A 72089-nucleotide genomic window follows, 5' to 3' on the forward strand; every position below is an offset into this window, starting at 1 on the left:
GATTTCTATACCGCACACCCAGATAAGCCTGGTTGGGCGCCACTGTCACATCTGCTCCTGTAACGCCCTCTTCTGCTCATCCTGTGTCTCCTTGAACTGCCGCCACTCCCCCAGTACTCTCTCCCTCTCCCTCTCTCTCTCTCTCTGTGTGTATGTGAGATTGTGTGGGAGGAGACAGGTGTGCTGGAGTCAGAGCAGATGCCCAACAGCTGCAATCTGTTTGATAATCAAGACCTCTACAAATACTCAGCCCTGCCACTTCCACGCTGCCATATCGTAATCTCTGCCCGCTCTGACTCTGGTCCCTGTCTCCTGTCCCACGTCTCGTCATCCTGCTACTCTGTCCTGGATTCCCCACTCTACTACTCCCTTGGATTCCCCTCCGGACCTGCTTACCCTGTCGAAACCCCTCCCGTTCCCGCCTCAGCCTCCGCACCTGGTTTCCAGCAACCTGCCCGAGCTTCCCCTGACCTGCACTCCCTCTCCCCCCTGGGGTTCAATAAATACCTTGGTTACTTCATCCCAGTCTCTTCGTCTGAGTCTGCTCTTGGGTTCCCCTGTTCCACTCCACGTAACAGAATAAGTCAAGGGGTCTGAATACTTTATGAATGCACTGTATAAGCCTATGGGCTAGACTACATAAGGTGTGTAACTATGATTTGAAAAAAATAAATAGCTCAAAAAAGGCATGCGCTGATTCTTGCCTTACTGCACACGCTGGGTATCATTCACAAGTGATAATACATCTTTCACAAGTGATAGGCTAATATTGTCACCCATCAGACTATTCTTAATTTAATGTTGTCTTTACATATACTAAATAATATATATGTGATATTAGTTTGGATTTAGAATGGACCATTATCATGCACACGTCTTGGAACAGGGGCATGGAAAAAAATGCATTTCATCTATGCACTTAAAATTGCGAATGGAGGACGTTTTTCCCATGGTTCATTTTCATGCCAGTCAGGCAGGCTATACTCCTGTTGTAAAGAGAAGCAATGCGCTTAAGGACCCATTTCTCAATACTTAGGTCACTTTTTCAAAACTCTTCACACAGTGAGCACAACAGCAGTCTATGTGGGCTAACATTTGGAACATTTGTCATTGCTTTGGCATAAAATGCATTCAATGACTACATCTTTCAAATTTCATGAATTTGTTTCTCACTCAGACACAACCACCACCAAACATGTTTACATACTCTTGTCAAAACTGTTAAACTTGAGTTCCAAATCTAACAAAACCCAAAATGAATAAGACAGCAATTTGCTACATTTCTACAGTAATACCGTATTGAAATATATTCCAAATCTAAAAATGAAATACTGTCAAAACAATTAGACCAACCACAGCTGATTCCCATTGTAGCTGAACACCTACCCAGGTGTTAGTCTTTCAATTTCATTACCATCTAGACAAAAGGGGACATCTTAGGAATAATGCGGTACTGTAATGTAAACATGGACCCAGCCAGAGATGGAGAAGTGGCTGACAGAGGAAGAAGATTGCCAGGGATGAACCAGGCATGCCAAAAGATTCTTTCATAGGTGTATTGCACAATATGACACAAGATGTGATGTGGATGAGAACCTGTGGCCAAATGCAATAGACAGGGTTGACTAGCATTGCTACTGTATCTGTATCGGTAGATGGTGTTTATACAAATTCTTGTATTTTGGAATCACTCAATGCCAAAAAAAATTCATAAAACAATATAAAGCATATTGCATCATGTCTAATTTATTCCTGTAACATATACTGCAGCGAACTCTAAACAGTAGAGAGGTGTCATTCTTGTTTTTGTAAAGACAATTTATGAAAGAAAACATTGTGTAATGCTACCTCTTGGTAGTGCTTTTTAGGTCATTGTTTTATGAGTGACAAAGTGTGCTTGTTGGGTGACTACCTTTGCTAGTGTTATGGAAGAATGAGTTGATTTGAGACATGTATGAAGTGTTTTGTTAGTTTTAGTGCATTTTGGATGTGAAATTAACTGCTGTGCCAAGCTGAAAGTTGGTTAGGAGAACTGTGTGAAGAGTTTTGAAAAAGTGATCTAAGTCTTGAGAAATGGGTCCTATCGACTGAAAAAAATACGTAATATTAAGACAGTTGAGAAATAAATATAGTAGGCCTAGCCTATAGAAACCTGATGGGAACCTCCTCTTTTTAATAGAGGCCATCAAAACTCTGTTGTTTTCTCACACAATTGAGTAGCCTACAGAAATGTTGTGCAACATGGGCTCTCATGAAGTGTTTAAATAGATTTTTGATTACATTTGCATTGATGTCAGAGTAATTAGAGGGACAATAGAGAGCTGATTACCAGGCAGTTAGAATATTTGGTGGGCTACTAATGACCATCATCAGCATCAGAGCTTGGAGAAGCATAGATACCGTGACTAAAGAGTCATGTGGAATTTGACTGCAGTCATGACCGCTGGTGTGGCAGTAATATGTTCACCGTAACAGCCCTATCCAGATGTATTCATTTATCAAAAGAAAAGGTGTCTGTTGATGTGCCTGGTGGCTATTACCTCTCTCTGTCTTCTTCTCCCTTAAACCATCTCTAACAGTCAGATCTATCTCAGTGTCTGGCTGACTGACTACAAATGAATGGGGAAAGATTTGGGTGTGAGTGATGTCCTCTTCCTGAGGAGGAAGGAAGGAAGTAGGAGGATAATGATTTGCACATCCTAGAGACCAGGCAGGTGCCAAGACCTGGAGTTGATTATCCTATCTTCCCCGGGCCACCACCCAATAACACAAACCATTTCTGTCATATTAAAGCAGCAATGAACGTTTTAACAGTGGGGTTAGGGAGAGGTATCCTAAGGCCTGCACCAGACACACAATACATGGAAGTAAGGACATCTCTAAGGCAGTTATAGAATAAAATTAAATGTACCACTTTAGTCTAACATCTCAAGTCATAATACTACCAGTCTCTCTGGTAAGATGGGAAAAATGGTGTGACGTATATGAAGCTGACTCTGGACCATACAGTATAAACAAACACCATGCGGTGTGTGCCGTGTTTATTGGGATATATTTTTGTCATGTAAGACTGTATGCTATTACTAGGCGGTGTCAGAGGAAAGCCCCAAAAAATTGCCAACAACTCCAGTCACCCAAGTCATAGACTGTTCTCTCTGATACCGCACGGCAAGTGGTACAAGAGCGTCAAGTCTATGTCCAAAAGGCACCTTAACAGCTTCAACCCTCAAGCCATAAGACTGCTGAACAATTAATCAAATGGCCACCAGGACTACTTACATTGACTTTGTTTTTACACTGCTGCTACTCACTGTTTATTATCTATGCATAGTCACTTTACCCCTACCTACAAGTACCCCCGCACATTGACTCAGTACCGGTACCCCCTGTATATAGCGTCGCTATTGTTATTTTATTGTGTACCTTATTATTTTTTTACTTTAGTTTATTTGGTAAATGGTCCCGTGTAGCTCAGTTGGTAGAGCATGGTGTTTGCAACGCCAGGGTTGTGAGTTCGATTCCCACGGGGGACCAGTACGGAGAAAAAATGTATGAAATGTATGCATTCACTACTGTAAGTCGCTCTGGATAAGAGTGTCTGCTAAATGACGTAAATATAAATATTTTCTTAACTCTTTCTTGAACTGCATTGTTGGTTAAGGGCTTGTAAGTAAGCATTTCACGGTAACGTCTACACCTGTTATTTGGCACATGTGACAAATAAAGTTTGATTTGATTTGTATGGAATCAAGTGCCATGTATGTCAAAGTGCCATGTATGTGAAATGTATTTAAAAAATAAATCAATAACACTTTTTCTATTGTTTAATGTATGTGTTGAAACTGTCACAAAAACATACGCTGCTGTCTGTCTGCTGTCTGTCTGTCTGTCTGCTGTCTGCCTGCTCTGCTCCGTACTTCCTCTGATCTGATGTAGAGCCGAGCACCCCGTTATGTCCCGCTGTGTAATATAGTAGAAACACAAACTTTTAGCCTCCAAGGCTTTTTCCTCCAGGCCCTCCAAAAGACACCAACATCACATGGAGGCAAAAACACTAAGATGCAACCACACATGAACTGCCATGAAGTCACATAGACACACACGTGCCTCACATAACACAGATGTCTCTCTTGTGTTTAGCATCATGAAGAGACATGGGAAATATGGATATTGTGTTTGTAACCGGCCTGATAGACAATGGAGACCACAGAGACAAGATTTACAACATTCCTTGTATGTCTCTTAATAATAAGTTCTCACAAAACCCTCTGCCGTAGACCAGCAGTTAAAACATAACCATACCAGAGAACTGTGGTCACCAAATACCATCACCCACTTATCAAATCAAGGTCATTTCACAATATAGCTGGGCTGTTGCTAGTGGGCAGACCATCCCTGATGGTTACAGCTTACTGAGAAAATATACCCAAGGGAAATGATTGTCCCTCTGTTTACAGAACAAAGTCAGACTAAGGCTCTTACAGTATAGTACAGGATACAGTATCTTTCTTCATATGAGTAAGTTGTTTCTGATGCTCTTATACAATAGTGGGGTGGCAAGTAGCCTAGTGGTTAGAGTGTTAGGCCAGTAACCGAAAGGTTGCTAGATCGAATCCCTGAGCTGACAAGGTACAAATCTGTTGTTCTGCCCCTGAACAAGGCAGTTAACCCACTGTTCTCCGGTAGGCCGTCATTGTAAATAAGAATTTGTTCTTAACTGACTTGCCCAGTTAAATAAACAATATTTTCTATGTCAAAGGTTGTTATATTTGTTATATTTCAGTCTTCTGTGATGTATATAAACTGTAATACCAGGATGCAAACTCAAAATTTAATACATTTCAACTCTATATATATGACAATGGTGTCATCTTTTTTGTAAGCCCATAACCATGTGTGTGAGGTGTACACTTTTGTTTCAAAGAAGATTTGTGTAAGACCACCAAGAATCATTCTGTGTGACCCTGATTTAGCCCACTGCAGTTAAAGCTTAACACTGAAAAGTGTGGACCTTTATAGACCCTGTAACAGTGTTACATTTAACACTGTGTTGATTTTGCTGTGTACATAGGGAATAGGGTGTCATTTAAGACACAGCTTATATCCTCAGATGAGCCCAGAGAGGTCCTCTTACTTCCCCTGCAGGGCCACACCATCTGATTGGCAGGGGAGCTCTGATAGTGTCATCAGATTTATCAGCTCACTTCCTGTTCTCCCTCCAGGTGTGACAGCACTCTTTAAAGGCAGCCCCATGCACAATTCATGAGAGTAGATTGATTTCCTTACAATGGTGGCAGTGGGAGGGTCCAGGCCAACTGATATGTAGGCGTTGGTCTGAGGAAGCTCTGATAGTCAGACACTCATATAGCCAAGCAGGAAACACCAGTTTGAAGCTACACAATGGAGAGAGGAGTGAAAACATAGCAGTCAGAGAGACAACAGACCTGAGTGTGTTTTCAATGGAGCGCAACAGTGTTTAGATAATGAATCAGACATCCTGATTCTACCCCAGTCTATTCTTACCTGATAAGCGTGTGACATGTTTTGGGGTGTAGGATGGAGGGGTGAAGGGTTTGGCAAGGCTTAATCTGAGACAGTGTTTTGTGTGCATGTGAGACTGTCCGACTCCTTTCCCCAATGTGTTTGTGTAGTCCCAGTCACCCCAGGTTACTCTCACACTGTCACACGCACTGGCAGATCAACGGAACTCTGAAATCCAAGCCCCTGCGTGCCGTGACTGCCGTCACCCAAGAGTCCATCTCTCCTCTCTCTCAAAATGCCACACGATTCCAAGTATCAGGTCTCAGACTCATCAGGTACTGGCAGGGCCCAGTGAAACAAATCCAGTAAGGCCTCCCTGGCTCCCTCCACCACGCCCAGCTCAGGCTTCCCTGGCTCTCTCCAGCACACACCACTTAGGCCTCCCTGGCTCCCTCCACCACACCCCGCTCAGGTCTCCCTGGCTCCCTCCACCCCGCCCCTCTCAGGTCTCCCTGGCTCCCTCCACCACACCCCTCTCAGGCCTCCCTGGCTCCCTCCACCACGACCCACTCAGGCCTCCCTGGCTCCCTCCACCACACCCTGCTCAGGCCTCCCTGGCTCCCTCCACCACACCCTGCTCAGGCTTCCCTGGCTCCCTCCACCACGCCCTGCTCAGGCCTCCCTGGCTCTCTCCAGCACACACCACTTAAGCCTCCCTGGCTCTCTCCACCACGCCCCGCTCGGGCCTCCCTGGCTCCCTCCACCACGCCCCTCTCAGGCCTCCCTGGCTCCCTCCACCACGCCCTGCTCAGGCCTCCCTGGCTCCCTCCACCACGACCCACTCAGGCCTCCCTGGCTCCCTCCACCACGCCCCACTCAGGCCTCCCTGGCTCTCTCCAGCACACACCACTCAGGCCTCCCTGGTTCCCTCCAGCACGTTGTGTTATGATTCTATTTCAGGATTTATCTGGATACTAAATCGGTTTACGTGTCTAGTTTCATTCTCATAGTCCCAGTACTGCAAAAACTGGTACTGAACCTAAGAGACAGAGAGAGAATATTACTGAGATGGTCCACATGGGGATACAGACAGTGTTGTGATTGTTGATGTTGAGCTCAAGAATGTGGCTTAATTTTTCATTTGGACTTATGGACTTGTCCTATATGACCTTATCTGTTCTATATCTGTTCTATATGACCTCATCTGCTCTTAATCTGTTCGATATGACCTCATCTATTCTATATCTGTTGTATATGACCCCATCTGTTCTATATGACCTCATCTGTTCTATATAACCTGATCTGTTCTACATCTGTTCTATATGACCTTATCTGTTCTATATGACCTTATCTGTTCTATATATGTACTATATGACATCAAATCAAATGATTTGCTGATGTTGAGCCCAAGAATGTGTTTTAATTTTTCATTTGGACTTATGGACTTGTCCTTTATGACCTTATCTGTTCTATATGACCTCATCTGTTCTTTATCTGTTCTATATGACAACATCTGTTCTGTATCTGTTGTATATGACCCCATCTCTTCTATATGACCTCATCTGTTCTATATAACCTGATCTGTTCTACATCTGTTCTATAGTACATCAAATCCAATTTATTTGTCACATACACATGGTTAGCAGGTGTTAATGCAAGTGTAGCGAAATGCTTGTGCTTCTAGTTCCGACCATGCAGTAATATCTAACAAGTAATATAACCTAACAATTTCACAACAACTACCTTATACACACAAGTGTAAAGGAATGAATATGAATATGTACATAAAAATATGTAAATGAGTGATGGCCGAACGGCATAGGCAAGATGCAGTAGATGGTATAGAGTACAGTATATACATATGAGATGAGTAATGTAGGGTATGAAAACATATAAAGCGGCATTGTTTAAAGTGGCTAGTGATACATTTTGTCACGGCTGTTCAAAGGATCGGACCAAAATGCAGCGTGTTCGTAGTTCCATACTTTATTACCGTGAAACAAAATGCAAACACTAAATACTTGAATACACAAAACAGCAAACCGTGATGCAGAGAGAAATAAACAATACTCAAAAGATAATCACCCACAAAAACAGGTGGGACAAATCGGACTGTAAATCATTACCAGAAGCTCTGTGCTGCAGACCACCGCTGGAGGTTCTGGCCTACAGAACCCCGCTGGAGGAACCGGGCTGCGGGCTGCGGACCGCCGCTGGAGGCTCCGGGCTGCGCACCGCCGCTGGAGGCTCCGGGCTGCGCACCGCCGCTGGAGGCTCCGGACTGCGGAGCGTCGCTGGAGTCTCCGGACTGGGAGCGTCGCTGGAGGCTCCGGACTGGGAGGCGTCGCTGGAGGCTCCGGACTGGGAGGCGTTGCTGGAGGCTCCGGACTGTCCCCGGAAGCTCTGGACGGGGAACTGTCGCCGGAAGCTCTGGACTGGGAAGTGTCGCCGGAAGCTCTGGACGGGGAACTGTCCCAGGAAGCTCTGGACGGGGAACTGTCACCGGAAGCTCTGGACGGGGAACTGTCGCCGGAAGCTCTGGGCGGGGAACTGTCGCCGGAAGCTCTGGGCGGGGAACTGTCGCCGGAAGCTCTGGACGGGGAACTGTCGCCGGAAGCTCTGGACGGGGAACTGTCACCGGAAGCTCTGGACTGGGAATGTGCACTGGAATCCTGATGCGTGGTACTGGCATGGGTGGCGCCAGACTGGTAACCCCCACCTCAGTACGAGTGCAGGGAGCAGGAACAAGACACTCCGGACTGGGCATGCGCACTGGAGGTCTGATGCGTGGGACTGGCCTAGGTGGCGCCAGACTGGTAACACGCACCTCAGGGCGAGTGCGGGGAGCAGGAACAGGACACTCCGGACTTGGCATGCGCACTGGAAGTCCGATGCGTGGAACTTGCCTAGGTGGCGCCAGACTGGTAACACGCACCTCAGGGCGAGTGGGGGAAGGAGGCACAGGACGTACCGGACTATGGAGGCGAACTGGAGACCAGACCAAAATCCAGCGTGTTCGTAGTTCCACATATTTTATTATCGTGAAACAAAATGCAAACACTAAATTCTTGAATACACAAAACAACAAACCGTGACGCAGAAAGAAATAAACACTACTCAAAAGATAATCACCCACAAAAACAGGTGGGAAAAACATCAGCTTAAATATGACCTCCAATTAGAGACAACGACAACCAGCTGCCTCTAATTGGAGATCATACCAAACAAAACCAACATAGAAATACAAAACTAGAATCTGAACATAGAAATACAAAACATAGACAAACACCCCCTGTCACGCCCTGACATACTCTACCATAGAAAATAACAACTTACTATGGTCAGGACATGACACATTTAATTACATCAAGATGGCAAGATGCAGTAGATGGTATAGCGTACAGTATATACATATGAGATGAGTAATGTAGGGTAGGTAAACATTATATAATATACTGCTCAAAAAAATAAAGGGAACACTTAAACAACACATCCTAGATCTGAATTAAATAAATAATCTTATTAAATACTTTTTTCTTTACATAGTTGAATGTGCTGACAACAAAATCACACAAAAATAATCAATGGAAATCCAATTTATCAACCCATGGAGGTCTGGATTTGGAGTCACACTCAAAATTAAAGTGGAAAATGACACTACAGGCTGATCCAACTTTTATGTAATGTCCTTAAAACAAGTCAAAATGAGGCTCAGTAGTGTGTGTGGCCTCCACGTGCCTGTATGACCTCCCTACAACGCCTGGGCATGCTCCTGATGAGGTGGCGGATGGTCTCCTGAGGGATCTCCTCCCAGACCTGGACTAAAGCATCCGCCAGCTCCTGGACAGTCTGTGGTGCAACGTGGCGTTGGTGGATGGAGCGAGACATGATGTCCCAGATGTGCTCAATTGGATTCAGGTCTGGGGAACGGGCGGGCCAGTCCATAGCATCAATGCCTTCCTCTTGCAGGAACTGCTGACACACTCCAGCCACATGAGGTCTAGCATTGTCTTGCATTAGGAGGAACCCAGGGCCAACCGCACCAGCATATGGTCTCACAAGGGGTCTGAGGATCTCATCTCGGTACCTAATGGCAGTCAGGCTACCTCTGGCGAGCACATGGAGGGCTGTGCGGCCCCCCAAAGAAATGCCACCCCACACCATGACTGACCCACCGCCAAACCGGTCATGCTGGAGGATGTTGCAGGCAGCAGAACGTTCTCCACGGCGTCTCTAGACTCTGTCACATCTGTCACATGTGCTCAGTGTGAACCTGCTTTCCTCTGTGAAGAGCACAGGGTGCCAGTGGGGAATTTGCCAATCTTGGTGTTCTCTGGCAAATGCCAAACGTCCTGCACGGTGTTGGGCTGTAAGCACAACTCCCACCTGTGGACGTCGGGCCCTCATACCACCCTCATGGAGTCTGTTTCTGATCGTTTGAGCAGACACATGCACATTTGTGGACTGCTGGAGGTCATTTTGCAGGGCTCTGGCAGCGCTCCTCCTGCTCCTCCTTGCACAAAGGCGGAGGTAGCGGTCCTGCTGCTGGGTTGTTGCCCTCCTACAACCTCCTCCACGTCTCCTGATGTACTGGCCTGTCTCCTGGTAGCGCCTCCATGCTCTGGACACTACGCTGACAGACACAACAAACCTTCTTGCCACAGCTCGCATTGATGTGCCATCCTGGATGAGCTGCACTACCTGAGCCACTTGTGTGGGTTGTAGACTCTGTCTCATGCTACCACTAGAGTGAAAGCACCGCCAGCATTCAAAAGTGACCAAAACATCAGCCAGGAAGCATAGGAACTGAGAAGTGGTCTGTGGTCCCCACCTGCAGAACCACTCCTTTATTGGGGGTGTCTTGCTAATTGCCTATAATTTCCACCTGTTGTCTATTCCATTTGCACAACAGCATGTGAAATGTATTGTCAGTCAGTGTTGCTTCCTAAGTGGACAGTTTGATTTCACAGAAGTGTGATTGACTTGGAGTTACATTGTGTTGTTTAAGTGTTCCCTTTATTTTTTTGAGCAGTGTATATAGTGGCTAGTGATAAATTGATTACATCAATATTTCCATTATTAAAGTGGCTGGAGTTGAGTCAGTATGTTGGCAGCAGCCACTCAATGTTAGTGATGGCTGTTTAACAGTCTGATGGCCTTGAGATAGAAGCTGTTTTTCAGTCTCTCGGTCCCCGCTTTGATGCACCTGTACTGACCTCGCCTTCTGAATGATAGCGGGGTGAACAGGCAGTGACTCGGGTGGTTGTTGTCCTTGATCTTTTTGGCCTTCCTGTGACATCGGGTGGTGTAGGTGTCCTGGAGGGCAGGTAGTTTGCACCCGGTGATGCGTTGTGCAGACCTCACTACCCTCTGGAGAGCCTTCCGGTTATGGGCGGAGCAGCTGCCGTACCAGGCGGTGATACAGCCCGACAGGATGCTCTCGATTGTGCATCTGTAAAAATGTCTTCAGCCTCCTGAGGTTGAAGAGGTGCTGCTGCGCCTTCTTCATCACGCTGTCTGTGTGGGTGGACCATTTCAGTTTGTCCATGATGTGTATGCCGAGGAACTTAAAACTCTCCACCCTCTCCACTACTGTCCCGTCAATGTAGATAGGGGGCTGCTCCCTCTGCTGTTTCCTGAAGTCCACGATCATCTCCTTTGTTTTGTTTTGTTTTGTTGACATTGAGTGTGAGGTTATTTTCCTGACACCACACTGACACCACATCATCTGTTCTATATGACCTCATCTGTTCCATATGACCTCATCTGTTCCACATGACCTCATCTGTTCTATATGACCTCATCTGTTCTATATCTGTACTATATGACATCATCTGTTCTATATGACCTCATCTGTTCTATATGACCTCATCTGCTCGATATCTGTTGTATATGACCCCATCTGTTCTATATGACCTCATCTGTTCTATATAACCTGATCTGTTCTACATCTGTTCTATGTGACCTAATCTGTTCTATATCTGTACTACATGACCTCATCTGTTCTACATGATCTCATCTGTTCAACATGACCTCCTCTGTTCTATATCTGTTCTATATGACCTCTTCTGTTCTATATGACCTCATCTGTTCCCACTCTAAAACAAGTTAACCCCTTTAAAATGAATGCTCTAGTAACATGTAAAACTCAATTCAAGGAGAGCCGAGTGTCTGTGGGTGTTTGCTCCACACTTGTTCTTGATTGATGAATTAAGGTCACTAATTAGTAAGGAACTTCCCTAACGTGGTTGTCTGGGTCTTAATTAAAGGAAAAAATAAAACCGCAGACGCTCGGCCCTCTGTGGAATGAGTTTAACACCCCTGCTCTAAGTGATTGGGAGTCTGTTTGCACACCTCAGACATTCCTAGTTTGTAGTAGTTTACAACAGACCCTCGTGGTGTGGTGCACAGGGCTGGAGTATTTATATATATATATTTATAAATATACATAGGCCCCTATAACGTTCCACTCACGTTCTTGGTTGAGGCCTATTGGGAGTGCACACAGCGGCGGTGAGGCAGTGCTTTTCCAGAGGACGTTCAGAACAGAACTCTATTCTCGTGAGGTATTTCATAGGGGGCTGATTGGCTGAATCCTTTTCATGTATTTCATGTTTCATATTTATAGAGAGTGAGGTCAGGTCGTCAGGACGGGAGGCTGAAGCATGCAGCAGCGGTGGCCTTTTTAAACCTAGCTCCTTGTTAATTGATGCTACTGAGGGGAGGCCAACATGTGCCGGGAGTGAAGCAATATAATGGCATTCATTCAGTTCTAAATCTAAACCTCCCTGTTTGGGACAATAGTAACCCTAGTCTGGTTGAACCAGATTGAACGCTGCGCTTACCATTATGGTGAGGCCGGGTGGCGCTCAGTCCTGGTTTAACCAGATTATAGTAGTTACACTGTGTAAACAGAATGTGTTGACCTTGAGACCCCGCCCCCTAAGAACCACTGTAGTTAAACTACAGTAGATAGTATTAACCTGCAACCCGCTGGACAGCCTTCCTTAAAGGAGGGCTATGGGTGAGCCAAGAGCAGGTCAGGAAAGACTAGAAGACACAGAGTATCACGCTATCTTGACCCTAGCACGCTGACCTATTAGAATATGTGGACAACTACAAATACCTAGGTGTCTGGTTAGACTGTAAACTCGCCTTCCAGACTCACATAAGGCATCTCCAATCCAAAATTAAATCTAGAATCGGCTTCCTATTTCAAAAAGTATCACAAAGTATTCTTCACTCATGCTGCCAAACATACCCTCGTAAAACTGACCATCCTACTGATCCTCGACTTTGGCGATGTCATTTACAAAATAGCCTCCAACACTCTACTCAACGAATTGGATGCAGTCTATTACAGTGCCGTCCGTTTTGTCACCAAAGCCCCATATAGTACCCACCACTGCAACCTGTATGCTCTCATTGGCTGGCCCTCGCTTCATACTCGTCGCCAAACCCACTGGCTCCAGGTCATCTACAAGTCTCTGCTAGGTAAAGCCCCGCTTAATCTCAGCTCACTTGCAGCACCCACCCATAGCAGCACCCACCCATAGCACGCGCTCCAGCAGGTATATCTCACTGGTCACCCCCAAAGCCAATTCCTCTTTTGGCCGCCTTTCCTTCCAGTTCTCTGCTGCCAATGACTGGAACGAACAGCAAAAATCACTGAAGCTGGAGACTCATATCTCCCTCACTAGCTTTAAGCACCAGCTGTCAGAGCAGCTCACAGATCACTGCACCTGTACATAGCCCATCTGTAAATAGCCCATCCAACTACCTCAACCCATACTGTATTTATTTATTTATTTATCTTGCTCCTTTGCACCCCAGTATCTCTACTTGAACCTTCATTTTCTGCACATCTACCATTCCAGTGTTTAATTGCTATATTGTAATTACTTCGCCACCATGGCCTATTAATTGCCTTACCTCCCTTATCCTACCTCATTTGCACACACTGTATATAGACTTTTTTCTACTGTATTATTGACTGTATGTTTGTTTATTCCTTGTGTAACTCTGTGTTGTTGTCTGTGTCGAACTGCTTTGCTTTATCTTGGCCAGGTTGCAGTTGTAAATGAGAACTTGTTCTCAACTAGCCTACCTGGTTAAATAAAGGTGACATGAAAAAAATAAAAAATAAAACATTTCCATGATGTTAGTTTGTCTAATGCAAATGTATAATGCAAAATGCCTAGTTTGCCTGATGCAAATTCTGAGTTTCACTTTGAAAATACAGGGACAGCAGCATGATGTACCTGGTCATTCCAGTCACAACAGACATGTGATACCCTGTATCTTTTATAACTAACAAACTTTCTTACTTGCTCTACAGTTCAAGTTTTCCACTGCAATGAATTGCAATAAATGCTGTGCCAGTCAAAGCAATGGTTGGGAAAATGCTATAGAGGAAATAGACTGCCATAATCACTGGCATTAAAAGCCCCATTAGTTCAACATTACTGGGGGAGTGTGACTCAGTGGGAATAGCTTTTAACTTTCTGATTGAGAGCAGCAGACCTGGGTTCAAATACTATTTAAAATAAGTTACAAATATTTTATCTGGACTTAATTGATCTTGCCTGTTGCAATATAACCAATAGAAAAGTCAAAAAAATTGCAAACCCTGCCCAGCTGACACTTTAGACGGGCTAAAGCAAACGCTCAAAGTATTTAAACGATTTTGAATAGAGATTGAACCCAGGTGTGGAGCACAGAAGGCAGCTAGTCATCATGTTGGCAGTTATTCAGGGCTGAGTCAGGCTGGTGGAAAAGCAATGCGGTAATGCAGTGTTATTGTAGTGAAAACACAGAACCACAGAGGAGCCAATCACATTAGAGTAACAGTGAGAGGCTCACGCCATGGAAGACAAAACAATGAGGAGTCCAATCGCTAAGACAACAGTCCAGCATGAGGTACTTTCTATAGTAGGGAGAGGAGGAGAGTTGTATTGGGCTGACTGTTGGATGAGAATAGTTCTCCAGAATACAAATAGTAATTGTGAGTCCTAGCCAAAGCCACACACCTAGGATGAAAACAGTCAAAGACTGAGCCTGGTTAAGTCAGAGGTTGTTACATCACACCGGTAGGCTACAGTAACGCAACTACATGATTGTGTCTACAATGGAAGGACCTAAATCATTCATAACCGCGGCCCTACATATTCCTCCTTGTGACACTGAAATAAATCCTACTATGACACTGATATAGATCCTACTGTGACACTGATATAGACCATACTGTGACACTGACATAGACCCTACTGTGACACTGAAATGGATCCTAATGTGATACTGAAATGGATCCTAATGTGACACTGAAATAGATCCTACTGTGACACTGAAATAGATCCTACTGTGACACTGACATAGATCCTACTGTGACACTGATATAGATCATAATGTGATCACCGTACCCTACTCTCATCACCCCACTGGAACCTTCAGCACGGCTGGCTTATCTTCAAATAAGCAGCTCCAGGAGCGAATGAAAGAGTGAACTCTGTAGCTCTGTTCAGGACTACACGACGGACAAGGGCACCCACAAGTAAATACATTCATGATTTCTTATTCCATGTGATTGTGATTAACGTTACCGTGAAAATATTTCTGAAATGTCTCGACGATAAATGTGCCTTTTCCTCTCTCTCCCCCTCTCCATCTATGTTGTAACAAGCCGTCATATTTTGTCAGTCCACTAGGGACCTGTGTCTCATGTAAAGGGTGCATGTTTATTCTGTGTTATTATTTAGTTAGCTAGTAAATAAATTATTAAACCAATTTGTGAAGTATTGAATTATGAACAAGGCTGTGGTTTTTGCAGATCCAAGAAGGTTACGACTGGTCAGAATGAAGATGATAAGAGGTAATGATTAATATTTTTTTTATTTAACCAGGTAAGTTGACAGAGAACACATTCTCATTTACAGTAACAGCCTGGGCAATAGGTACAGGGGAGAGGAGATGAATGAGCCAATTGTAAGCTGGGAATGATTAGGTGGCCATGATGGTATGAAGGCCAGATTGGGAATTTAGCCAGGACACCAGGGTTAACCCCCCTACTCTTATGATGAGTGCTATAAGATATTTTAGTGACCACAGAGAGTCAGGACACCTGTTTAATGTCCCATCTGAATGACAGCACCCTACACCCTGCAATGTCCCCAATCACTGCCCTGGGGCATTGGGAAAATATTTTTAGACCAGAGGAAAGGGTGCCTCCTACTGACCCTCCAACACCACTTCCATCAGCATCTGGTCTCTCATCCAAGGACTGACCAGGACCAACCCTGCTTAGCTTCAGAAGAAAGCCAGCAGGGGGATGAAGGGTGGTATGCTGATAGCAAATAAGATGACTGTTTATCAATGAAATAGATATATACCTTATAGAGTTTAATTCGGGAGATGGTGACTCTTTAAACAACCTCTTCAGTGGTGCCCCAAATCCTAATAAGTTAAATGTTACATGATTAATTTAATCGGGAAACAATTAAACATAGTTAGTTGAATAAATAAATAACAGTCATCAGATTGATGAAATTAAAGCGACAAGGAACACCTGTTAATTGAAATGCATTCCAGGTGACTACCTCATGAAGCTGGTTGAGAGAATGTCAAGAGCGTGCAAAGCTGCCATCAAAGCAAAGGGTGGCTACTATAAAATATATTTTGATTTGGCTAACACCTTTTGGTTACTACATGATTCCATGTGTCATTTCATAGTTTTGATGTCTTCACTAATATTCTACAATGTCAAAAATAGTCAAATAAAGACAAATCCTGGAATGAGTAGCTGTGTCCAAACTTTTGGCTGGTACTGTGGATCCTACTGTGACACTGGATGAAGACAGCAGAGGTGTATTTAGAGGGCAAGTTGTTCAAGATGATATCTATGAGGGTGCCCATGGTTATGGATTTAATGTTATATCTGGTAGATTCCTTGGTCATTTGTGTGAGATTGACATCTAGCTTAGATTGTAGGATGGCCGGGGTGTTAAGCATGTCCCAGTTTAGGTCAGCTAGCAGTATGAACTCTGAAGATAGATGGCGGGCAATCAATTCACATGTGGTGTCCAGGGCACAGCTGGGGACTGAAGGGGGTCTATAACAAGCAACAATGTTGAGAGACTTGTTTCTGGAAAGGTGGATTTTTAAAAGAAGCTCGAATTGTTTGGGCACAGACCTGGATAGTATGACAGAACTCTGCAGGCTATCTCTGCAGTAGATTGCAACTTTGCCCCCTTTGGCAGTTCTATCTCGTCGGAAAATGTTATAGTTAGGGATGGAAATTTCTGAATTTTTGGTGGCCTTCCTAAGCCAGGATTCAGACAAGGCAAGGACATCGGGGTTGGCGGAGTGTGCAAAAGCAGTGAATAAAACAAATTTAGGGAGAAGGCTTCTAATGTTAACATGCATGAAACCAAGGATTTTACAGTTACAGAAGTCAACAAATGAGAGCTCCTGGGGAATGGGAGTGGTGCTGGGAGCTGCAGGACCTGGGTTAGCCTCTACATCACCAGAGGATCAGAGGAGGAGTAGGGTAAGGTTACGGCTAAAGGCTATAAGAACTGGTCGTCTAGTGCATTCGGAACAGAGAGTAAAAGAGGCAGATTTCTGGGCGCGGAAGAATAGATTCAAGGCATAATGTATAGACAAGGGTATGGTAGGATGTGAGTACAGTGGAGGTAAACCTAGGCATTGAGTGACGATGAGAGAGGTTTTGTCTCTAGAGGCACCAGTTAAGCCAGGTGAGGTCACCGCATGTATGGGGGATGGAACAAAAGGGCTATCTAAGGCATATTGGGCAGGGCTAGGGGCTCTACAGTGAAATAAGACAATAATCAATAACCAAAACAGCAATGGACAAGGCATATTGACATTAGGGAGAGGCATGTGTAGCCGAGTGATCATAGGGTCCAGAAAGTAGCAATAGATGAGTCAGGGAGCCAATTCAGTAGTCGTTATTACGAAAGGCGAGATGGAGACACAGCGATTCATACAGCTAGCGTGCAGGGGCTAGTAGATGGGCCTCCGGTGACGTCGCAACGGAAGAGCCTGTTGAAACCACCTCGGACGGTTACGTCGGCAGACCAGTAGTGATGGATCGGCGGGGTTCCGTGTCATCAGTAAAAGGGTTCAGGCCAATTCGCAAAATAGGTTTTGTAGCCCAATAATTGGTTGATGGACCTCTTCGGCTAGCCGGGAGATGGGCCTAGCTCGAGGCTAACTCCAGGCTAACTGGTGCTTGCTTCGGGACAGAGACGTTAGCCAGGAGTAGCTACTCGGTTAGCAGCTAGCTAGCTGCGATTATCCGGTGTAAAGGTTCAGAGCTTGCGGTAGGAATCCGGAGATGTGGTAGAGAAAAAGCAGTCCGATATGCTCTGAGTATATATCACGCTGTGCAGACTACCAGGAATTGACCGGGCTGAGGCTGGCTGACGTCCAAGTTAACGGTGAGGACCGCTAGCAGTGACTGACTACTAGCTAGTAGCTAGTTAGCTGGCTAGCTTTTGATGGGGGTTCCGGTTCTAAAGTATAAAAATAGTAGATCCGTACCACATTGGGTGAGTCGGGTTGCAGGAGAGTAAATTCAGTTCGTAGATGGAAAATGAGATTAAAATACATATGGAATATATGCGAAAAAAACGATAAATACACAGGACAGGACGGGATTAGACAAAAAAAACACGTCCGACTGCTACGCCATCTTGGATATAAGATTAGTATAATACACGCCTTCCTGTATTGTCCTAATGTTAAAATTGATTACTCTATTTTACTGCCATTTTTCTTGGTTCGTATTCTTATCTTGTATTATTTTTTATTGTTGCCTTGTCGAGAGGGAACCTGCAAGGAAGCACTTCGTTGGACGATGTATTAAATGTGTATCACCTTTGTACAACTAATAAAACTTGAAACACAGCATTAACAGTGTGTGACCATCAACAGGTGTCCCAGGAATGCCTGTATCACAGAGAAGAGGATGTCTGTCGATCTGGTTCACGACGGCGTGGGGAAAGATGTCATGAGGGTAAAACACGTCATTACAATCATAGCATGAATATGACGAATGATCAGAATTTACTTAATTGATCTGTTTCCTGTTTCGTTCATTATGTAACCAGGAAGTGGAAACCATTAAGTCGTGCCAGGAGAAGAAGAGGAGACATCTGTACAGAACCATCGCTCAACTAGCGTGTCTACACTCCTAGAGTATGACACAGAACTACTGTAAAATAGACCTTCACTGTTTGAAAGCTAGGCACCATTCTAACCCACAGTCCTACTCATGGAAACAGTAAGGTATAGAATATAGATAATATGGTAATACACTACAAGGGCTCATACATGCTTATAACATAATAAAGCATTATACCTGTCGTGACTTGCAGTCTCCATCCTTTAATGGTTGAGTATTTAATTATATGTTACAGCATACCAACTGATATTTGGTGTTTTATATCACCTGTACAAAGGCTTCTAAACTGACAGTGACTATATGGCAAAACTGATCAAAAGGGCATGGCTAGCCGCTCAGGGTTGAGACTTGCTGCCACTGATCTTTTCCCTATATACCTTTAATTGTCCGGGAACCACTACTCTACGTATCACTTAAATTGATACAGCACACTCACTAAGCGGTGCAACAAATATAGCCTCTTACAAGGCATGCGCTGAAATATGTTAATATGTCAGAGACTCTTTCCCTGCCCACAACAATCCACAATAATTGATACTGTTCAACACATTTACGGCATGTTACTGTGCATTCTACAGTGTTTTACTGTTGAAATTACAGAAAAGTCTTAAGCCCAGTTTTCTCTGGCATTTAAAATTAGGGCCAAATTCGAGCTGCCTCGATTAGAATTCAGGGCTGGTGATGCCATTACTATGCAACCACCAGCTGATCACTGCTGGATGCCGACACATTTAGCTAGCTCGTCTGGGTTGTTGCTGTTAGCTAGGACATGGACAAGCTATACAAACATTTATGAGAACGTTCAGCTACCTAACGTTAGCTATCAAATCAGAGTTGAAACAAGTTAGCTAGCTAGCTAGCAAATGGGAGCTAGCAGGAATTTTAACTGGCCAGGTTCTATTGAAAGCTAGCCAGCTAGCTAGCTAGCTACATCATATCAAACCTGCCGTCTGGTTTGCTTGGTTAGCTAGCTAGCTAATAGCCAATGCCATGGCAATCAAGGTAGGAATTATGCTAGCAAGCCGGCCTGTTCTGCGATCAATGGTGCTAACCGTTTAGCTAGCTAGCTAACATCAGCAAGCTAAATAAATGGCTCTGATTCTGTCTGGCATTGGCTGGAGTATGGGGTAACATTAGTTATAGCATAGCTAGCAACATTAGTGAAGCCAGCTGCAGTCACATATTGGCTACCTAGCAACATGACATAATTTATCATTTCTGGAGGCAGTGGAAACGCAGTTTGATCTAGCTCACCAAGTCCAGCCCAACCTGGGTTGACTTCAAAGTGCCAATGAAAACTGGCTTTAGTGTGCAGTAAAACAAATGTATGGTATTTTACTGTACATTCTACAGTAATCTACTGTATTCAGTTTATGCAGAATCATACATTTAATGAATAAAGTAAGTTACTGATAATATTACAAAAACGGCTAAAAGTGTATTGTTTTAAAGATTTTTATGATAACATATTCACTTCAGATCTCACTTGGTGAAGTCCATGGGACATAAAATGGACGAATCCAACAGCCATGTCTCTAGCAAATACAGTCATGGGTGGTAACTCTACAATTTACTCAAAAGGCAAAGCACTCTGGGAAATATTTGAATAAGGCTTTACACTAAGCAGTGTGTTAATTTATCACTGTTCCGGTGTCAAAATGGGTCCTCAGACACCACAATTTCAGTGTTAATTTAACACTCTGTCTGAATTACTATTTTTGTAACACTTTTTTTTCATGGTTATATTAACAGTACTGCACTTTTCATGTAGCCTACGTTTGGCCACACTGTAAAACATTTATAGTAAAGTTTACAGTAACTTACCAGCAGAAATTGGCCAGTAAGTTACTGAAATGCATTTTACGGTAATCCATTTTAAGGTACCCAAAAAGCTACTGTTATGTAATTGACAGTATATTCCTGGAAATACCCATGCACTGTTATTTGTTTTTACATTTACATTTTGGTCACTTAGTGCGCACTCTTGTTCTTAGCAACTTAGTCAGTGCATTCAACCAAGGTTAATAAAAAAAACATATCAAAGTCATAACAAGTAAAACGTTTCTGTAACTGTTACTGGGAATGTTGTTGTAGTCATTAAGGATACATTGGTCTAAAAAATTATTGTAATTACAACAAGATATCTTATGATATATCTAGACTTCCGTCGCCGACAGAGATGGCCGAATCGCTTCGCATTCCTAGGAAACTGCAGTGTTTTGTTTTTTTGTGTTATTTCTTACATTGTTACCACAGGAAATCTTAGCTTTTATTACATACAGTCGGGAGGAACTATTGGATATAAGAGCAACGTCAACTCACCAACATTACGACCAGGAATACGACTTTCCCGAAGCGGATCCTCTGTTTGGCCCACAACCCAGGACAATGGATCGGATCCCAGCCGGTGACCCAAAACAACGGCGCCGCAGAAGGGGCAGACGGAGTGGTCTTCTGGTCAGGCTCCGTAGACGGGCACATCGCCCACCGCTCCCGAGCATACTACTCACCAGTGTCCAGTCTCTTGATAACAAGGTAGACGAAATCCGAGCAAAGGTTGCCTTCCAGAGAGACATCAGCGACTGTAACGTTCTTTGTTTCACGGAAACATGCCTCACTCGAGACACATTATCGGATTCGGTACAGCCAGCTGGTTACTTCACTCATCTCGCCAACAGAAACAAGCATCTCTCTGGTAAGAAGAAGGGGGGGTGTATGCCTTATGATTAACGAGACGTGGTGTGATCATAACAACATACAGGAACTCAAGTCCTTTTGTTCACCTGACTTAGAATTCCTCACAATCAAATGCCGACCGCATTATTTACCAAGAGAATTCTCTTCGATCATAATCACAGTCGTGAATATTCCCCCCCAAGCAGACACATCGACGGCCCTGAAAGAACTTAATTCGACTCTATGTAAACTAGAAACAACATGTCCTGAGGCTGCATTTACTGTAGCTGGGGATTTTAACAAGGCTAATCTGAAAACAAGGCTCCCTAAATTCTATCAGCATATTGATTGCGCAACTCGGGCTGGCAAAACCTTGGATCATTGTTATTCTAACTTCTGCGACGCATATAAGGCCCTCCCCCGCCCTCCTTTCGGAAAAGCTGACCACGACTCCATTTTGTTGCTCCCAGCCTATAGACAGAAACTAAAACAGGAAGCACCCGTGCTCTGGTCTGTTCAACACTGGTCCGACCAATCGGATTCCATGCTTCAAGATTGCTTCGATCACGTGGACTGGGATATATTCCGCAAAGCGGCGAACAACAACATTGATGAATACGCTTATTCGGGGTGCGAGTTTATTAGCAAGTGCATCGGTGATGTTGTACCCACAGCGTCTATTAAAACATTCAACAACCAGAAACCGTGGATTGATGGCAGCATTCGCACAAAACTGAAAGCGAGAACCACTGCTTTTAATCAGGGCAGGGTGACCGGAAACATGACCAAATACAAACAGTGTAGCTATTCCCTCCGCAAGGCAATCAAACAAGCTAAGCGTCAGTATAGAGACAAAGTAGAGTCGCAATTCAATGGCTCAGACACGAGAGGTATGTGGCAGGGTCTACAGTCAATCACAGACTACAAAAGAAAAACCAGCCCCGTCGCGGACCACGATGTCTTCCTCCCAGACAAACTGAACAACTTCTTTGCTCGCTTTGAGGACAATACAGTGCCACTGACACGGCCCGCTCCCAAAACCTGCAGGCTCTCCTTCACTGCAGCCAATGTGAGTAAAACATTTAAACGTGTTAACCCTCGCAAAGCTCCAGGCCCAGACGGCATCCCTAGCCGCATCCTCAGACCAGCTGGCAGGTGTGTTTACGGACATATTCCTTATCCCAGTCTGCTGTTCCCACATGCTTCAAGAGGGCCACCATTGTTCCTGTTCCCAAGAAAGCTAAGGTAACTGAGCTAAATGACTACCGGCCCGTACCACTCATTTCCGTCATCATGAAGTGCTTTGAGAGACTAGTCAAGGACCATATCACCTCCACCCTACCTGACACCCTAGACGCACTCCAATTTGCTTACCGCCCCAATAAGTCCACAGACAACGCAATTGCAATCACACAGAACACTGCCCTAGCCCATCTGGACAAGAGGAATACCTATGTAAGAAAGCTGTTCATTGACTTCAGCTCAGCATTTAACACCATAGTACCCTCAAAATTTGTCATTAAATTCGTGACCCTGGGTCTCGACCCCGCCCTGTGCAACTGGGTCCTGGACTTCCTGACGGGCCGCCCCCAGGTGGTGAGGGTAGGTAACAACATCTCCACCCCGCTGATCCTCAACACTGTGGCCCCACAAGGGTGTGTTCTCAGCCCTCTCCTGTACTCCTTATTCACCCATGACTACATGGCCATGCACTCCTCCAACTCAATCATCAAGTTTGCAGACGACACTACAGTGGTAGGCTTGATTACCAACAACGATGAGATGGTCTACAGGGAGGAGGTGAGGGCCCTCGGAGTGTGGTGTCAGGAAAATAACCTCACACTCAACATCAACAAAACAAAGGAGTTGATCGTGGACTTCAGGAAACAGCAGAGGGAGCAGCTCCATACCCACATCGATGGAACAGTAGTGGAGAGGGTGGAAACTTTTAAGTTCCTCGGCGTACATTTCATGGACAAACTGAAATGGTCCACCCACACAGACAGTGTGGTGAAGAAGGCGCAGCAGGCCAGGGTGTTACTAGGGTGGGCATTCTATGTTCCGTTTTCTATGTTTTGTGTATTTCTTTGTTTTGACTGGGCATGGCTCTCAATCAAGGACAGCTTTCTATCGTTGTCTCTGATTGGGAGCCATACTTAGGTAGCCTTTTCCCGCAGGGTTTTTGTGGGTAGTTGTTTTCTGTCTTGTGTTTTTCACCTGACAGAGCTGTTGCGCTTTGTTCCACTTTGTTTTTGATTCCGTGTTCAGAACTAATAAACATGACGAACACGTACGACGCTGCACCTTGGTCCTCTCCTTGCAACAACTGTTACAGAACTACCCACCACAAACGGACCAAGCAGCGTGGTAAGAAGGACTCCTGGACATGGGAGGATATCCTGAACGGCAAGGGATCCTACACATGGGAGGAGATCCTGGCTGGAAGGGATCGCCTCCCATGGGAACAGGTGGAGGCAGCCAGGAGAGCGGAGGCAGCAGGAAAAGGGAGCGAACGTTATGCTGGAACACGGCTGGCAAGGAAGCCTGAGAGGCAGCCCCCCCCCAGAAAAATTGGGGGGGCACAGGGTGAGATTGGCGGAGTCAGGCAATAGACCTGAGCCAACTCCCCGTGCTTACCGTGGGGGGGCGGTTGACGTGGAGAGCACCGTGCTATGCGGAAGTGCGCACGGTCTCGCCCATCCGCACTTACAGTCCAATGCGGTTGATACCAGCCCCCCGCAAGTTCCGTGCTAGAGTGGGCTTCCAGCCAGGCCGGATTGAGCCAACTCAGCGCATCTGGTCCCCAGTGCGCAGTTTCGGCCCAGGGTATCCTGCGCCGGCTCTGTGTAATGTGTCTCCGGGGTGCTGGGAGGGGTCAGTTCGTCCTGTGCCTGCACTCCGCCCGTGTCAGGCTACAGTGACAATTCAGCCAGAACGGGTTGTGCAGGCCGTGCGCTCCAGACATCCAGTGCATCTCCAAGACCCAGTGTGTCCTGTACCTGCTCCCAGAGCCAGGCCTCCTGCATGTCTCCCCAGCCTGGTGAGTCCTGTGCCTGCTCCCAGAGCCAGGCCTCCTGCATGTCTCCCCAGCCTGGTGAGTCCTGTGCCTGCTCCCAGAGCCAGGCCTCCTGCATGTCTCCCCAGCCTGCTGAATCCTGTGCCTGCTCCCAGAGCCAGGCCTCCTGCATGTCTCCCCAGCCTGGTGCGTCCTGTGCCAGAGTCGCCCGCCTGTCCGGAGCTGCCAGAGTCGCCCGCCTGTCCGGAGCTGCCAGAGTCGCCCGCCTGTCCGGAGCTGCCAGAGTCACCCGCCTGTCCGGAGCTGCCAGAGTCGCCCGCCTGTCCGGAGCTGCCAGAGTCGCCCGTCTGTCCGGAGCTGCCAGAGTCGCCCTCCAGTCCGGAGCTGCCAGAGTCACCAGCCTGTCCAGGGCCCGCTACGAGGGTCCCCAGTCCGGGGTTGGCGGCGAGGGTCCCCACTCCAGAGGCGCCACCTAAGTGGGCCAAGCCAAAGGTGGAGCGGGATCCACGTCCCGCATCAGAGCCGCCGCCGTAAGGAAGGCCCACCCGGACCCTCCCCTTTAGAGTCAGGTTTTGCGGCCAGAGTCCGCACCTTTGAGGGGGGGGGGTACTGTCACGCCCTGGCCATAGAGAGGTTTTTGTTCTCTATTTTGGTTAGACCAGGGTTTGACTAGGGTGGGCATTCTGTGTTCCATTTTCTTTGTTTTGTGTATTTCTTTGTTTTGGCCGGGTATGGCTCTCAATCAGGGACAGCTGTCTATCGTTGTCTCTGATTGGGAGCCATACTTAGGTAGCCTTTTCCCACAGGGTTTTTGTGGGTAGTTGTTTTCTGTCTTGTGTTTTTCACCTGAGAGAGCTGTTGAGCTTTGTTCCACTTTGTTTTTGATTCAGTGTTCAGGACTAATAAGCAAGATGAACACGTACCACGCGGCACCTTGGTCCTCTCCTTGCAACAACCGTTACAGTTTGCTTAGAAATTCTAGGGACATTTAGGAGGCCTGCGTCTTGTGACCGTAACGTACGTGTAGGTATGTACGGCAGGACCAAATCAGAAAGATAGGTAGGAGCAAGCCCATGTAATGCTTTGTAGGTTAGCAGTAAAACCTTGAAATCAGCCCTTGCCTTAACAGGAAGCCAGTGTAGAGAGGCTAGCACTGGAGTAATATGATCACATTTTTTGGTTCTAGTCAAGATTCTAGCAGCCGTGTTTAGCACTAACTGAAGTTTATTTAGTGTTTTATTCGGGTAGCCGGAAAGTAGGGAATTGCAGTAGTCTAACCTAGAAGTGACAAAATCATGGATAAATTTTTCTCCATTTTTGGACAGAAAGTCTCTTATTTTTGCAGCGTTATGTAGATGGTAAAAAAACATGTTCTTGAAACAGTCTTGATATGTTCGTCAAAAGAGAGATCAGGGTCCAGAGTAACGCCGAGGTCCTTCACAGTTTTATTTGAGACGACTGTACAACCATCAAGATGAACTGTCAGATTCAACAGAAGATCTCTTTGTTTCTTGCGTCCTAGAACAAGCATCTCTGTTTTGTCCTCTGAAACACAAGCTTCCAGCGAGGGCAATTTTGGGGCTTCACCATGTTTCATCGAAATGTACAGCTGTGTGCCATCTGCATAGCAGTGAAAGTTAACATTATGTTTCCGAATGACATCACCAAGAGGTAAAATATATAGTGAAAACAATAGTGGTCCTAAAACAGAACCGACAGATAAGATCTAAACCAGGCCAGAACTTGTCCATGGTGACCAATTTGGGTTTCAAATCTCTCCAAAAGAATATGGTGATCGAGCTTTTCGTATACATTGTTTGTCTTCAGGAAGGCAGTGAGTTCCTGTGCAACAGCTTTTCCTAACATTTTTGAGAGGAATGGGAGATTCGATATAGGCCGATAGTTTTAAAAATTTTCTGTGTCAAGTTTTGGATTTTTCAAGAGAGGCTTTATTCTGCCACTTTTAGTGAGTTTGGTACACATCCGGTGGATAGAGAGCTGTTTATTATGTTCTACATAGGAGGGCCAAGCACAGGAAGCAGCTCTTTTAGTAGTTTAGTTGGAATAGGGTCTAGTATGCAGCTTGAAGGTTTAGAGGCCATGATTATTTTCATCATTGTGTCAAGAGATATAGTACTAAAACACTTGAGTGTCTCCCTTGATCCTAGGTCCTGGCAGAGTTGTGCAGACTCAGGACAACTGAGCTTTGGAGGAATACGCAGATAAAAAGAGGAGTCAGTAATTTGCTTTGTAATGATCATGATCTATTCCTCAAAGAAGTTCATGATCTATTCCTCAAAGAAGTTCACTGCTGAAGTGAAAGCCATCCTCTCTTGGTGAATGCTGCTTTTTAGTTAGCTTTGCGACAGTATCAAAAATACATTTTGGATTGTTTTTATTTTCCTAAATTAAGTTGGAAAAATTGGATGATCGAGCAGCAGTGAGGGCTCTTCGATACTGCACGGTACTGTATTTCCAAGCTAGTCGGAAGACTTCCAGTTTGGTGTGGCGCCATTTCAGATGCAATTTTCTGGAAGCTTGCTTCAGAGCTCGGATATTTTCTGTATATCAGGGAGCTAGTTTCTTATGACAAATGTTTTTGGTTTTTAGGGAGGCGACTGCATCTAGGGTATTGTAAGGTTAAATTGAGTTCCTCAGTTAGGTGGTTAACTGATTTTTGTACTCTGACGTCATTGGGTTGGCGGAGGGAGTCTGGAAGGGCATCTAGGAATCTTTGAGTTGACCCGGAAATTTATAGCACAACTTTTGATGCTCCTTGGTTGGGGTCTGAACAGATTATTCGTTACGATTGCAAACGTAATAAAATGGTGGTCTGATAGTCCAGGATTATGAGGAAAAACATTAAGATCCACAACATTTATTCCACAGGACAGAACTAGGTCCAGAGTATGACTGTGGCAGTGAGTAGGTCCGGAGACATGTTGAACAAAACCCACTGAGTCGATGATGACTTCGAAAGCCTTTTGGAGTAGTTCTGTGGACTTTTCCATGTGAATATTAAAGTCACCAAAAATTAGAACATTATCTGCCATGACTACAACGTCCGATAGGAATTCAGGGAACTCAGTGAGGAATGCTGTATATGGCCCAGGAGGCCTGTAAACAGTAGCTATAAAAAATGATGTCAGAATAATAGTAGAGAGAATGATTTATTTCAGCTTTCATTTATTTCATCACATTCCCAGGGGGTCAGAAGTTCACATACACTTAATTGGTATTTGTAGCATTGCCTTTAAATTGTTTAACTTGGGTCAAATGTTGCGGGTAGCCTTCCACAAGCTTCCCTTGAATTTTGACACATTCCGCCTGACAGAGCTGGTGTAACTGAGTCAGGTTTGTAGGCCTCCTTGCTCGCACACGCTTTTTCAGTTCTGCCCACACATTTTCTATAGGATTGAGGTCAGGGCTTTGTGATGTCCACTCCAATACCATAACTTTGTTGTCCTTAAGCCATTTTGCCACAACTTTGGAAGCTGATGTCTTGAGATGATGCTTCAATACAACCAAATAATTGTCCTTCCTTATGATCCCATCTAAATTGTGAAGTGCACCAGTCCCTCCTGCAGCAGAGCACCCCCACAACATGATGCTGCCACCCCCGTGCTTCATGTTTGGGAGGGTGTTCTTTGGCTTGCAAGCATCCCCCTTTTCCTCCAAACATAACGATGGTCTTTATGGCCATTATGGCCATTTTTGTTTCATCAGACCAGAGGACATTTCTCCAAAAAGTATGATATTGTTCTCATCTGCAGTTCCAAACCGTAGTCTGTCTTTTTTATGGCGGTTTTGGAGCAGTGGTTTCTTCCTTGCTGAGTGGCCTTTCAGGTTATGTCGACATAGGACTCGTTTTACTGTGGACATAGATACCTTTGTACCTGTTTCCTCCAGCATCTTCACAAGGTTCTGCTGTTGTTCTGGGATTAATTCGCACTTTTCGCACCAAAGTACGTTCATCTCTAAGAGACAGAACGCATCTCCTTCCTGAGCGGTATGACGGCTGCGTGGTCCCACGGTGTTTATACTTGCGTACTATTGTTTGTACAGATGAACATGGTACATTCAGGCATTTGGAAATTGCTCCCAAGGACGAACCAGATTTGTGGAGGTCTACACATTTTTTTCCCTAGGTCTTGGCTGCTTTCTTTTGATTTTCTCATGATGTCAAGCAAAGAGGCACTGAGTTTGAAGGTAGGCCTTGGAATATATCCACAGGTACACCTCCAACTGACTCAAATTATGTCAATTAGCCTACTTGAAGCTGCTAAAGCCATGACATCATGTTCTGGAATTTTCCAAGCTGTTTAAAGGCACAGTCAACTTAGTGTATATAAACTTCTGACCCACTGGAATTGTGATGCAGTGAATTATAAGTGAAATAATGTCTGTGAACAATTGTTGGAAAAATGACTTGTCATGCACAAAGTAGATGTCCTAACCAACTTGCAAAAACTACAGTTTGTTAACAAGAAATTTGTGGAGTGGTTGAAAAACTAGTTTTAATGACTCCAACCTAAGTGTATGTAAACTTCCGACTTCAACTGTATGTTAATGAGTGAGAAACAACAATTCCTAACACACACAGCATGCTAGCAGATACCTATAGACTTCTATTCATTGTGCTAATGCTAGTTAGCATTGGCTCACAAAGCTACCTCTAACTTTATTCATACTGGACACAGAAACATGGTATCCACGAATTCATCTGATTCTGTGGATGTATGAAAACTTTGCCAAAATCCCAAAGTGATCACTTTAATACAATAAGTTACTGAAACAATTACAAAAACAGTGAATAGTGCAGGTAATATCCTAACCACCGATCAAGCAAAATGAGGGACTAATGCCTAGATTCAGTCAGATCAAGTTTAACCAGAGAAAGCAGACAGCCGCATAGCGGATGTTTTAGTGGTGTTAGAGGTGGAACTGTGTTGGAGCGTCAAATCTGTGAGCAGCTGCTCTTGATCATTGTCATGAAGCCACAGCCGCCCCGCTCGTGTTAATGAGTGGCAATGTCTACTTTAGGTATAATGCCAGGAGCCACTTGTGGATTTGACTGGTCTAATGCAGTTCCATCTTCGACACCGTCAAAACAACTGATATGCGGATGTCGGCTAAAGCAGATCTGCTTGACTAGAACCCTAAACATTCAAATCCTTTTGCTGCAGGATTATTTTGCTGTGACAATTTAGGTGAAATTAAGAGCCTACATCTATACTTCTCTCAGGTCAAACTGAGCAGTTCAGCATGAGCTGGAGAGAGACATCAGCGAAAAGTGACAGCTCAGAGGATAGATAAGAAGTGTCACCATCTCAGGAACGTGTCAGATGGGATCAGCTACTACAGAGGGATCGAGAGACTGGACCCTTCGTGAGTAGTACCCACCCACTAGTTTAGGGCAGAGGGGTCGAGAGACTTGACCCTTTGTGAGTAGTACCCACCCACTAGTTTAAGGCAGAGGGGTCGAGAGACTTGACCCTTTGTGAGTAGTACCCACCCACTAGTTTAGGGCAGAGGGGTCGAGAGACTTGACCCTTTGTGAGTAGTACCCACCCACTAGTTTAAGGCAGAGGGGTCGAGAGACTTGACCCTTTGTGAGTAGTACCCACCTACTAGTTTAGGGCAGAGGGTTCGAGAGACTTGACCCTATGTGAGTAGTACCCACCCACTAGTTTTGGGCAGAGGGGTTAAGAGACTGAAGCCTTCTAGAGTCAGAGGCCCTACCCATTCACAAGTTTAGATATTAATGTTATACAGCGTTGTGGATGGAATAGGATATCTATCTATCGACAGAGGTGTGTTAAATGTTCTCAGAATATAAAGCGCCCAATCCCAAATGTAACCACTACGCCTGTGTGTCTCCTGGCGTAGAACCTTCCAGTCCTCACCACTGTGGCCTTATTGTAATTCTTCTCCTTCTTGACCAGCCTCTCCCTGCCCGACTCGTGGTCAAAGTTCACAGATGACAACATCCTTCACTCCCAGAGCCAGTGTGCGGTGTCCCACAAGCTGCATGACGAGATCGAGATCCTGCTGAACGACACGTCCAACGAGATGTGGAACCAGTTCAACAAGGTCAACGTGGCCTTCACCAACTGTATGTCAGAGACCACCAACGCCAAGAACAGACTGCAGACACACCTGGCTAAGGTGACTAATGGTTCCCTAGACCAATGACCATCAGGTTCATCTCTCATGTTTTAGTTCCTTTTCTATTCAGTTCCATTCAACTCATTGAGATGCAGTTTGGTTGTTTCTTGTTATACATCATTGTTCTTAAACATCAGGTCCAGGGGGTAGTAAGGAAGGCATCCTAAACTGCCTGTATACCATAGTTGATTATTGCTGAGTTTTGGCTGCTGTCTATGATTTGTCTCAAACTATTGAAGAGTTTATTACATTTTTGTGACATCTTTTATGCCAATAGAGAACAAATGTTTATTATTATCAAATTGCTTTTACTGTTTAATGAATGAAGAGAAAAAGGTAAACTCATTTCATGCCCTTTTACTTGAGGCTAACAATCAGTGTTTAATGGGCAGAGACATGCAAACGAAGACCATGTAAGTGTTGTGGAATGATCACCCTCTCCACTGGTCTAGGCCTTGTATGCACTGTCATCTTGTTATGGAAGCCAGGCATGCAAAGTAACTTACCAAACTCTGTTTACTGCTAAGCTAATAGTCTTGTCAAAAGATGGACGCCAAAAATAGATATCTCTGCATTGCCTGTGTTCAGCACTTTCCACTGAAACATACCCTGGGTAGTGGAGTAGTGGACACTGGAGCCCATTGTTGTTAAATGGCTAATTGGAGGTTGCTGGGCTCTATCCACCTCAGCAGTTCTCTGGTCTTATTCATTGACATCAGCTATGATGTGAGGCACTCAGTCTTTAATAAAGTCAGTCAGCCAGCCAGTCAGTCAGACAGGGATGGTTCTGAGGAGTGGTTGAGTGATTCATGGGAATGAGATTACATGATAATATGATGGTGGGATGAGAAGGAGGAGGGTATTGTATACAGTACAGTGTTCATCTGATTTGATTTAAAGTTAGTTGGGGTTGATTTTGCTTTTATCCATGGTGACTAGAAGTGTCACATCACCTGATCGTGTGGTGTAAATCAACAAATCAACAAGTTTATTTGAGTTTCCTAGAACTCTTTACCTCAAACCCTTACCAAGCGAGAAAAACTGGTTTCAAAGACATCCAGAGCATACAACCAGATTACAACCAGATTATAACCTGATTACAACCAGATTACAACCAAATTGCAACCAGATTATAACCAGATTACAAACAGATTACAACCAGATTAAAGCCAGATTATAACCAGATTACACTGGGGGCTCCCGAGTGGCGCACCGGTCTAAGGCACTGAGTCTCAGTGCTAGAGGCGTCACTACAGACACCCTGTTTCGAATCCAAGCTGTATCACAACCGGCCATGATTGGGAGTCCCATAGGGAGGCGCAAAATTGGCCCAGCAACGTCCGGGTTTGGCCAGACTAGGCCATCATTGCAAATTAGAATTTGTTTTTAACTGGCTTGCCTAGTTAAATAAAGCTTAAATAAATAAAAATACAACCATATCAACTGCTAGAACTGCTCTCCTCCTAAACAACTAAAATTACTCTGTTTCCTTACTCCCTGGATCATCTCAACATCCCTTTCTCCTGTTTCTCTTTGCAGACCCTCCAGGAGATCTTCCAGACCCTGAGGGACAAGGAGTGCCCCCTGATGGTGGCCCAGACCAGGCTGGATGAGAGAGCACGTTGGCCTAACGTGGAGCTCTGCAGGGACAACCCACACCACAGGTGGGGCTCGGGCATGTCTAGGTATTTTATAGCCAGTATGTTTTACACTTACCCTGGGTTTTATAGCCAGTAAGTTTTACAATTACCCTCCCTTCTCCTCTATTTACCACTTCTTCAATCTGACTGTCTTGTCTGTCCTTGTCTCTGTCCCTGTTCCCCGTCCCTGTTTCCATCCCAATCTCCAGACTGGTGGGAGAAGTGAAGGAGATAGAGGACACCATCCTCAAGCTGCGTGAGAGGCTGATGGAGGCAGAAAACACCCTGCAGATGTTGGTGAAGACCAAGGCTGCCCTGGAGCATGACCTGTCCATCAAGGCTAACTCCCTGTTCCTGGATCAGGAGAAGTGCATGGGCATGAGGAAGAGCTTCCCCAGCACCCCACGCCTGGTGGGATACACCTAAAGCTATCACATAGTATAACTAAGGGTGGTGGGATACACCTAAAGCGATCACACAGCACTGTATACACTAAGAGTGGTAAGCTTCACTTTGGCCATGACACAATACTGTATACACTAACTAAGGCCCAGAGGCTTTCCTGGTCAAGAGCATTGCACACAGCCAAGGAAAAGTCCTGGATCCCATAGGAATGAGCACCACATAAGGATTGGGTAAATTCATATACACTATTGTTTCTACACTATTGTACTGACCTGAACTGTACTGTTCTGGCTCTGCTTTTCACATTGTCCTTTCTAGAGTGATTCCAGGCAAGCCCATCTGAGCTATAGTGCTCTGGCCTGGTTCTTCCTACACTGAGGAATGAGAGCAGTATAGCTCAGGAGGGCTTGGCTCGACCATAGAGAATGATAGAGGACTCTAATGGCCAAGAGCTTGATTTAGCATGGGCAGCGCCATTGGAGACTTTCACCATTTTGGAGTAGGCAACTGGGTGGGACTTCCTACAGGTTAAGGAAAGATCAATAATTCCATCCAGGTCATCAGGAGGGATCAGCCAATGTATTATACTCTTAAGTAAACATTCAAAAAAATATATATTTTATTGATGTTTATCAATTTTGTTTATCAAGTTTTGGAATGTTTATTGATCTTGTCTTTTCCTACTAACACTGACTTTGCGGCTAATCTCTTTATTAAATAAAAATATACTTACTATGACTGTGATATGTGGTTGTCCCACCCAGCTATCTTCCTATGAATGCACTTACTGTCAGTTAAACTTGACACTATCAATGCTGACAGAAGGACTTGTCATTTATTTCTGATATACACTATTTATTCATAAGTATGTGGACACCCCTTTAAATTAGTGGATTTGACTATTTCAGCAACACCCCTTGCTGACAGGTGTATAAAATTGAGCACACAGCCATGTAATCTCCATATACAAGCAATGGCAGTAGAATTGCCTAACTGAAGATCTCAGTGACTTTCAACGTGGCACAGTCATAAAAGGCATTCTTTCCAACAAGTCAGTTCGTCAAATGTATGCCCTGCTAGAGCTGCTCCAATCAACTGTAAATGCTGTTATTATGAAGTGAAAACGTCTAGGGGCAACAACGACAGCCGTGAAGTGGTAGGCCACACAAGCTCACAGAACAGGACCGCCGAGTGTTGAAGCACGTAGCGTGTAAAAATTGTCTGTCCTCGGTTGCAACACTCACTACCGAGTTCCAAACTGACTCTGGAAGCAACATCAGCACAATAACTGTTCGTCGGGAGCTTCATGAAATGGGTTTCCATGGCTGAGCAGCCGCATACAAGCTTCAGTTCACCATGCGCAAGGCCAAGCGTTGGCTGTAGTGGTGTAAATCACACCGCCATTGGACTCTAGGAAAGTGGAAAGGCATTCTCTGCTGTGATGAATCACGCTTCACCATCTGGCAGTCCAACAGATGAATCTGAGGTTAGCGGATGCCAGGAGAACGCTACCTGCCCGAATGCATAGTGCCAACTGTAAAGCTTGGTTGAAGAGGACTAATGGTCTGGGGCTGTTTTTCATGTTTCGGGCTAGGCCCCTTAGTTCCAGTGAAGGGAAATCTTAACACTACAGCATACAATGACATTCTAGATGATTCTGTGCTTCCAACATTGTGGCAACAGTTTTGGAAGGCACTTTCCTATTTCAACATGACAATGCCCCCGTGCACAAAGTGAGGTCCATACAAGTGGTTTGTCGAGATCGGTGTGGAAGAACTTGACTGCACAGAGCCCTGACCTCAACCCCATCAAACACCTTTGGGATGAATTGGAACGCAGACTGGGAGCCAGGCTTAATCACCCAACATCAGTGCCTGACCTCACTAGTGTTCTTGTGGCTGAATGGAAGCAAGTCCCCGCAGCAATGTTCTAACATCTAGTGGAAAGCTTTCCTAGAAGAGTGGAGGCTTTTATAACAGCAACACTCACTAAATCATTCATTTTCCTAATTTTCTTGAGATTTGAGTTGGGTCCCACACATCTCTTTTTCTTTCTCCATCCTTCCATCCTTCTTTCTTTTTCATATCCAAATATCTGTTGTGTCTTCCATTATGTATTTTCTAGACATCCATCTCTGAGGTCAGAGCCAATAGACAGGGAGGGCTTACCATCCTGTTGTCCAATGAAAGATCTGGTAAGCAGGCCTGGGTCTAAGCTGTGAGGCTTACCAGATGGGAAAATCTGTTTGTGACTCCACATAAATCCTACTTCTTTCACTCCATGTTAAAGCAAAGTATGACAACATCACAATCAGCACCACCAAAACTAAAGCAGAGTTTCACTACGGAAATACCTTCAAGTGGGATGACCTATGAAGAGATAAACAAAGGGGTATCGCTGAAGAAATTCATGTTCTTTTAAGTGTGTGTGTGTGTGTGTGTGTGTGTGTGTGTGTGTGTGTGTGTGTGTGTGTGTGTGTGTGTGTGTGTGTGTGCAGTGGTGGAAAAAGTACCCAGTGGTCATACTTGAGTAAAAATAAAGATAACTTAATAGAAAATGACTCAAGTAAAAGTGAAAGTCACTTAGTAAAATCCTACTTGAGTAAAACTCTAAAAGTATTTGGTTTTAAATATTTTAAATGGTTTTAAGTAGTAAAAGTAAAAGTATAAATCACTTAAAAGTCCTTATATTAAGCAAAGCAGACCGCACCATTTTATTTGTTTATTTTTTATTTATGAATAGCCAGGGGCACACTCCAACACTCAGACATCATTTACAAGCATGTGTTAAGTGAGTCCGCTAGATCAGAGTGAGTAGAGATGACCAGGGATGTTCTCTTGATAAGTGTGTGAATTAAACAATTTCCCTGTCCTGCTAAGCATTCAAAATATAACGAGTACTTTTGGGAGTCAGGGGAAATGTACGGAGTAAAAAGTACATTATTTTCTTTAGGAATGATAGTGAACTAAAAATAAAAGTTGTAAAAAATATTAATTGTAAAGTACAGATACCCCAACAACAACTTAAGTAGTACTTTCAAGTATTTTTACTTAAGTTCTTTACACCATTGGCTGTGTGTGTGTGTGTGTGTGTGTGTGTGTGTGTGTGTGTGTGTGTGTGTGTGTGTGTGTGTGTGTGTGTGTGTGTGTGTGTGTGTGTGTGTGTGTGAGTGCATGCATAAGCTTGTTTTTGTGTTAAATGTTTCAGGTGTGCTGCGTTTCATAACTTTAGTTTATGTTATCCAGTGTGTGTACAGAGCTGCCCGTTTGACACACACACTCACACTCACTCATTCACTCTCTCACACACACACACACACACACACACTGTGGGCTCTAGCGTTCCCAACCTCCAGTGAGTGTTTACCCCCCCCCCCACTCATCCATATATTTATATGTACATATTCTTATTCATTCCTTTACACTTGTATGTATATGGTAGTTGTTGTGAAATTCTTAGATTACTTGTTAGATATTACTGCACCATCGGAACTAGAAGCACAAGCATTTCGCTAAACTCGCATTAACATCTGCTAACCATGTCTATGTGACCAATACAATTTGATTTGATTTGAAGACCAAGGAGCTCTCCAAACAGGTCAGGGACAAAGTTGTGGAGAAGTACAGATCAGGGTTGGGTTATAAAAAAATATCAGAAACTTTTTACATCCCACGGAGCAACATTAAATCTATTATCAAAAAATGAAAAGAATATGGCACCAAAACTAACGAACCAGGCAAGGAGGGCATTAATCAGAGGCAACAGCGGAGATTGGAGTATCTGTCCATAGGACCACTTTAAGCCGTACACTCCACAGACCTGGGCGTTACGGAAGTGTGGCTAGAAAAAAAGCCATTGCTTAAACAAAAAAATAAGCAAACACATTTGGTGTTCGCCAAAAGGCATGTGGGAGACTCCCCAAACATATGGAAGAAGGTACTCTGTTCAGATGAGACTAAAATGTAGCATTTTAGCCATCAAGGAAAACGCTATGTCTGCCGCAAACCCAACACCTCTCATCACCCCGAGAATTTCCATCCCCACAGTGAAGCATGGTGGTGGTGGCAGCATGGTGGGGATGTTTTTCATCAGCAGGGACTGGGAAACTGGTCAGAATTGAAGGAATGATGGATGGTGCTAAATACAGGGAAATTCTTGAGGGAAACTTGTGTCTGTCTTCCAGATATTTGAGACTGGGACGGAGATGTTAGATGCTAGATCAGCCAAGCTTATAGAGACATACCCCAAGAGACTTGCAGCTGTAATTGCTGCAAAAGTTGGCTCTACAAAGTATTGACTTTGTGGGGTTGAATAGTTATGCACGCTCAAGTTTTCTGCCTTTTTGTCTTCTTTTTTGTTGGTTTCACAAAAAAAGTATAATTTTGCATCTTCAAATTGGTAATCATATTGTGTAATTCAAATTATACAAACCCCCCAAAACTATTTTTTTATTCCAGGTAGTAAGGCAAAAATATATGAACAAAGGGGGTGAATACTTTCGCAAGCCACTATATAATTATTATTTCTAGTTTTTTTTATGAAATTCGATTTTCCATATGTGAGTCTAGTTAAACTAAACAATTTACTTGTTTATATTATAGAACTCTATCGATATTAATGCATTACTATACATTTTTCACTTTCATTTACACTCCTTACTGTCCACATTCAAGGAATTTTCCTTAGGCAACGACACTATTTTAATCAAATCTATGTGTATAGATCAGTCAGTTGAAAAACATACTAGAAAATGCAATGATATTACATGACATCATAGGGCAATACCTCTGAATGAATCCAAGTATGATCCTGGTTATGATAATGTTACCTGCTTATTTCACAAACAAATCCAAGGTGGTGTTCTATGTCACAACATTGTCATATCAGTGTCATTTCACAACATTATGACAGTGATGCACAATATTCAATGAGTGTAACATAAACCCATCTCCAAACTCTTCTGGACAGACAAATTACACAACATTTTTGTTGTGAGTAACTGATCCCATAGTACCACCATGTCCAAATAGCACCAAATCTGCCACAGCTGGTACAAAGGCCTGCGGGAGGATGCCAGCACAAACTAGCTGTGTCCAGTTTCCACATCATGCTAAACAACAGACTGGTCTTTTAACAGTGAACCCTAAAAGTGAACCCTAACAGTGAACCCTAACATCCATGGAAACAATTGTTTTCTCAGGGGACTTGTTCCCTGGCCAATCTCTTCTTCTCTGTCTAGTCAGATACTCGTCTCACCACTAATACTAGGCTAGTGTACATTATGACAATGAGAAGGGGAAGGAGTGTGATGGTGAGAATAGAGTAGTAGTGGATTGTTACTACCATAACAGTGTGATGGTGAGAATAGAGTAGTAGTGGATTGTTACTACCATAACAGTGTGATGGTGAGAATAGAGTAGTAGTGGATTGTTACTACCATAACAGTGTGATGGTGAGAATAGAGTAGTAGTGGATTGTTACTACCATAACAGTGTGATGGTGAGAATAGAGTAGTAGTGGATTGTTACTACCATAACAGTGTGATGGTGAGAATAGAGTAGTAGTGGATTGTTACTACCATAACAGTGTGATGGTGAGAATAGAGTAGTAGTGGATTGTTACTACCATAACAGTGTGATGGTGAGAATAGAGTAGTAGTGGATTGTTACTACCATAACAGTGTGATGGTGAGAATAGAGTAGTAGTGGATTGTTACTACCATAACAGTGTGATGGTGAGAATAGAGTAGTAGTGGATTGTTACTACCATAACAGTGTGATGGTGAGAATAGAGTAGTAGTGGATTGTTACTACCATAACAGTGTGATGGTGAGAATAGAGTAGTAGTGGATTGTTACTACCATAACAGTGTGATGGTGAGAATAGAGTAGTAGTGGATTGTTACTACCATAACAGTGTGATGGTGAGAATAGAGTAGTAGTGGATTGTTACTACCATAACAGTGTGATGGTGAGAATAGAGTAGTAGTGGATTGTTACTACCATAACAGTGTGATGGTGAGAATAGAGTAGTAGTGGATTGTTACTACCATAACAGTGTGATGGTGAGAATAGAGTAGTAGTGGATTGTTACTACCATAACAGTGTGATGGTGAGAATAGAGTAGTAGTGGATTGTTACTACCATAACAGTGTGATGGTGAGAATAGAGTAGTAGTGGATTGTTACTACCATAACAGTGTGATGGTGAGAATAGAGTAGTAGTGGATTGTTACTACCATAACAGTGTGATGGTGAGAATAGAGTAGTAGTGGATTGTTACTACCATAACAGTGTGATGGTGAGAATAGAGTAGTAGTGGATTGTTACTACCATAACAGTGTGATGGTGAGAATAGAGTAGTAGTGGATTGTTACTACCATAACAGTGCGATGGTGAGAAGTCGAACCCTAATAAGTATTTAGCATGACTTGTTTCATGAAATAATAGGAAGAGTTGAAATGTATCTCTGTCCTGGGGATTATGTAATACATTTATTTTTGATAGTTTTGTATTAATCCTAGTCCTCGTGGGGAAATATCAGCTTTCTCTTTTGGTCATGAGAAGAAAGAAAGCGGCCCAACATCAGTTACTGCGGTTGTGCAATCCTGACCGTTAGAGTGAAGAGAGAGGAAGCTTGAGGCAGCCAAGATAAGATGTATTTCTATGTATGGTTTCCTATCATAACTGACATTAGCGCAATTATTTACGCCTAATGCATTACTAATCAAATCAAACTTTATTTGTTACATGCCCTTAACCTGTAGTTCAAGAAGAGTTAAGATAATATTTACAAAGTAGACTAAAATAAAAAGTAAAAATAAAATATAACACAATAAGAATAACAATAACGAGGCTAGATACAGGGGGCAACGGTACCGAGTCAGTGTGCTGGAGTACAGGTTAGTTGAGGTAATTTGTACATGTAGGTGGGGGTGAAGTGACTATGCATAGATAATAAAAAGTGAGTAGCAGCAGTGTATCGTACAAAAGTAAGGGGGGTGTCAATGTAAATTGTCCGGTGGCGATTTTATTAACTGTTCAGCAGTCTTGTGGCTTGGGGGTAGAAGCTGTTGAGAAGCCTTTTGGTCCTGGACTTGGCGCTCCAGTACCGCTTGCTGTGTGGTAGCAGAGAAAACAGTCTATTACTTGGGTGACTAGAGTCTCTGACAATTTTATGGACTTTTCTCTGACACAGCCTATTATATAGGTCCTGGATGGCAGGAAGCTTGGCCCCAGTGATGTACTGGGCCGTTCACACTACCCTCTGTAGCGCCTTACGGTCAGATGCTGAGCAGTTGCCTTACAAGGCGGTGATGCAACCGGTCAGGATGCTCTCAATGGTGCAACTGTAGAACCTTTTTAGGATCTGGGGACCCATGCCAAATCTTTTCAGTCTCCTTAGGGGGAAAAGGTTTTTTCCTGCCCCCTTCATGACTGTCTTGGTATGTTAGGACCATCATAGTTCATTGGTGATGTGGACACCAAGGAACTTGAAACTCTCGCTCCACTACAGCCCCGTCGATGGTAATGGGAGCCTATTCGGCCCGCCTTTTCCTGTAGTCCACGATCAGGAGTCTTGCTCACATTGAGGGAGAGGTTGTTGTCCTGGCACTACTCTGCCAGTTCTCTGACCTCCTCCCTATAGGCCATCTCATCGTTGTCGGTGTTCAGGCCTACCACTGTTGTGTCATCAGCAAACTTAATGATGGAGTTGGAGTCGTGTTTGGCCACGGGGAATGCAGGAGGGGATTAAGTAATCACCCCTGAGGGGCCCCAGTGTTAAGGATCAGTGTGGTAGACGTGTTGTTGCCTACTCTTACCACTTGGGGGCAGCCAGTCAGGAAGTCCTGGATCCAGTTGCAGAGGGAGGTGTTTAGTCCCAGAGTACTTATCTTAGTGATGAGTTGCTTGGGTACTATGGTGTTGAACGCTGAGCTGTATTCAATGAACAGCATTCGCACATAGGCGTTCCTTTTGTCCAGGTGAGAAAGGGCAGTGTGGAGTAAGATTGAGATTGCGTCATCTGTGGATCTGTTGCTTCGGTATACGAATTGGAGTGGGTCTAGGGTTTCCAGGAGGTTGCTGTTGATTTGAGCCATGACCAGCCTTTCAATGCACTTCATGGCTACCGACATGAGAGCCACTGGGCGGTAATCATTTAGGCAGGTTACCTTTGCTTCCTTGGGCACAGGGACTATGGTGGTCTGCTTGAAACATGTAGGTATTACAGACTTGGTCAGGGAGAGGTTGAAAATGTCAGTGAGGACACTTGACAGATGGTCAGTGCATGCTTTAAGTACATGTCCTGGTAATCCATCTGGCCCAGCGGATTTGTGAATGTTGATCTGTTTAATAAAGGTTTTGTTCACATCGGCTACCGAGAGCGTTATCACACAGTCATCCAGAACTACTGGTGCTCTCGTGCATGCTTCGGTGTTGCTTGCCTCGAAGCGAGCATAAAAGGCGTTTAGCTCATCTGGTAGGCTCGCATCACTGGGCAGCCCTCATCTGGATTTCCCTTTGTAATCCGTAAAAGTTTTCAAGCCCTGCCACATCCGATGAGCGTCAGAGCTGGTGTGGTAGGATTCAATCTTAATTCTGTATTGACACTTTCCTTGTTTGATGGTTCGTCTGAGGGCATAGCAGGATTTCTTATAAGTGTCCAGATTAGTCTCCCACTCCTTGAAAGCAGCAGCTCTGGCCTTTAGCTCGATGCGGATGTTGCCTGTACTCCATGGCTTCTTTTTGGGATATGTACGTACAGTCACTGTGGGGATGAAGCCAATGACTGAGGTGGTGTACTCCTCAGTGCCATTGGATGAATCCCGGAACATATTCCAGTCTGTGCTAGCAAAACAGTCCTGTAGTGTAGCATCCGCGTCATCTGACCACTTCCTTATTGAGCGAGTCACTGGTACTTCCTGCTTTAGTTTTTGCTTGTAAGCAGGAATCAGGAGGATATAATTATGGTCAGATTTGCCAAATGGAAGGTGGGGAGAGCTTTGTATGCATCTCTGTGTGTGGAGTAGAGGTGGCCTAGGATTTTTATTCTCTGGTTGTACATGTGACATGCTGGTAAAAATTTGGTAAAACTGATTTAAGTTTGCCTGCATTAAAATCCCCAGCCACTAGGAGCGCTGCTTCTGGGTGAGCATTTTCTTCTTTGCTTATGGCCTTATAGAGTTGGTTGAGAGCAGTCTTAGAGCCAGCTTCGTTCTGTGGTGGTAAATAGACGGCTACAAATAATATAGAGGAAAACTCTCTTGGTAGATAGTGTGGTCTACATTTTATCGTAAGGTACTCTACCTCAGGCGAGCAATACTTTGAGACTTCTTTAATATTAGACATAGACACCAGCTGTTATTGACAAATATACACACACCCCCAGCCCTCGTCTTACCAGAGGTAGTGTCTCTGTTCTGCCGGTGCATGGAAAATCCCACTAGCTCTATATTGTCCATGTCGTCATTCAGCCACGTCTCGGTGAAAAATAAGATGTTACAGTTTTTAATGTTCCATTGGTTGGATAATCTTAATCGTAGGTCATCAATTTTATTTTCCAATGATTGCACGTTAGCAAGAAGAACTGACGGCAGTGGGAGTTTACTCGCTCGCCTAAGGGTTCTCAGAAGGCTGCCCGATCTGTGGCCCCTTTTCCTGCGTCTTTTCTTCACGTTAAAGGCGGGGATCTGGGCCTGTTCCAGTGAAAGCAGGATATCCTGCTTTTCCAGTCCGCGGTGAGTAATCACTGTTCTGATGTCCAGAAGTTATTTTTGGTCATAAGAGACGGTAGCAGCAACATTATGTACACAATCAGTAAAAAAAATAAGTGACACAAAACGCAAAAAAACTCACAAAATAGCACGATTGGTTGGGAGAATGTAAAACTTCAGCCATGTTCTTCAGTGCCATCTTGTTATATCCCTTTGTTTCTCAGTATTGACACAGTTCTAATGAAACCTGTCATAAAATTCCCTCATATCACTCACCAGCATACCCCACATAACTCAGTTTCATCAAACAAAGTGATATGATAAGATGTGTAACTGCAAACTGACTTTCAGGGTTCTTTAGCAACATTTTGAATCAAACTGGGTTAAAGAGAGATGGCCAACTCATGGAGCCTTGAGTCTGAAGATTACACAGTGAAATTGAGAGGAATGCCTGGACGATCTATATGATTGATCTGTTGTTGGTGGGTGGGGTGAAGGGGTGACGGGGAACAGAGTTAGCAGACTGTGCTCTTTCCTGCTGAATCATAGCGTGGGATGATTCGAGAATTCTGCTCTGCATTTCTTTCATTCGCTGTTGTTTATTTAGATTTCTGTCTCTAAGGAGACAACAGGAAGTGTGGTAGTTAGAGGAAGCTGAGGAAAAGCGGGAAGAAGGAGAAAATAGACAGTCAGGCGAGGAGAGCACAGCAGTTCCTCACACCACCGCAAACTGATTCTGATCTCAGATTATCAGATTATCTTCATAAGAAGCACAAACACCTCATCTCTCTAGAGTTGCTATAGTTACCACTGTATCCTAATAGAAAGACACAGCTTTATGCCACAACCCTCACCTCCAGGGTGTTGATATAATTTACAGGATAATGATTCTGTAGGTCAATGGTATTTTTATATAAAACCGAGTCACAAATGAGCATATTTCAGTGGCTATGTCCGAAATGGCACTCTATTCCCTATGTAGTAGACTACACTGGTCAAAAGTCTTCCCTGTGGCTCAGTTGGTAGAGCATGGTGTTTGCAATGCCAGCATGGTGTGTGCAATGCCAGTGTTGTGGGTTCGATTCCCACGGGCGGCCAGTAAATGTTTTATTTTTTTTTAAATGCATGAAATGAAATGAGTACCATCACCTCGTGCTTTGTTTGTCTGAGGAGGTAATGTAAACCTGATGACTAGACTACCAGTAGGTAATGTGAACCTGATGACCAGACTACCAGGAAGTAATGTAAACTCGATGACCACACCGGAGGTAATGTAAACCTGATGAACAGACTACCTGGAGGTAATGTAAACTTGATGACCAGACTACCTGGAGGTAATGTAAAGTTGATGATCAGACTACCAGGAGGTAATGTAAACTTGATGATCAGACTACCTGGAGGTAATGTAAACCTGATGACCAGACTACCTGGAGGTAATGTTAGCCTGATGACAGGACTACCTGGAGGTAATGTAAACCTGATGACCAGACTACCTGGAGGTAATGTAAAATTGATGATCAGACTACCAGGAGGTAATGTTAGCCTGATGACAGGACTACCAGGAGGTAATGTAAACTTGATGACCAGACTACCTGGAGGTAATGTAAACTTGATGATCAAACTACCAGGAGGTAATGTAAACTTGATGATCAGACTACCAGGAGGTAATGTTAGCCTGATGACAGGACTACCTAGAGGTAATGTAAACCTGATGACCAGACTACCTGGAGGTAATGTAAACTTGATGACCAGACTACCAGGAGGTAATGTAAACTTGATGACCAGACTACCTGGAGGTAATGTTAGCCTGATGACAGGACTACCTGGAGGTAATGTAAACCTGATGAACAGACTACCTGGAGGTAATGTAAACTTGATGACCAGACTACCTGGAGGTAATGTAAACTTGATGATCAGACTACCAGGAGGTAATGTAAACTTGATGATCAGACTACCTGGAGGTAATGTAAACCTGATGACCAGACTACCTGGAGGTAATGTTAGCCTGATGACAGGACTACCTGGAGGTAATGTAAACCTGATGACGAGACTACCTGGAGGTAATGTAAAATTGATGATCAGACTACCAGTAGGTAATGTTAGCCTGATGACAGGACTACCAGGAGGTAATGTAAACTTGATGACCAGACTACCTGGAGGTAATGTAAACTTGATGATCAGACTACCAGGAGGTAATGTAAACTTGATGATCAGACTACCAGGAGGTAATGTTAGCCTGATGACAGGACTACCTGGAGGTAATGTAAACCTGATGACCAGACTACCTGGAGGTAATGTAAACTTGATGATCAGACTACCAGGAGGTAATGTTAGCCTGATGACAGGACTACCAGGAGGTAATGTAAACCTGACAACGAGACCTCCAGACTAGAGCTCAGAGATTTTAAACTAGTAGATTCAACACATTATGTTTCTCAGACCACACAATATTCACCCAACACCCTCAAACACACAAACACACAAATACTCACAAAATGTGCCACAGATTCTTCTGCGTGCCATTGTACCCTAACACACACCATGTGCCTACAACTTTTCCTGTAAGTGGGTGTACGTTTGAGAGAGACTGCATCTCTATCTCTTTAAATAGCTGGGCAGGCCTTAGCGGTCCATTGTGACACATCTGGACTGTTTCAGAGAGACGGAGGAGAGGGGCAGATAGGGGCCAGGGGAGGTGGTGGTACGGTGATGGTGGGACGGAAGCTGTTGAACTAACTATTAAGGTCCAACAGAGAGGAGCACTTCACACTCTGATGCCATCCCAGGACGTAGGGAGTAACCTAACAAGCAACCTAACCCTCGCCTGACCAGTAGCAACGTTCTCAGTAGTTACCATTTGTCCCTTACTCCTGACCTCCAAGGAAGGAATCCTACCTGGAACCTACTGCTTCACTGTCCATCAATAACCCTCTCTAGGTCTGGAACCTACTGCTTCACTGTCCATCAATAAACCACTGTAAGTCTGGAACCTACTGCTTCACTGTCCATCAATAACCAACTGTAAGTCTGGAACCTACTGCTTCACTGTCCATCAATAACCAACTGTAAGTCTGGAACCTACTGCTTCACTGTCCATCAATAACCCACTGTAAGTCTGGAACCCCACTGCTTCACTGTCCATCAATAACCAACTGTAAGTCTGGAACCCCACTGCTTCACTGTCCATCAATAACCCACTGTAAGTCTGGAACCTACTGCTTCACTGTCCATCAATAACCAACTGTAAGTTCAATGTCCGTCAATAACGCATTATATGCCAAGGTGCATTGAAGAAGTTCTGGCTCGTGGTGGCCCAACGCCCTATTAAGAAACTTTATGTTTGTGTTTCCTTTATTTTGGCAGTTACCTGTAGATCAATCACTGTGAGCTAGTTTGTGACAGAGATGCAATGCTAGACTCTGATCAGCTCCTGACCTGTTAACTGTCTCCCAGCTGGGTTGGCTCTGGGCCTCTGTTAAACAAATGGGGTAATGTAACACTCCCAAGCGGTTGGCACATCCACCCACCCACACACTAACTCTTGTCAGTCTTTTACAAACATTAGCATATATGGGGCTAGAAGGGTGCGCTAAGCAGCTTTTCATTTCAGGCAGTAGTGAGCTACTCTATTATCCTGGTCCCAGATCTGTGTGCTGTTTGGCAAGGCATTGATATGGATATGCTGAATAAACTGATCCGGGACCAGACTAACACTCCTTGGCTCCTCTGGGGCAGTATGATGTCTCCATATCACTGTGTGTGTGTGTGTGTGTGTGTGTGTGTGTGTGTGTATGTGTGTGTGTGTGTGTGTGTGTGTGTGTGTGTGTGTGTGTGTGTGTGTGTGTGTGTGTGTGTGTGTGTGTGTGTGTGTCTGTAGAGTTGCTCTACAAACCTACTGAGTGTGTATTACGTGTCTGTCTGTCACATGCTATGTGTATGACGTCCACCAAACACACACTCTGTATTCAGGGCTAAAACACTGTGTGGTGTCGTCTTCCTTATAGGCCTAATCACTGACCATTGAGTGCTGAAGTGTGTATATTTTATCAGTCTAATCTGGACCACAAAGACCCTTACACGGTAGAATTTCTAGAATATGTATTTCACATGACTGCAGAATTCAGCCTGTCACTCAGGGTGAAGCAGCATCCAGTAGGTCTCAGTGCTGTAGTGTGCTACTGGTTGTTTTAGAGAGAGGTTTTGGTCCGGTTTCTACTCCTGCTGAATGGAGAATCTCCTCCTGAATGGAGAATCTCCAGTCCAGGAAATTGAGTGTAATCTGTGTACAGGAATAAGGCTGCTAAAGTTTTGTTTTGACTCCCCACTGCTCTTCACACCAAAACGAGGCTCTCTGAATTCCGATCATTGCAACACCCATTACTTTATTACCCTGTTATCTGTATCTGCACCTGTACACTTCCCTGTACACAGAGGAGTAGAATCCATGCCTACGGAGGTTAGAACACACTCCCTGCTCCAAGCTGAATGATTCATGTCAAACAGAGGATAACCCCAGATCCTGTCTGTATCTCAAATGGCACCCTAATTCCTACATCCTGCACTACTTTTGACCCAGTTGAATGAGTCATGTCAAACAGAAGATAGGATCTGGGGCTATCCCTGCCCTATCTCTCCTCTCCAGCAGGCCTACATCCCACACCCACTCGTCCACACTTTCACCCATGCTGTGTGATGGGGTGAGTCAATCACAGAGCGGACCACACTGTGGGCTAGCAGCGAGAGAGAGGCTTGTTCCCATTCTGGGAACCAACAATGTTTGTGTGCCTCATTTCCCAGTATTTAATCACTTTGGAGCACTTCCAACATACCTCACTGTACTGTACAGTAAGCTACGTTACATCCACCCGACCTCTCTCAATTTCAACATGAGATAAATGATGAGGTGTATCAAAGTTGTAATAAAGTTCAAAGGCCAACAATAACTAATATTTGACATTAAAAATATATATCTATGTAGCTCATCAGTGTTAACATTTGCATTTGATTTAAGCCTATTCAATATATCACATATCATTATTGACTGGAGTTATCAATTGAATCATGTGCGTGAACTATATACATTTAAATGATAGTTCCATAACATTTAGGTGAAATTATTCTAAGGAATTCCATCCAGAGAGATATTAATACATTATCCTCGACGACAAAAGGTCGTGATCATGGTATCAATGTATCCAAGCAAACAATGTGTCATGAAATAACTTCCAAGCACAGTGAGTGAGTAACTTCCAGACTGCTTTCCCGCTGTGTAATTATGTACTTGACTTCCAAACGATGTATCGGAAATCCTATCACAGAGGGGCACTCCCTGACGTAGCGACGCACCGATGGGCGTTGTTCTTCCATAATGAGATACTTTATAACTGCAGCGCTGCCCTTCATATCAATCTATTCAGAAGAAATTGGAACAGTTGTTGGACTCGGGGAAACTTGCTTTGCGCGCTTTTCGTCGGAAAACCATTTTTGTGGAATTATAGTCACTCTGCAGTCGCACTAAGTAAGTTGTCTTTGCTTCCAACTGTGGTGAACTTTTTCGGTAGATTAAATAATCACATGCGCATGGAATATATGGCACGAACGGAACTCCAAAACGAAGCGGGCTTTCCTCATTACAATTGTCATTACAACATGTTTTAGTTCCAACTGGATCTGCGGTGTTGTGTGAAAAGTGGCCTGTTCTAACCTAGATTGATTTGTTTATCATGCTACATGGAGGAAACAACAACGTGCCTTTTTTAAATTATTTTTCTCATAAAGGAAAGCAGGGAAACTTACTAAGGGTGTGATTAATGCCATGCTACACAAAACATATTGTAGGTATACACTTGTTCATTTCTAGTGGGCATACATAAGTGACTATTACATTTTAAACATGAACAAAATGTTCAGCTAAAATTTACTTCATGTGTATTACAAGTTGAATATCAGCTGGACATAAACACTTTCTCCTTTTAGAACTCCTCTCTCCAATAGACATTCCACTGTGCAGATCAAGTTTCAGAGAAGGCGCTGTTCTGTGTTGAAAGCAGGGTATTGCAAATCCTGCAGTGACACACCCATGTCCCACAGAACTGGAGAGAGACCTTCAGAAACTGACTGCGCATCTTTCTTTTGTCATTTAGCTCCTTCTGACAAGATGCTGCTCCTACTACTGGGAATCGTCATCCTGCACATTGCAGCCCTAGTCCTCCTATTTGTGTCAACAATTGTCAGCGTAAGTAAAGCTCATTATCAATAATTGGTTCTCATTTATGAAAATTAATCAAAACAGTAAAAAAAAAGAGTTTTAAAGCGTTGACATCTCTGATATGTGTAGGGGCTTTCTATTAGGTAGTGTTCTCGTTAATAGCAGCTCTGTGTTGTTTATCCTCTAGGCCTGGACGACAGGGTCCACTAGCAGCTCAGACCTCTGGAATAACTGCTCTACAACCAATGGAGGATACCACTGTGACCTGGCCAACACTGGAGGTAAAATACAGTAAAGACTGACTGTACATCTGCTGCAGTGGCTAGGTTTTTTTCAGAAAGTAATCTCATGATGCTGATGATGCCTCCTATTGTCCAATAGTGAACTTATTTTGAATTTTATACTGTAGATATCTATTTGTAGATCCTATAAATTGGGTATTCTGAATATTAGTGCATTTGACACCAAACTGGTTGAGATTTTCTTGTGTCTTGAGAATAAGTTAAGCACTGTTGGTTGACTGTAAGATCCTAGACAGTAAAACGTGGGAAGACTTGAAGTGGGATTAACAAAAACTGGTTTAGGCCCTGAAAGCCCACTCACACTCCTGTTAACCATGCCCCTAATGGGAATCAGGCTCCAATGAGACCCTACTGCCATCTAGGGGTGAGAATGTGAAACTTTGTATAAATAGTCATGTTGTGACGTCCATATTCAGGCATGTATGGGTCTTTTTTATGGTATTTTAAAGTGTTAGATCTGAGCATGATTTTGTGTGTGAGTGTGCAGCAGACAGGGAGGCCTTGGACAACCCCATACAGAACACGGTGTGCTGACAGCTCTGGTCACACCCATGTATCAGATCCTGTATACAGCGAGATCATTAACAAAACCAGAGACCTAGCAGCTGTGTGTTTTATGTCTGAGACAGATTCAGACAGTCAACAGGGGTTGGAGGGAAACACTGCAACAAGAGCCAATACCATATTAAATTAGTCTACTGCATATCCATATCATAACTTCTATCTTACAATTAGCAGAAACATCAATCACATTCATTTATAAGGCCCTTCTTACATCAGCTGATGTCACAAAGTACTGTATAGAAAACCAGTCTAAAACCCCAAACAGCAAGCAATGCAGGTGTAGAAGCACGGTGGCTAGGAAAAACTCCCTAGAAAGGCCGGAACCTAGAGAGGACCCAGGCTTGAGGGGTGGCTAGTCCTCTTCTGGCTGTGCCAGGTGGAGATTATAACAGAACATGGCCAAGATGTGCAAATGTTCATAGATGACCAGTGGGGTCAAGAATAATAATCACAGTGGTTGTAGAAGGTGCAACAGGTCAGCACCTCAGGAGTAAATGTCAGTTGGCTTTTCATAGCCAATCATTGAGTATCTCTACCGCTCTTGCTGTATCTAGAGAGTGGGAAACAGCAGGTCTGGGACAAGGTCGCACGTCCGGCGAACAGGTCATGGTTCCACAGCCGTAGGCCGAACAGTTTTTAAGCCAGAGCAGCAGCACGACCAGGTGGACTGGGGACAGCAAGGAGTCATCAGGCCAGGTAGTCCTGAGGCATGGTCCTAGGGCTCAGGTCTCAGAGAGGGAGAGAGAGAGATAATTAGAGAGAGCATACTTCAATTCACACAGGACACCGGATAAGACTGGAGAAATACTCCAGATATAACAGACTGATTTCCCCCCCCCCCCCCCCCCCCCCCCCCCCCCGGACACACAAACTATTGTAGCATAAATACTGGAGGCTGAGACAGGAGGGGTCGGTAGACACTGGTCACGTCCAATGATACCCAAGGACAGGGACAAACAGGCAGGATATAACCCCCCCCCACTTTGCCAAAGCACAGGCCCCACACCACTAGAGAGATATCTTCAACCACAAACTTACGATCCTGAGACAAGGCTGAGTATAGCCCACGAAGATCTCCCCCACGGCACGACCCCTAGGGGGGGCACCAATCCGGACAGGAAGATCACGTCAGTTACTCAATCCACTCAAGTGAAGCACCCCTCCTAGGGACGCCATGGAAGAGCACCAGTAAGCCAGTGACTCAGCCCCTGTAAAAGGGTTAGAGGCAGAGAATCCCAATGTAGAGAGGGGAACCAGCCAGGCAGAGACAGCAAGTGCGGTTCATTGCTCCAGTGCCTTTCCTTTCACCTTCACACTCTTGGGCCAGACTACACTCAATCATAGGACCTACTGAAGAGATGAGTCTTCAATAAAGACTTAAAGGTTGAGACAGAGTCTGCGTCTCTCACATGGATCGGCAGACCATTCCATTAAAATTGAGCTCTATAGGAGAAAGCCCTGCCTCCAGCTGTTTGCTTAGAAATTCTAGGGACCCTAATGAGGCCTGCGTCTTGTGACTGTACTGTACATGTAGGTATGTATGGCAGGACCAAATCAGAAAGATGGGTAGGAGCAAGCCCATTTAATGCTTTGTAGGTTAGCAGTAATACCTTGATCAGCCCTAGCCTTAACAGGAAGCCAGTGTACAGAGGCCAGCACAATTTTTTTGGTTGTAGTCAAGATTCTAGCAGCCGTATTTAGCACTAACTGAAGTTTATTTAGTGTTTTATCCGGGTAGCCGGAAAGTAGAGCATTGCAGTAGTCTAACCTAGAAGTGACAAAAGCATGGATTCATTTTTGGACAGAAAGTTTCTTATTTTTGCAATGTTACCTAGATGGAAAAAAGCTGTCCTTGAAACAGTCTTGATATGTTTGTCAAAAGAGAGATCAGGGTCCAGAGTAACACAGAGGTCCTTCACAGTTTTATTTGAGATGACTATACAACCATCAAGATTAATTGTCAGGTTCAACAGAAGATCTCTTTGTGTCTTGTGACCTAGAACTAGCATCTCTGTTTTGTCTGAGTTTAAAAGTAGAACATTTGCCGCCATCCACTTCCTTATGTCTGAAACACAGGCTTCCAGGGAGGGCAATTTTGGGACTTCACCATGCTTCATCGAAATGTACAGCTGTGTGTCATCTGCATAGCAGTGAAAGTTAACATTATGTTTCCGATTGACATCACCAAGAGGTAAGCTATATAGTGAAAACAATAGTGGTTCTAAAACGGAGCCTTGACGAACACTGAAATTTACAGTTGATTTGTCAGAGGACAAACCGTCTACAGTGGCAAACTGATATCTTTCTGACAGATAAGATCTAAACCAGGCCAGAACTTGTCTGTGGTGACCAATTTGGGTTTCCAATCTCTCCAAAAGAATGTGGTGATCGACGGTATCAAAAGCAGCACTAAGGTTTAGGATCATGGGGACAGATGCAGAGCCTCGGTCTGACTCCATTAAAACATGGTTCTAGGGCAATGTAATGCTACTGAACTTGTGTTCAGTAGTTTCATGTATTGCCTTCGAGATCCATTACTAAAGTAGTCTCAAGCCCAACAGGCTGTAGCTAGCTGCCTGGTGATGTCTAAACTGAGTGGGTCGGACTCAGGCCCCAGTGTGTTTTGTTAGAGAGACAGGCAGTGGATTCTCTCACTCGTGTGTTCTGTGAGGAGGTAGGGGTAGAGGGAAGATGGTGGAGTCTACTCACGTGCACGGGGCCAAGCCCGACCCAGCCAATCAGTAGTGTTCAAAGGCTGCTGCAATGCTTTGCTGAGTAATCAGTAAAACGGGTTTGACTGGGTGAGCTGAACATGAGGGTGGGATGGAGGCACCACCGACGGTCACACACACTGGTTGGCTTTTTTATTTTGAATCTTGCTATTAGGAGTAAAAATGTTTATATTCCATGTGGGGATTGGTTTTTGTTTTGCCCATGCTGTTTGCACTTGACCTGCCTTTGCCCCTGAAATGGAATCCAGTCCTTAGTTTTCTATCACTAATTACAGTTAAGCAATGTCCACATCAACTTCTTACTGTATGTTAGTTATTACATGTAATGGACAGAGACCAGCTGGTCTGATCTCTACTGTAGCCACAAGCTGGCACTTCAATCTGTCAGCTGAAGATCACATTAACATGACATGCATAGCAGATATGGCCTTGTGCCTCAGGATAGTCAGGACTCAACAAACTAAGAACAATTCTTCATTTTCCCTCTTGACTTTTTTGTGAAAAATGTCTGTATATTTTGTATAAATTATATAATGTAGAGTACAGTATAACATTTTGTTGTATGGGTATACCCATGGAGCGTAGAATGGAAATAACCTTACACACAAGCATAACGGGGACTCTTATTATGGTAGATATTGTGGGCCCAAAGGACCACACCTCACACCAGGAAATGCGCCATGTCACAGCCTTCTCGTACGAGACAGGAAGAACGGAAGGAAGAGAACATGTCTGTTTATCAACCGTATAGGATATATTTATAGAACCTTGATGTAAAACAAAGTGCCGAACAACAAAGTATCATGCAACATGTGTTCATGTTTAGGCCTATAAATTGTCATATACATTAACGTATCATTAGCCTTACTGTGAGAGTTGATTTGGTTTTATGTAAAGCTTTCATGGATATAAATAGATTGTCATATTGCTATACGGTGGATTGGTTTGATAGTATTGTTGGCTATTTTCTCTGCTCTGGGGTGACACTCTTTGATAACGTCATTGACTCCATCAAACCCTGTTGTTTCCACAAACCTCTCATGACAAGATGTATTAGTTTCCTGGAAAGCTTCAGGTGCATCATGGGAGATGTATAAACAATCTACAAATGGATGTCAACTGAACAAACAGTTATAAATTAGTAAAGTGTCTGCTTGTGGACTGGACTACGTCTGAGCCACAATCATTCATTCATTCATTCATTCATGTTTCTTAACCAATTAGTGATACTAAAGGAGCCTGAGCAGTGTTTCAAACCACTGGATTTGTGATAAATTAAATGCTGGTTAAAAACAAGCATGCACAGTAAGTTTGGCACCTGAGAGATTACTGAGACATGGAGGATGCATGGTGTATACTGGAACCTTATCTTCCTACTTGACTATGGTCCAGTGTCCTTAGTATCCAATGGGGGCATGCAGGTCTGTATTTGTGTTTATTAAGGATCCCCATTATTTCCTGACAAGGCAGCAGCTACTGTTCCTGGGGTCCAAAAAAATGAAGGCAGTTATGTAATGTTTTTTTGTAATACATTCAACAGATTTCACAACTCATTAAGTGTGTGCCCTCAGGCCCCTACTCTACTACCACATATCTACAACACAAGATCCATGTGAACATGTATGCGTCTGTACCTACATTTGTGTTGCTTCACAGTCCCCACTGTTCCATAAGGTGTATTTTATTTTTTTATGTTTGAAATCTAATTTTGCTACTTCCATTTGTTACTTGATGTAGAATAGATTTCCACGTAGTCCAATAATGCATTTTTGTTTGGCTCTGTAGAGGTAAATATTTTGGTAGAGCTCCAGCAGAAAACAACATGTTGTGGCATGGGTAGTGACAGCAGCAGACACAGCTAAACATGAAGTGAAAGGGAGAGAGACGTGAGAGATGGCTTTGGAGAGCTAGAGAGGAAGAGCTAGATGGAGAGATGCCTTAGGAAACCTGAGAGTGGATGCAGGCTGCATGCATGACCCTCTGACAAGAAATAGAGCTTCATGGAAGTCCAGGCATTCCAGACATAGTGCTGTGGTTGTACCGCTAACAGAGTGGTGGGGGGATATATCTGTCAGTGGCATGTATTCATGGATGCCAAGGGAAGCCTGGCTTCCACAAAAAATTTACCAAGGATAAAAACACACAATCATTTCTTTCATCTATGTTTCATAAATATCCTTCAAATCGCAAGAGACAATGTATCTCACCAGAGAAAGCATCCAAGTGAATGAAACAGCACCCTCCTGTCTGTCTGTGTAGCCCATCTCAGCTGTGCTGTGAATGGTCCTGGCGCACCAAAGTGTCAAGGGAAGCCACTGGATTTGGCTTCACAGCAATGGCATCACTTTAGAAGCCAAACGTCATTGACAAAAAAAACTTGAATTGTTGCATCTTGTGTTGTCCTCCGGTGACTAGCTAGCTAAAAGGGATTTGTACTTGTGGTTTTACATAATTCTCTGTACTGGCCAATGATTATAACAGCAATTCTGATCCAATCATTAATGTATACATTGTGCCCCTGGCTTGAGAGGATGGAAGTTCAACAGGTAGCTAGATGTAGAAGGCTAATGTTAACTAGCTAACTAGTTGCCCATGAAAGGAAGTTAGGCTAGCGAGCAAGCATTTTAGCCTAGGACAACAAACACAGTGTGTGCTGTATGACAGTCATAGACCGTTTAGGCAACATGAAAGAGGATGGCATTGGCGTTTCTCTACAAGTAGGGTGAGTCAACATTTTTGCACACACAAATCAGTTTCATGGACAGCCTCATAGTTAGCATACATTGATTGGACTAAATTGATTTTGATATCTTTTAGTTGTCACTGTATTAGACTAAGCATGTTGAAATTATGCTGGATAAATGGAGGCAGCGCCTGTTTTCTTTGCATCTTGCGGTAACTCTCCGTGGTTATAAATCAATAGTTTAGTATTCCGAAATTTCGGATACATTAATGATTGATCAGAATCGCTGTTATAATCACTGGCCTGTACAGAGAATTATGTAAAACCACAAGTCCAAATCCCTTTTGGATACACTAACTTGCTTGACACTGCTGTAGGCCATGTTACATGCAATATGCTTTGTGGACTTCACCGGACAGAGGTTGCTCTCCAGTTTTGTGATGAAACAAAGGTGTGGATGAATTTATTCTGCCACTGTCTTAATGTCTCGGCCTTAGTTCATATGCTTTGCCTCCGTGATATATAGGCCTAACAGGGTATAGAGCAAACAGCACAATTATCACAACACCGGTTGTAATATGGCTCCCCCAGTGATATTTATATTTTATTTTTATTTTTTACCCACGCAACGCTACTGCTCAAAGTCCTTGGCTGTCATTTCAGGTTACTATAATGGGTTAACAGGGCTTTCTGTGCTGTTGTAACCTGGCCTTAGAACAGTAGATACAGTAACCAGACCATCAATATCTTATACAATGGCTTAAGGGCTTCTTTGTATTATTGAGTAGGCTACAATGCATTCAGGAACAGGATACCTAGGTACCATTTATTGTGGATGACATTCGCATGGAAATGTAATCAGCATAATACAAAAAATCCCTGTAAAATCAGTAATTTTAAGCTAGACATCTGTTTTTTGCATTGGATACTTCTCAATCCCCGCATCCACAGATGTTGCATCTACGGTGAAAGGTGACAGAGCTAGAGTTGTGGTTGTCAGACCATGAGACTGGCCGCTACAGATTGTTTTTCGGGCTAACGGTTTGGCCTATGGAAAAATGAGACTCTCACGAACACATTCTCCATTTCTCTACAACCCCCACAAGCATATTGGCTGTACCGACTTCAGACAAGTCCCTGTCTGCCAAGTTCTGTCTGTTTGGGCTACACACGTATATGACCCCTCTGTGCAAAGGTGAGACTCTCTCTGTTTTGCTCTAGGATACCCATAAGATTCATCTGAATGTCCCCTGGTACCAGTTGGAAAAAGTTAATGGAAGTGTATATATGGACACTGTATAGTGCCAAAAATAAGGGGTTAAATACGTGTAAAAAATAAATGTTTCCTGTTCTTATATTTCTCAGATCTAGGACAGACACTTCAGAGAACTTTCTTTTGATATTTGTTGGGTGAGATCCTTTACATGTTCCATGTAGTGAATATGTTATTCAGTGGTTTGTATGGGCTTTAAAAAAAAAATAGAATCATAAAAATTGATTCTTCAAGGGGTCTTGAAAATCAAATAGCAAAATGATCCTTGGTATGACCTTATTAAAACAATTCCATACAGCTTAGTAGAACCCCCTCCCCTGGCTTAGACTTTTATGGTTAAGTATTCCAGGTAACTAAACAAGGCTTATTCCCTGTCATTTCACTGATCTCCATTCTCATTAGTCGTTTCTTTAGTGTTGCAAACTCTGCATGATTCGATTACCATGTTGCTGTAAATAGAAAGTGAAGTCTAATGCATATATCCATAAGATTCCAATTCATACAGTTGAAGTTGGAAGATTACATACACTTAGGTTGGAGTCATTAACCTGTTTTTCAACCCCTCCACACTTTTTTTTGATAACAAACTATAGTTTTGGCAAGTCGGTCAGGACATCTACTTTTGCATGACACAAGTCATTTTTCCAACAATTGTTTACAGACAATTATTTCACTTATAATTCACTGTATCACAATTCCAGTAGGTCAGAAGTTTACATACATTAAGTTGACTGTCCCTTTTAAACAGCTTGGAAAATTCCAGAAAATGATGTTATGGCTTTAGAAGCTTCTGATAGGCTAATTGACATAATTTGAGTCAATAGGAGGTGTACCTGTGGATGCATTTCAAGGCCTACCATCAAACTCTGTGACTCTTTGCTTGACATCATGGGGAAAATCAAAAGAAATCAGCCAAGACCTCAGGGGAAAAACAACTGTAGCCCTCCAAGTCTGGTTTATCCTTGGGAGCAACTTCTAAACGCCTGAAGGTACCACGTTCATCTGTACAAACAATAGTACGCAAGTATAAACACCATGGGACCATGCAGCCGTCGTACTGCTCATGGAGGAGATGCGTTCTGTCTCCTAGATATGAACGTACTTTGGTGCGAAAAGTGCAAATCAATCCCAGAACAACAGCAAAAGATCTTGTGAAGATGCTGGAGGAAACGGGTACAAAAGTATCTATATCCACAGTAAAACGAGTCCTACATCGACATAACCTGAAAGGCCGCTCGGCAAGGAAGAAGCCACTGCTCCAAAACCGCCATTAAAAAGCCAGACTACGGTTTGCAACTGAACATGGGGACAAAGATCGTACTTTTGGAGAAATGTCCTCTGGTCTGATGGAACAAAAATAGAACTGTTTGGCCATCGTGACCATTATGTTGAGGAAAAAGGGGATGCTTGCAAGCCGAAGAACACCATCACAAGGCACACACTATTTAAAATTCTGCCCCACTGGAATTGTGTACAGTGAAATAATCTTGTCTGTAAACAATTATTGGAAAAATGACTTGTCATGCACAAAGTAGATGTCCTAACCGATTTGCCAAAATCTATCTTTTTTTTAACAAGAAATTTGTGGCATGGTTGACAAACGAGTTTTAATGACTCCAACCTAAGTGTATGTAAACTTCTGACTTCAACTGTATAGACTGCATAGCCATGTATAGTCCATGTATCCTGTGTGTTCCTCTGTAGCTCTGCGTTGCATTATGCCTAAGAACAGCCCTTAGCCGTGATGTGTTGGACATGCACACCTCCCCCTCGGTCCTTATTGCTTAAATATATTATGTATAATTGACTGACAATCTCCCCCTCTCTTCCCTGCAGAGTGGATCCAGGCGGTACAGGCCCTGATGATCCTGTCCATCATCTTCAGCTTCATCTCTCTCTTCCTGTTCTTCTGTCAGCTCTTCACCCTTACAAAGGGAGGCCGCTTCTTCCTCACTGGAGTCTTCCAGATCCTCGCCAGTAAGTTCCCATTATTCCTGTCATTCAGGAAAAACTCAACTGAAACAGACCTATTCAGAAGTTTACACTATAAAGGGTCCTAAAGCTTTACTGTATAGGTCCTAAAGCTTTTTGTTGTATTCAAGCAATACACCAGCAGTTCACTAAACATCCAGACCACGCACCCTCCGCACCTGAGTGGACTTTCACAGAAAGTGTTTCAACAAACAGCTTCTGCATTGTCTGTCAGTGCAGTGATATTGTCTGTGTCAGTTGAATAGGGTCTATTGTATTCTGCCACCTCTTCTGGTCTCGTGTCCACCATTGGCAGCTCTTTCTAACCTCCCAGGTTGGCACGGTAGACCATACCCTTCTTTGGACACTGTGTTAACAAACCTCCAAACGAGCTTCAACGCCATACAACACTCCATCCGTGGCCTCCAACTGCTCCTAAATGCTAGTAAAACTAAATGCATGCTCTTCAATCGATCGCTACTCGCCCGACTAGCATCACTACTCTGGACGCTTCTGACTTAGAATATGTGGACAACTACAGATACCTAGTAGTTTGGCTTGACTGTAAACTCTCCTTCCAGACTCACATTAAGCATCTCCAATCCAAAATTAAATCTAGAATCAGCTTCCTATTTCGCAACAAAGCCTCTCTCACTCATGCTGCCAAACATACCCTGGTAAAACTGACTATCCTACTGATCCTTGACTTCGGTGATGTCATTTACAAAATGGCCTCCAACACCATACTCAGACTATATCCAGTTTGCTATCACAGTGCCATCCGTTTTGTCACCAAAGCCCCATATACTACCCACCACTGCGACCCCATATACTACCCAAACCCACTGGCTCCAGGTCATCTATAAGTCTTTGCTAGGTAAAGCTCCGCTTTATCTCAGCTCACTGGTCACCATAGCAACACCCACCCATGGCGCGCTCTCCAGCAGGTATATTTCACTGGTCTCCCTCACTATCTTTAACCTGTTAGCATCAGCTATCAGAGCAGCTTACCGATCGCTGCAGCTGTACACAGCCCATCTGTAAATAGCCCATCCAACTACCTACCTCATCCCCATATTTGTTTTGGTTTTTCTGCTCATTTTTTCACACCAGTATTTATACTTGCACATCCTCATCTGTACATATCACTCCAGTGTAAATTGTACATTTCTTCGCCACTATTGGCTTATTGCCTTACGTCCTTACTTCATTTGCACACACACTATACAGATTCTTCTATTGTTATTGACTGTACGTTTCTTTATCCCATGTGTAACTCTGTTGTTTTTTGTCGCGCTGCTGTGCTTTGTCTTGGTCAGGTCGCAGTTGTAAATGAGAACTTGTTCTCAACTGGCCTACATGGTTAAATGAAGGTGAAATGAATTAAATTTAAATGCCAGTGGGCATAGACACTCACACGTGGGAATGTCATGACTAGAAATGTAGGGGGTGAACAACAAACCACTTAACATCAACACAGAGACCGTGTCATGCCAGTTTACAGTGGGCAGGGCTGGGTTCTCTTGTAACTTGGAAGCAGGCCAGGGCTCTAGATGAGGAAGTGAGGAATCTAACAGAGGCATGTTTGTAGTTCAATAGGAACCATGACAGTGTGACACAACAATTGGCTGGGGGAATCCATTTGGGAAGCATGGACCCAACTCACCTCACCTCTCCTGCTGCCCAACATGGTTCATACTAGGACAACTTCCATGAAGCATTGCAGATTGTGATGATGGTGTGACACACAAGAATTTGATCTTAAGAATTTGACCCCCTCCCCTTCATCTCCTCTCCTCCCCCTTCTCATATTCTCTCCTCCTTCTCTTCTCATATTTTCCTCTCCTCTAGGTCTGTTTGTGATGAGTGGAGCAGTGATCTATACGGTGATGAGCCCTAAATGGGTGCCTGATTCCGAGGCCTTCGGCTGGGCCTACATCATGGCCTGGGTGGCCTTCCCTCTGGCCCTGATCAGCGGACTCATCTATGTCATCTTGAGAAAACGGGAATAAGACCCTTGTCCCCTAACCTCCACCCCGCTCTCAGCATTAACAATCCCCCCCCCCCCCCCCCCCCCCCCCCCACCCAGGAGAGTAAGGCCAGAAGCTTGAGGACTGGTTTATCTGACTGGGTCCACAGCCGTCTTCACCCAGGTCTGCATCGTACTGAGAGGTAACACATGATGAAACAATACTGTCAGAATTTGAAGCTGTATATAGTATCTATGGTTTAAAGTCTATTTATAACACTTTTTACATATGTGTACATAGTATTGTTGTGTTGCTCCGTCAGATATTCAGACAAGCTTTGTTTTAGCTGATAAATATGTTTGTAATGATGAAATAATTAGACGCTGTGTTGCTGTAAACCACCAAAAGATGAATACAACAAGTTTTTGAACAGTTTTCACCAAAGTGCATGTATAAAATAGAGAGCTAGAAGGATTTTGTCTGAGCTTGCTTTACAAAAACTAAAAGTGGTAACATCCAAATAATGGCTTAGATGTTTTAACTTTTTTATTTTTTTGAAAAGATTTCAATAAAGATGGTGCTATGTATTTACCATTCCTATTACTGATAGCCATTTTCATTTAGTCAAATGACTTGACTTATGAAGTAACTATAAACGTCAGGGTGAGAAGTAGACTTCAATGTAATGTCCATGTGCCTAACTGCTTCTGTTTATAGAGAAATTATTTAGATTTGTTTTTAAATAAAAGCTTTAGGAAAAACAGTCAACTGTGATTGTTCAGCTAAAAGGAGCGTTGGAGTTTTTTGGTTGGAATGTCAGTATTAGACGTCTTGCCATTGTTCCATTTTATTTCCTCTGTTTTAGACAGTTCAAGGATGGAGAATGAGAGAAATGACTGCATTGACTTAGATCTTGGTTGTTGTCTTCTCTCTCACTGTAAGGCAATGCCATGTTCATCTGTTTGTATTTATAGCATATTGGACAGAGTACTGTAACAACTAGTAGGGCATTGCAGCCAGATCAAAATTGATACATTTTATATATGATTATATAGATATTTCAAACAAGGTCAAGCAAGCTCTGAGGCAGCGTACTCCTACCTGATCAAGGCAGAATAGAGGACATGATTTATGATTTCTAGTATTAGCCTTGCCATGTGGGAGAAAATGGACAGAGGTCTGCAGTTATGATACAAATGTTCCGTTTCACTTTTGAAGTTTGACAAGCTGCAGTTTCTGCCACACTGAAGTACATGACTTGTTTTCTTTATCATGTTAATAACATGTCTTTGACTATCTAGTATGTAGACTTAATAAAACAAACCAAATTGAAAACATTTACCTACGGGGGATTTCTATGCATTTCACTACTTTATTTAGTGTATTCCTCTTCATCACAGCATAACACGACTAACCCCACATAGCGCTATAGTCAAGACCATTGATTAATGTTGAACTGCATGTAGCTATTTAGCCATTTACAATGTTAATAGCTATGTTTAAATGGTCCAGTGTCTGCCTTGAACAGTATGGTAAACTACTGAAGAGAGGAAGTAAAAATGTACAGTGCATGAAAGAGTGTAATGTGGGATCTCTTCCTGTATTTGGTTGGTCTTAGATAACTGTGTGTTATTAAAGAGAATGCAAATTCTGAACTCTCGCTCTGTGGCCATAATATAATGATACCTGCACTAAGAGCTCGGTTCAGTTCGAGAAAAAATTTATGACAATGTAATGAGACTTTTTACTTCATGCAGATTTCTCCCATCAAATAGCCTAACCTAAATGGCACTCAATCAAATAAAAAAAATGAGCTGTCACATTAACTAACAGACAAGACAGGTCAAAGTAAAATGGACAATATGGAATGGACAATCACGATTGTTGTCCAGGAGTTTTCACCCCATTTGTCATGATCAGTGGTTTCAAGTTTGTCCATTTTTAACAAGCTGATCATAGTGAAAAATAAAATACTTCTGCATTTCCCACTGTGTAAACACGTTGCACACTACAGACCCTTGTTCGATTCGTGGCTGTATCCCAACCGGCCGTGATTGGGAGTCCCATAGGGCGGTGCACAATTGGCCCAGCGTCGTTAGGGTTTGGCCGCGGTAGGCTGTCATTGTAAATAAGAATTTGTTCTTAACTGACCTGCCTAGTGTTAAAAAAAAGAATCCATTGTGGGCCGACATGGTAGGCTACACCCCAGTAAGCACGAGCCAACGTCTTTTTTTTGGCCCTGTCCGGGCTTTATTTTATTATTTTTTTAAAATGTTTTTACCAATGGTAGGCTTACCAGATGGGCATTCTTAAAATTCAATTTCAGACAACACTGTATGCTACACCTCAGTAAGCATGTGACTGATTGACATGACTGATCTTAAACAATTTAGGATGTTTCTTCACCCTGTTCTTTTTTGTTTTGTTGCTAAAAGGTTTTTTAAAATGTTTTGCATTGATAGAATAGTCAAATTGTAAACTGCTGATTTTAAACATATTTGGTTTTGATTATCTAGCCCTCCAACTAGGGTTGTAAAATGTGTAGAAATCCCAGTTGAAGGATTTACTCATTATTCCCTCCTATTGCCAGAAGTCTTGCAACCTCGATTTCTGGAAAATGTTGGAATTTTGGGAAAGTTACCAGAATTTTGCAACTATACCAACATCATACAGTATCACCATCAGTCACTTGCCCAATAGGGAAGTGGTCAGATGATGCAGATGCTATGCTACAGAACGGTTTTTCTAGGACCGACTGGAAAATGTTCTGAGATTCATCCAATGGAATTGAGTATACCTCCTCAGTCACTGGCTTCATCAATAAGTGCATTGATGACGTCGTTCCCAGAGTGACTGTACATGCATATGCCACAGCTACTTTCAGGTCTCTCCAGAGATGTTCATGGCTGGGCCACTCAAGGACATCCAGAAACTTGTCTTGGCTGTGTAATTAGGGTCGTTGTCCTGTTGTAAGGCGAACCTTCACCCCAGTATGAGGTCCGGGGCACTCTAGAGCAGGTTTTCATCAAGGATCTCTAATTTGTTCCATTCATCTTTAACTCGATCCTGACTAGTCTCTCAGTCCCTGCCGCTTAAAAAAAACATCCCCACAGCATGTTGCTGCTTCCACCATGCCTCACATTTCTTCCATTTTAAGGAGGGTGGATGCCACTGTGTTCTTGGGGACCTTCAATGCTGCAGAAATGTAGATGCCCTTCCCCAGATCTGCGATTCAACGCAATCCTGTCTGAGTTCTACGGACAATTTCTTCGAACTCATGGCTTGGTTTTTGCTCTGACATGGACTGTCATCTGTGGAACATTATATAGACAGGAGTGTGCCTCTCTCCAAATCATGTCCAATCAATTGCATTTATCACAGGTGGACTCCAATCAAGTTGTTGAAACATCTCAAGGATGATCAATGGAAACAGGATGCACCTGAGATCAATTTCAAGTCTCATAGCAAAGGGTCTGAATACTTATGTAAATACAGTATTTCTGTTTTTTCTATTTGAAATACATTTGCAAAAAGTTCTAATTACCTGTTTTTGCTTGCTCATTATGGGGTATGGAGTGTAGATTGATGATCCAGTTTTACTTTATCGATTTTAGAATAAGGCTGTAACGTAACAAAAGTTCAAGGGGTCTGAATACTTTCCGAATGCACTGTATTTAGGTAAGGGAAGACCCCCCCCCCCCCATGAAATGGACAAAAATGAATGGCATCTTATTGCCATTGGGCGAAACACAATCGATCGCATATACAACTCAAATGGACAGCAATTCATTCAAAGCTTGTGTCAGAGCAAAAATCCCAATGATGGCAAACACGCTCCACCGTAAATTTTCATTTTGCTAATGGACATAGACGCAAAGGTCAACATTTTCAAAAATGTATCACCCTCTAAAAAAGTGCTTTCTGGACCGTTTCTTTTACATTTCTTGTCAATTATACATATATAACAACCGTATGAACATACCTTTGTCTTGTTTTATTGAGTTGTCCATAAGGCCTATGTTCTGTCCATTTGCAATATATGACCATAGAAAAGTCAGTGAACCATGGCCAAATGTCATAAGACGTGTCCAAATGCCATATGTGTTGAAAGTGCCAAATCAGGATGTTATGTCCATTTGCCATATATGATCATAAGAAGTCAGTTTCTTAACCCAAAAGTCAGTGAACCATGTCCAAATGGCATTTACACTGACCAAATGATCTCACTGTTAAGCCCTGAATCAACCTAGAAGGTCTATTTGTTTGATGAGGGAGAAGTGGGACTCCGTTTTTCAAAATTAAAAAAAATAAAATAAATGACCAGGGGTGCCCTCTATTGGTTGGGAACGGGTGTCCTTGAAAGAGCTATCGGACAAACTTTAGGGTCTGTATCTATGGGACGAGGCGGTTTCAATGCACCTAATCTTGTGACTCTGGGACTTTTATAAATGTTGTCATTTTTGCGATGGTCAAAATGAATTGAAGTCATTGCAAATGTACCAGGCTGTTTCTCGGGCTGACAACCTTCTAGAGCAACATAACGCACCGTGCACAACCAACTTAAGCTCTAAAACATGTATATAAAGTTTCAGAGCTCTAGGTCGGACGGTTCTTTCATAGTTTGAACGCAGGTAACTATTGCAGGCTTTGTGTGTCTCTAAGCCCCACACTGTGTGTGTGTGTGTGTGTGATTTCAGAAAATCACAGATCACATAGAGTTCCGAAACCCGCCATAACGGATTCGTCTGAACACGCCGCAACTGGATCTAACTTTTTTGAAGAAAAAAAAACTTTCTTTAACCATCACCAATTGTATGATTTCTCGTAAATTACTATAGATAAATGGCTGGTTCTTTTTTTTTCTGACACCGTAGGTTCATGTACTTTGACGTGAAGCGGTCAAATTAGCGCTCTATGACCGTTTTTGACCTGTAATCCCAGAAAATGGGCCATAGCTCAAAAAGCGTTGAGCTCTCGACACCATCTTGTTTCTGGGCTCAAAGCCTGTTTGGCCAAACCTGTGCTCACCAAGTTTCGTCTTCGAAGTCTTTTCCGTTTAGGAGAAATGACCATTTCACATTGGTGATGTATTGTCAATTTGCACTAAGCAGCCAGTCACCATCTGGTGGAATTTTCCTGGAACAGCGGGAAAAATTACTAATTTAAAACTTTTACAAAATGGAAAACAAATGTCTGAGAGACTTCATTTGATGACTTCCCGGAAGGGCTGGCCCTGGGGCATGGCCTGAGGTCATCGGCCTATTTTAAAAACATTTGCGGACATCTAGTAAGGGGCTGTAAATTTGCAATATGGAGATCCTCATCAATCACACAGCAAATGCCATTTGCGTCCTTTGTGTAGGGCAGCAGCCTCTTAAGTTGCAGGGTTGAGTAACTGGGTGGGATAGAAGATGTTTTTCAGTCTCTCTGTCCCAACTTTGATGCACCTGTACTGACCTCACCTTCTGGATGATAGTGGGGTGAACAGGCCATGATTTGGGTAGTTGATGTTCTTGATCTTTTTGGCCTTCCTGTGACATTGGGTGCTGTAGATATCTTGGAGGGCAGGCCCTGGTGATGCATTGGGCAGACCGCACCACCCTCTGGAGAGCCCTGCGGTTGCGGGCTGGGCAGTTGCCATTCCAGGTGGTGATACAGCCCTACAGGATGCTCTCAATTGTGCATCTGTAAAAGGTTGTGGGTCTTGGGGGCCAAGCTGAATGGCAACTGAATGGCAACTTCAACCTCAGCCTCCTGAGGTTGAAGAGGTGCTGTTGCGCCGCCTTCACCACACTGTCTATGTGGGTGGAACATTTCAGATTGTCAGTGATGTGTATGCTGAGGAACTTGAAGCATGCTCCCTCTGCTGAACAGCTCCTTCGTTTTGTTGAGGGAGAGGATTTTTTTCCTGGCACCACTCCGCTATGGCCCTCACCACCTCCGTCATTGTTGGTAATCAGGCCTACTACTGTTGTGTCGTCTGCAAACTTGATGATTGAGACGGAGGCTTGTATAGCCACGCAGTCATGGGTGAACAGGGAGTACAGGGGGCTGAGCATGCATCCTTGTGGGGCCCCTGTGTTCAGGATCAGCAAAGTGGTGTTGTTTCCTACCTTCACCACCTGGGGGCAGCCCGTCAGGATGTCCAGGACCCAGTTTTACAGGGCGGGGTTCAGACCCAGGGCCCCGAAATTAATGATGAGCTTGGAGGGTACTATGGTGCTGAAGGCTAAGCTATAGTCAATGAACAGCATTCTTACATAGGTATTCCTCTTGTCCAGGTGGGAAAGGGTAGTGTGATGGCAATTTTATCGTCTGTGGATCTATTGGGGCAGTAAGCAAATTGAAGTGGGTCTAGGGTGTCTAGTAAGGTAGCTTAACTAGCTTCTCAAAGCACTTCATGATAACCTAAGTGAGTGCTATGGGGTAATAGTAATTTAGTTCAGTTACCTTTTTGCTTCTTGAAGCAAGTGGGGACAGCAGACTGGGGTAGGGAGAGATTGAATTTGTCTGTAAACACTCCAGCCAGCTGGTCTGCGCATGCTCTTAGGAGGTGGCTAGGGATCCCGTCTGGGCCGGCAGCCTTGCAAGGGTTAATGTGCTTAAACGTCTTACTCACGTTGGCCATGGAGAACGACAGCCCACAGTCCTTGGGAGCGGGCTGCGTCTGTGGTACTGTGTTATTCTCAAAGCGGGCGAAGAAGGTGTTTAACTTGTCCGAGAGCAAGACGTCGGTGTCCACAACGTAGCTGGTTTTCCCTTTGTAATCCGTGATTGTCTGTAGACCCTGCCACATACGTCTCGTGTCTGAGCCGTTGAATTGCAACTCCACTTAGTACAGAGACAAATGGTTTGCCTGTGTGATTGCCTTATGGAGGGAATAACTACACTGTTTGTATTTAACCATATTCCCGGTCATCTTGCCATGGTTAAATGCGGTGGTTCTTGCTTTCAATTTTGTGCGAATGCTGCCATTATCCACGGTTTCTGGTTTGGTTAGGTTTTAATAGTCACAGTGGGAACAGCATCCCCTATACACTTCCTGATAAACTCAGTCACCGTGTCTGTGTATTTGTCTGTTGTTCTCGAAGGCTACCTGGAACATATCCCAGTCCGTGTAATCAAAACAATCTTGAAGCATCAATTCCGATTGGTCAGACCAGCATTGAATAGACCTTAGCACTGGTAGTTCCTGTTTGAGTTTCTGCTTATAGGAAGGGAATAGCAAAATTGAGTTGTGATCTGATTTCCCAAAGGGAGGGTGGAGGAGCAGTAGTCGAGTGTTTTTCAGCGCGACTACTACGTTAATGTGTTGATAGAACTTCGGTAGTGTTTTCCTCCAAAATGTTGTTTGTTCAAATCCCCAGCTACAATAAATGCGGCCTCAGGATTGTTTTCAGTTTGCGTAAAGTCCAGTGTAGTTCCTTGAGGGCTGTCATGGTACCGGCTTGAGGGGGAATATACACGTCTGTGACTTTAACTGAAGAAAATTATCTTGGGAGGTAATATGGTTGGCATTTGATTTGTGAGGTACTCTAGGTTGGATTAACAAAGGTCTTGAGTTTCCGTACATTTATCACAATCACACCATGAGTAGTTCATCATAAAACATACACCATCGCCTTTCTTCTTCCCGGAGTGTTCTTTATTCCTGTCTGTGCGATGTACTGAGAATCCAGCTCACTATATGGAATCGGACAGTATATCCGGAGAGAGGCATGATTCCAGGAAACAGTATGTTACAGTCCCTGATGTCTCTCTGGAAAGAGATCCTCGTCCTGAACTTCTCTACTTTATTGTCCTGAGACTGAACGTTGGTGAGTAATATACTCGGAAGCGGTGGATGGTGTGCACGCCTCCTGAGTCGGACTATAAATCTTGGAGCAGTCTCTGGGATTAGTTAAATTGCCCTGGGGGGGTACGAACAAAGGATCCAATTTGGAAAGTCATATTTCTGGCCGTAATGCTGTTGAGTTACCGCAGCTCTGATATCCAAAAGTTCTTTACAGCTGTATGAAATAAAACAAAAAACGTTCTGGGCTAATAATGTAAGAAATAAAACACAAAAAAATGAAATACTGCAATATTGTTTAGTGGCTTGAAGCAGAGCTGTGATGTCTGTCGGCGCCTGTTGTATTTGGCGCATATGACAAATTTAATTTAAATTTAGTTTGACCCCATTTTGGATGAAATGAAATGGTCAGTTCAGAATCAGCCCACTTGTGTAGCTCTATATCATGTTGGAGAGCGAAGTGATGACGGGTGAGTTTCCAACCATGAAAGACTCCTGTAGACATCTTGGATTACAGCTGAAGACCTGGAAGGTCACTACCCACTGCCTTTCCTCCCCTCCTACGTCACATAGTGCAGTGCCCTTGTTTTACACACAGCTGTCTCACTCTGTTAGCATCCATCACAAGAAGCTGCTGCCTGTCAACCCATCAGGGAATGGACTGATTCCACTCGTATGCGCTACATTCTGCCAGTTTTGTAATATGTTATACACACTATTACATTGAAAATAGTAATTAATGGAATTGAAAAGAGGGACAAAGGCAGGGTTGGTATTTCCTGTCAGAAGAAAAGGGGTGGCAAATGACAAGACTTAAAGTTTACTGTGATAAGGCTCACAGCCAACTACTCCATACCTACTGATGTAAGATTTGTATTTGAGATTTAAAAAGGCTTCTAAAGTTTCCACATTGTAATCTGACTTGATTTGCACTTTTGAAAAATGTTTCATTTCAACTGCTACAAATACATCCAATAATTATAATCCACATAATTAACATTTCCTGTTGCTGCAGTATTATTCTCCTGCTGTAAGAGACTGGCTCAAATTAAGATCCTACATATGTAATATACCAGTGATCACCACATGAACAATTTCCCATAGGGCCTGTGGGATTGTTATAATCACAAACATCAGTGCTTAAGCTGCTTTGTTGTTGGAAAATCAACAATCCATCTATCATCACCCGTTTCATGTTTCCTCCACTACAGTAGTGTAGCTTAATCAAGACAGGCCCTGGTGCCCAAAAGAATTACGGGCCCCTATTACCAGCCATATTTCCCTTAATTAAAATAATTTGTTGGTAAGGCTGTGGGTTAATATTACTAAGCATTGTAACAGCAAAGCAGAACCTAATCTAAGGGCACATTTGAAGCTGTTACCAGAGCAGCCACAATATACATTCAGCACCATGAATGGCGGTCAGAAATTAACCCGTATAAGTCGATCAGCACCATGGAATGCACAAAGTGGTCAAAAAACACTCTATTTTATCTGCAAATAATAGGCAATAGCCTATATTATAAAACTTAAATATATAGATCAATCTCTTGACAGAAACACCGAAACACAGCTAATGACCCAGTACATGCTCATGGAAGTTACGCACAGCGGCAAAACTGACACTGGTATTTCAAATGATCTGCTTTCCACAGAGGCCCAAAGCAAAACTACCAGCAAATCAATCAAATGGAGCACTCAAACAGATTGCTTAAATGGCAGTATGCCTTTTAACAGTATATGATGTATGTGCATACTATTATTCTTATAGCCTAGTTAAACGTATAGGCTTTGATGACAATGAAATGGCTCAGTGGCCGTGCACCAGAACATGGCTTCCATAGGCAGATCAAGCATAGTCGTAGATTGGCAAGCAATGTACATTAATCTCAATAAAGCTTGATTTATATAGGCTGTCTAGGTAGCCTGCCATGTAAAAATATAAGCGTACTCATTTGATGGGCATTCGACGGGCCTTGCGCTCTGCGAAGTCGTTGACTGGCATTCAAATCTATGGTCCTGGCCCTGGTGTTTTCAATGGACAGAATGGCCAACCCACTCAGTCTCTCCTGTCCCATGGTGCTCCTCAGGTATGATTTAATTATTTTCAGTTTGGAAAAGGAGCGCTCTGCACTGGCTACTGTTACAGGCAGAGTCATAAGAAGGAGCATCGCTGTAACTACTTCCCCAAATGTAGCAGTGACTGAATTGTAATCTACAATGAGCATCTTGGCCAGGTCTCTCACTGTAGTGTGCTTTGCTATTTCCTTCGTAAAACAGGCCCTGAAAGAGAGTAATTGGCCAGGGATGCTTGCTGATATATCTTTGCTGTAATGTTCAGCCAGCCGGCTGGCGGTCTCATAGAGTGCATCATCATCTGTGTTGGCCAGGGTAGTGGGATGGATTGAGTCAAACAGACTCGGTTGCCCGCAGACCTTTAAATCTGTTTGACAGCTGGTGGATGATGATGTCAAGGTTTGCATTAAAGACGTTGACTCAAAAAACGACTCTCCTCAGACAGTTGCTCGTCCTCACATAGCTCATTAAAATGACGCTTCGCCTTCCTTCTCCGAGTGTCTTCACATGCATTCTGAGCTCCCCATTCGTCGGCAAGGGTCTTTGCAGTGACGTTTGCCTTCTCAAAATCCTATCGGAATCCAGACAGTATCTCTATCATGTCCTTGAGTAGGCTGACTGCCCTGTGCAGGTCTATGTCTTTGGCCTGTAGCATTTTGGAGACAACGTTCACATTTTCTAAAACCTTAATCTGCAGAATGACTAAAAAAGCACTTTTTTCAGTGCTGCTGTATCATCCCTCTCGTCCTTCTTGTCACTTAAAAGCACAATCTTGGTGAGGGCATTCATTACATCCACATATCTGTATCTCAGGGCGGCAAGAGACTCATATCTAGATGACCAGTGGGTGGGACACAGTCGTTTTAGAGTTACATTTTCTTTTTTTGATGTAAAATCAAATATACTGCACCACTCAACATTGACCACCTCTTTATGCCATGCCCGAAGAAGGTGTATAACAGTTCAACAGTATCATAAAACGGTTTAATCTCTGGCAGATTTTCGACGGAGTCCTTGAGAGCCAGGTTAAGATTGTGCATTGCGCAGCGCACATAAACAGCAAGCGGCTCTTTTTCGGATATTCTGGCCTGCAAACCCGAATAGACCCGCTCATGTTAGCAGCTCCATCATACCCCTGCCCATGACATTTTGAAATATCCAGCCCATTATCCTCTATGCTGCCCAGGGTTTTACGTTGAAGCTCAGCTGCTGATGTGTCAGCAGTCTCCAGAAATCTCCATAACGACTCTGTGATGGTCAGATCTGTGGCGATATTATTTGCATCCCTTATCACTCTCGCATAGCGATAAACCTGGCTTAACTGGTCTACTTTGGATACATCCGGTGTGGTGTCCATAAAAAAAAAAAAAATGGGGCTTCCTTGCATCTCTCCCTAAATGTCACACATCACTCACTCAGCTAAGATATAAATCAGCTCAATTTGGATTTCAGGACTGAGATAGTTAACGGATCCTGCGGGGTGTTCTAAAAGTTCATTCAGAGCTGGGACGTCAAATGACAGCAGTTCAATTATGCCTGGAAAATTCCTACTGTTGGCCTGCCCCAGCTTTTCACGGTGCCCTCTGAACACCAAATTACATGATGCCTAACTAGTTCTTGCAAGACCCCAGGTTGCACTTTCACATTTCTTTGGAACCATTTCTTTGGAACCATTTCTTTGGAACCATTTCTTTGGAAGAAGAAGAAGAAGAAAATTAAGAAGGAGGAGGAAGAGCAGGAAGAGGAAGAAGAAGAGATGGAGAACAATAGAATCTATGAAGTGCTCAGGCATCTTGAGTACTTTTAAACATGCAATTTAAGTATATCTTGCCAGCCTTATGGAAAAAAACATATTTCCTGTGGGAAATGACATGATTTCACATGTGACATTTCCACATGTTTTGCACATGTAACATTATGTATTTTTGGAAAACTTCCCTTGACATTTCCCATGTGATGATATTTCAGATGTAGATTTTCATGTGATCACATAACCTTTCACACATGCATAAAAACGTTCATATGAGATTTCACAGGTGATGCCCTGCAAACAAAAATGAGTCTTCATGATACACACACAACTCACATGTTTGACTACAGTAATTTTGTTATTACCTGGGATTTTAATTCACAACATCTTGGTTCACTGCATTGCAATCTTCCTGCTACGCCACTGATTTAACCTGCATTCCTACACTTGAGACTTCAAAGTAAATCT

General features: G+C 43.6%; 1 protein-coding gene and 1 pseudogene across 1 annotated transcript; both read left to right on the top strand.

Annotated features, from left to right (window-relative positions):
- Nucleotides 1-1445: 1445 nt before the first annotated feature.
- Nucleotides 1446-32608, top strand: LOC115153642 (tektin-3-like; annotated as a pseudogene).
- Nucleotides 32609-47679: 15071 nt separating this feature from the next.
- LOC115152878 (peripheral myelin protein 22) lies at nucleotides 47680-61658 on the top strand. The gene is made up of 5 exons (XM_029697767.1): nucleotides 47680-47818; nucleotides 48444-48535; nucleotides 48696-48789; nucleotides 57899-58039; nucleotides 59885-61658. Exons 2-5 carry the CDS (start codon nucleotides 48458-48460, stop codon nucleotides 60043-60045), a joined length of 474 nt encoding a protein of 157 aa, XP_029553627.1. The 5' UTR covers nucleotides 47680-47818; nucleotides 48444-48457; the 3' UTR covers nucleotides 60046-61658.
- The last annotated feature ends 10431 nt before the right edge of the window (nucleotides 61659-72089 follow it).

The sequence above is a fragment of the Salmo trutta genome, chromosome 18 (assembly GCF_901001165.1).
Source record: "Salmo trutta chromosome 18, fSalTru1.1, whole genome shotgun sequence".
Classification (NCBI taxonomy): Eukaryota; Metazoa; Chordata; class Actinopteri; order Salmoniformes; family Salmonidae; genus Salmo; species Salmo trutta.

Bases quoted from the DNA above. Each gene is read 5' to 3' on its own strand.
- LOC115152878 (XM_029697767.1), top strand. From the start codon at position 48,458: ATGCTGCTCCTACTACTGGGAATCGTCATCCTGCACATTGCAGCCCTA. The intron at 48,536-48,695 runs GTAAGTAAAGCT...TTTATCCTCTAG, and splicing joins TTGTGTCAACAATTGTCAGC to GCCTGGACGACAGGGTCCAC. The intron at 58,040-59,884 runs GTAAGTTCCCAT...CCTCTCCTCTAG, and splicing joins AGTCTTCCAGATCCTCGCCA to GTCTGTTTGTGATGAGTGGA.